We start from the raw sequence: 70,727 nt of genomic DNA on the forward strand, positions 1-70,727 counted from the left end.
TGCTTTTTCCCCCCGGCCAAGCGTCTCGACTTTTAGTGTTTGTCGCCGTTTGAACCCGTTGACCCCGACCGGGTTTGACTCCCGAAGAAACGTTTGCCACCGTTTTTTTATTTTTTATTTTCTAATTTCAAGTTTTTCCCCTCACGGCGGACGGGGTGGCGGTGGGGGTGGGGGCGTCGGGGAAAGGAAAAAGACGGGAGTGTGAATGGCTGAAGGTGAGACAAGTCGTCGTCCGCGGGATTCCTCTGCCGGTGACTCTTCCTCCTCCGGGGGTGTGTGTGTGTGTGTGTGTGTGTGTGTGTGTGTGTGTGTGTGTGTGAGGGGGGGCGGGGGGGTAGAGTGCACTGTGCGTGCATGCGCACAACACCCCCACCCCCCCCCACCTTCCCCCCATCCTCCCGCCCTCTCTCCTTTGCGCGCGCGAGGGAGAAACGTGCGGCGCTGCTGCACGCACTCTCCGGCACGTCCCTGTTTCATCGTCAGCTGAGCCCTCGCTCCTCCACTCACAGCTCTTCTCCTCCCTCCCTCCCTCCCTCTTCCCCTCCCTCTCTCTCTCTCTCTCTCCCAGCCTGGCTCCCGCTTCTTTCTCTCTCCTCCTCCTCCTTCTCTCGCTGGGTCCCGGCCACATGCGAGAGGGTAGACTGGGACGCTTGCAGCTCGTGTGTGTGTGTGTGTGTGTGTGTGTGTGTGTGTGTGAGAGGGGGGGGGGAGAGAGAGAGAGAGAGAGAGAGAGAGAGAGAGGGGAAAAACGCTCTGCTGCTATTTCCACAGGCAGGGCCGCCCCTTTTTGCTCGCCCGTGCCAAAAGAGGGAGGGATTTTTTACAACTCGCACTCGCTGGGATTTTAACCCTGTGGCTGCTCGTCGTCGTCGCTGCCGCCGCCGCAGCAGCAGCAGCAGCAGCAGCAGCAGCAGCGACTCAGGGCTCCTCCGTACCGCCGCTGCTGCAACAAGTGGCTCCGCCGGCTGCTTCACCTCCGACATCTGAACGGGATTTTTTTTTTTTTATCCGCCCCCCCACCTCGCCCCCTCCATGCCCAGTCTCTCCAGGCGCTAATCACATGAATTCAGACACTTCTCGCTTCTTTCCGTCTGCGCCGAGAGTTCATCTGGACTCGCTGTGCGGCTGCACTGTGAGCTGCTGCTGCTTTTTGTTTTGTTTTTGTTTTTGGTTTTTTGGGGGTTTTTTTCAGGGTGGGGGGGTGAGGGGGGGGTTGCAGCCCCACTGCGATGGGGCTGCAAACGCTTTTTTTTTTTCTTCCCCCTCCTCAACCACGTGCTGCTTGATTGATCGCCATGCTTCCCCCTCTTCTTCTTCTTCTTCTTCTTCTTCTTCTTCTTCTTCTTCTTCTTCTTCTCGCGAGTCGACCTGCGGAGCTGGAAGGAAGGAAGGAAGGAAGGAAGGGAAGCTGCTTTTTTTTTTTTCCTTTTTCCCCCAGTTTTACGAGCGCTCCGCGACACCGACGGGGAAGAGTGGCGGCTGGATTGCAGTCGTCATTTGCGTGGGTTTCCTCGATTTTTCTCCTTTTTCTCCCTTTTTTGCATTTCATTTTTTCCTCTTTGCATTTTCCCTCCTCACTTATCTCCTTCGCCCCCCTCTTTCATCACCCTTTCCATCCTCCGAACCTCTCCCTCTTTTCGGGTCTCCTGCCCCACCCTCTCCCTCTCTCTCTCCTTCGCCCCCCTCTCCTCTCTCTCTCTCTCTCTCTCCTCTCTCTCTCTCTCTCTCTCTCTCTCTCTCCGCTGCTCCTCGCGGCCAGCCTCTCCGCTGAAAGGGGAGCGGGAGGGCGGAGCGGCAGAGCAGCGGCTGGGGCTTTTTTTTTTTTTTTTTTCTGGGACAGGTGCCAATTCCAGACAAAAGACACAAAAAAAAACCCAAAAAAGACGGGAGCGAGATTCGTTGGCAACAAACGGGCAAAAAAAAAAAAAAATGAGCGACGTGTTTTAAAGAGGCAGATTTTGTGGGTTTGTCGGCGTCGAGGCGGGTGGGGGGAGGTTAGTTTGCTCGCTCGCGCCGCACCTCACCACTTTTTTTTTTGTGGGACTTTTTATTTTTTTTTTTAATTTTTTTTTAAACGCTGCCGAGTTCTTGAATCTTCCCTCCTCCTCCTCCTCCTCCTCCTCTTCCTCCCCCTCCTCCTCCTCCTCCTCTTCCTCCTGCGCCGCTCCGTCCGTTGCTCCCCGTGAAGGCATTCGAGTTCCTAGCGGCAGGGCAGGAGACGGGAGGGAGGGAGGAAGGGATGGGTGGAGTCGGAAAAGGGGCGGGGGGGGGGAGGAGGAGGAGGCGGGGTCGGGTGGTGGGGGGAGTCGGTGGGTGGAGTCTCGCCTCTTTGCTCTGCTTCCCTCCCTCTCCGGCTCCCTCCCTCACCTCTGCATTATTCATATGCCCGGGCCGGGCTGCTGCGCTCTGACTGGCTGCCCGCCGCAGCAGAGTCGGGCCCGACGCTCGGCCACTCTTGTTTGCTAACATTCCTCATTCAGAGCCTCGTGAGCCACCAGACGGGAGGAGCGCGCGGCGGCTCGGCGGGGGGAAAACCCACATGGCCCCCCGACGCTCATTGTGGCGCGGGGCCGCTCGGCTGACAGCCGCGGAGGAGAGGAGGAGAAGAGAGGAGGAGAAGAGAGGGAAGAGGGAGAGAAGAGCCACGGTAGGCTGCTGCCTTTTTTTTTCTCCTTCCTCCTCCTTCTTCTTTTCTTTTTTGGGGGTGGTGGTGGGGGGGGGGGGGGGGGGGGGACGAACGAGCGCCGCGCAGCGAGTTAGCCGCTTTAGCTTTATTAAAGAGGAGAAGAAGAAAGGTGGGAAACGAGGGAAGCGGGGAGTGAAGCCGCAGACGGATGGGGCGAAGGCGGATGGAGGCGCACCGAGCAGACGGGGTCGGTGGGTCGGTGGGTCGGTGGGCAGGAAGGCCGGGCACTTTTTTTCTTTTTTCTTCTTTTTTTTTCTTTTTATTTGCAAAAGAAGGAGCGGGGGGACCGTGAGAGCTCTCCGGCCGGCAGAGTGCAGAGTCCGGATCCCAGCGCCGTCCTTCCTACCTTCCACTGCCCACACCAGACGATGTGGACTGGAGCTGCTGCTGCTGCTGCTGCTGCTGCTGTTCACCCACCAGGCAGCTGAAGCCACTGACCTCCCCGCGCATGTGTGTGTGTGTGTGTGTGTGTGTGTGTGTGTGTGTGTGTGTGTGTGTGACCAGTTGCCTCAAAGTCTCGGTGGGTAGGTCAGGGAGTGTGTGCGTGACTGAGTGTGTGTGTGTGTGTGTGTGTGTGTGTGTGTGTGTGTGTGTGAGAGGCGTACGCAAGGCTTTTCATTGGAGCATTAAAATTACAAGGAAAAGAAGAAGAAAGAGGAAAAAACGAGCCCCAGCAGCAGCTACAGTTTCGCTTCTGGCTGAATTTTCCGGGGTCGGAGTCGGGATTTGGGGGGGGGGGGGGGTTCCCGAATGACACCCCCCCCCCCCCCAGTTAAAGGAGGCTTAGCAGAGGCAAACCAGCGAGGAGGAGGAGGAGAAGGAAGAGGAAGAGGAGGAGGAGGTGGGGTTCGACTTTTTTTAATAATGTTTTTTGTAAGGTGAAGGCGCCGTGCTAGCCTGCTGCGGTGCAGCCTCGCGTCCCGGGGTCAAGCTTTTGCTTTTTGTGCGCGGAGGAAGGAGGCTTTTTTTTTTTCCTCTTCTCCTTCTTTTTCTTCCTCCTTTCTGGAGGTAGCAGAGAGGGACGAGTGCCGTAATGTTGGGCCGAGGGCCAGGCGAGGCCTGCTGCACAAGGCCGAGCCCAACCACAACGCCGTCTCTCTCTCTCTCTCTCTCTCTCTCTCTCTCTCTCTCTCTCTCCACGTCTGTCCCGCTCAACCCTGCGCCCCCCCCCACCTCCCTCCTCCCACCCGCACCCCCGCCCACCCAGTCTTTCTCTCTCCTACCGGGGTCATGCTATCAGAAGGTACCGCTCGCTAGCAGCCCTCCTCTCGGCCAGCTTCACTTCAGCCAGTCGGTCGGCCGGTCTCTCTCTCTCTCTCTCTCTGGCGCTCTCTCCCTCTGTCGCTCTCTCTCTTCTCTATCTCGCCCGGGTTGGTTGTTCACTTGAAAATGGGTCATCGCTGACACGTGGCCACACGTAGCGTTGGTGCGGTCTGGACGAGGGGTTACGGGGGGGGTGTTATCGCGGATGCGCCGATCGCGTCGCCCTCAGTAATTATTACGATTTGTAATGAGGAATTTTTTTGATTTTGATTTTTTTTTTTTTACATTTTTCCGCATTGACGAAACCAAAAAAAAAAGGAAAAAAAAGCATCCCCGAAAGACATCGGCGCTCTGCAGGAACTCCTCTGCGTTCGCTTTTTTGGAAACTTCCTTTCAGAGAATCGCGACCTGAACATTGAATTTTTTTTGGTTTTTTTGGTTTTGTTTTTTCAGGAAGAGGGGGGGTGTGTGCATTCAATCCATTCCATCGATGACGCTCGTTGGGCTCCAAGCTAGCTCTGTTTATCGTCTAAGGGAGGTGATCGGCGCCGACAATACCCCAGTTTTTAGCGCGGCGCCACGCGGCATCGTTTCCATCCAAAACGTTGCTAAGCTAATCATGAAAATGTCACGTTTCTCCCTCTCTCTCTCTTTCTCTCTCTCTCTCTCCCTCCAGAACAACCTGGGCTCGGTCAGCAGGTAGCGGCGGAGGCGGAGTGACTCATCCCCCCCCACCACTCACCACCCCACCTCCTCCCTCTGGATCGGCAAAACCACCACCTACGTTGGAACGCGGAAAAAAAGTGCTCCCCGTCGTGGGCTTCGCCATCGTTGACGCTCCACCAGCCTCACAACCGCCCCGCCCCTCCGCCCCCGCACAAGGTGTGTCCACCCCCCCTTTTTTTTCAGATAGAGAGAGGGAGAGAGAGAGAGACCCCCTCGCTCCGCCGTGACGCTGTCGGCACGTCAGCGCATGAGGAAAGGGGGGCGCGTCACCGCCAAGCACCAATCAGATTCCAGGGAGTCTTCCAAAAAAGAAAAAAAAAATTTGCGTTCATTTATTTTTTATTTGTTATTATTATTTATTTTTTTCATCGGCGTATTTGTCTCGATTCCAAGTGAGGAGCGAATTTTTCACCGAGTCGGGCTTCTGGCTTCTGGAAAGGGGTGCGTTTAGATAGGTGGGTTTTTTTTCATGTTGATTCTCGAAATTTAAAAAAAAAAAAACAATGACAAGTTGGTTTAAAATGGTTTAAGGTTATAACAACAAACAAACAAACTAAATTCGGAATTTAAAAAAACAAACATATACGTTTTTTTTTTTTTTTGTATAAAAAGTGCCAATTTTTTACTCGCAAATCACTTACCGACTTTTATATTGTAGGCGCACGAAGGTGACTTGACTTATGCCCCACCCCCGGTTTTAAAAAATCAATCTAGAGAAGCAGCGTTCAACATTTCACCGAATGTTCTGCCGTCCTACAGGAACGAGCACGGAAACGACACACAAATGAATGAACACGCAACTGCACGGGTGGCTGTCATGGAGCCCATGCGCACAGGGACACGCACACGGACACACATACACACACACACAATCAGTCACTCGGAGACAAACAGCCAGACACATTTGATGCTGTGTTCCCCACAATGAGCCCCGGCTCCCTGAGATGAATGGGGTTCCCACGCCTCTCCCAAGGAGTGCAGGGCACAGCCTCCTCCTCCTCCTCCTCCTCCTCCTCTCTGCAGCCACACACACACACACACACACACACACACTTAAACTGCATGCATCAAAAATGAACACACGCTCTTACTAAAACATATATCTTTTTTTTTTTTTTTGCATAATTCTGACGCGCATTTAAAGTAACAGCCAGACAGAAGTTTTGGATTTTGGATTTTTTATTTTTTTATTTTTTTACTTTTGCACCTAAGTGTGTCAGCTCATGGCTTGGAGACACTTTATTTTTACTTGCTGCAGCATTTTCTATCTGAAGGTTTTTTTTCACAGAAAACAGGCCCGGGAAAAAAAGAAACGTTTCACGCTGTTCGATACGAGCCAAATGTTTTCTTGATTTAGGAAAATGGGTATGAATGGAAGGCACAGTGCGTGTGTGTGTGTGTGTGTGTGTGTGTGTGTGTGTGGTGTGTGTGGGGTTGTGTGGGTGTGAGACGCAGTCATAAGGTTTTGCTTTGCAGGGAGAATTTAAATGAAGCAGGAACAAACGTTTGTGGGAAAATCAGACATTTAATCATACTCAACACAGTGTGAGTGTGTGTGTGTGTGTGTGAGTGTGAGAGAGAGTGTGTGTGCATTTGTGTGTTTCAGCATATTTGCATTTATGTGCAAAATACATGCCTGTATTTGTATACTTTTCTTTTTTATGCTAATTACAATTTAAGGCATATATTAAATTTTAGTTCTTGTTTTTCCTCAACATTCGGAAAGTTTTAAAAAATGGAATTGTTAGTTTTTCTTTATTATTATGACTTTATAATTAATTCTAAAAGTCCCAGGATATTTTATATATGTCTGTATATGTGTGATTATATATATATATATTTAATATTTATATATCCAAGTAATTTAGTGTCCAGAAATTTAAAAGCGCTAACTTTACCAGTTTGTGTGTGTGTGTGTGTGTGTGTGTGTGTGTGTGTGTGTGTGTGTGTGTGTGTATGTATGTGAGAGGTTGCTGCTTACAGTTTTATTCAATTTTATGTATTATAATTCAAACCCTTATCATACATGTACATACATATATTACATGTATATTTGATTCCAAGCTATCTGATAATATTTTATTATTTTCACATATAAAAAAATTAGCAGCATAAAAAAAAGTGCCGCAGCATAATTACCGTTTCAGTGGCAGCCAGTCATAATATTGGCCCAGGTCATTTTCTAAATATTTTGGAGTCATGTGACCCTCCGGCCTCAGTGGCCACTCAGCGGTCACACAGTCACCGAGTCTAAATCCAGCTACACTGTTCCGAGCCATGATCACTGCAACATGTGCTGCATCAGCCTTCATCATACACTCAAACCAAATGGTTCCAGGGGTGCACAGAGACCTTGGTGTGTGTGTGTGTGTGTGTGTGTGTGTGTGTGTGTGTGTGTGTGTGTGTGTGTGTGTGTGAGTGAAAGAGAGGAAGTGCACGTACATGTGTAGTTTTGTGTGCAGGTGTAAACGCGTGTGCGTTACTTGTTTTCTTTTCTTTCCTCTCCCACCTGCAGGCTGACCTGCTCGGGGCAGAGGCTCCCGCTTCCCCTCCCTGCTCGGATCACGACGCCACCCAGGTCAGTTGAACCGCAGTCAACCGCCAGCAACCCCCCCCCCCAAATGCATTTTTTGTTTGTTTTTTTGCGTTTTTGTCTGTACGTTGGGCCCCCTGTGAGCGTCCACCCTCTGGCCTCCTCCCGCAAGGCACAGTGGAGGCAGCCAGTTGATCGAACGGGGGGGTTAAACGGACATTTTAACCACGGAAAACAACAACAAAAAAACAAAACAGCACCGGCCGCCACACTGTGCGTGTCTGTGTCGTTGGAATCATCAAGTCGGCGGCGCGGCTTAAAGATAATCTCCTCAAAGTAAATTAGTCAGGGGAAGGGGAGGGGTGGGTGTGGGGGTGTGTGTGTGTGTGTGTGTGTGTGGGGGGGGGGTGTCACCAGCCTAAAGGTCAAATGAAGATTAGAGGGGAAACAGTACACGAGGGCACACCGGCTGGCACCCGGAACTGCACAAAGGCTTCATTGTCACGGGAGCGGCGAGCTCGGCCACATCCTCCGCAGTGCAGACTGGGGGAGACCTGACACCTGTTGGCCGCTTTGGTTAAGTGCAGGCTGGGCCATGAAGCGCAGGCCTCAGCGTAACACAGTCAAAGTTTTATCTTCTCACCTGTGAGAAAGCAGCCTGGAATGCCTCCTGCGGGCCGACGACCAGTTTAAGTTTCAAAAAAAAAGTTTAATTTCCATCTTTTTAAATTGTTTCCTCTTTTAATTGCCCATTCTTCTTTAATAGTGGCGCAGGTATGCAAACATTTTCAAAAAGGCTTAAACTGCAAAAACATTTTTTGGAATTATTCCAGTTTATAGATGCACACCCAAACTGAACTGAACTGAACTGAACTATTTATTTGAACAATTCCCCAGGATGGCGGCTGCAGGAAGCATCTCCTCCTTGTTTCCACTCTTTTCGCTTCGTGTCAAACATATTTTTTCACTCGCTTCTTGGAACACTCTCAGCACACACAAACGCACATTTTCAATGTGGTAATATTTCTCAAACACATACAGAACGTTTGTCATCTTGAAACACTTTCACCCGAGCGTAGTAAAGTTGATTTATTCAGGATCGATTTCGCTCCTCGGCACGGGAATACAATCCCGGCTAATAACGACTTTAATTTACGGCGTTTTGAGCGTTGTGCGCTCTTTGGGTCGTGCTTTCGGTTCGGGGGGGTGGTGGAGGTCTGGGGGGGGGTGGACTCACCCAGAAAGCCTCGACTCCTGCGGGCAACAGGGCCCACACTGTGTAAACTCCACACCCTCGGGGACACACGGCGGCAGCAGTGAGCAAAGAGCCGTCTGTTATGAACCGCGGCGGCCTTCTCGGACATTAAGTGGCTCCTGTCGAGTTTTGTGTGGCATTTATGGGATAGCCGACCTGCAATAAAACAGCCACAGAATGCGCGAGGGGCGAAGACACTCACGCGTTCTGTGGTGTTCTTGCTTTCCGGAGAGAGGTGAGAAGACCCCACATCTTCTCGCCTCTCCGCCGCTTTGGGGTCTGAGGGGAGGTGGTGGTGGTGGTGGTGGTGGTGGTGGTGGGGGGTGGTCGGAAACCGCAGCCTCTCGGCCCCTGGAAAACAACCACAACCTTTCTCGCTGACCTCTCGGCCAAGCGCGAGCGGACGTAAATTTATGCTCATTTGCGAGCGGGGCTTCCTGCGACGCACAAGCCGCCTGGTGTCCGCGCTCCCCGCAGGTGTGTGGCCTCGGTGTGGGAACGTGTCACCCGTCACGCAGGCTGCCAAACTATATCATACATAAACGCAGAGCGGGCGGCGCTTCACCATGGAATAAAGAGCGAAAGGAAGGCTCGCACCGTCGCTGCTTCTCCTGAGGGCGCAGCTCCGTTCCAGAGGATAAAGAGTGACCTTTTCTCTTTGCTTTTTTTCCACCTCCCTCCCTCACAGCTGGTGGCAGCAGCTCACTCTCTCTCATCTCGTACGTCTCCGCCAGGTGGGAGGAAGGAAGCGCGCCAGGGGAGATAACCGGGTCGAGAATTGAGCGACACACAGGAAGTATTTTGGCAGTGCTCTGGAATTGTTCCAATCATTACGACTGAAAGTGGGCGACACGGCGGTGCAGTGGTTAGCACTGCCGCCTCACAGCAAGAAGGTTGTGGGTTCGATTCCGGGTCCCTGGGACCCTCCTGTGTGGAGTTTGCATGTTCTCCCCGTGTCTGCCTGGATTCTGTTCAGGTTCTCCGGCTTCCTCCCACACTCCAAACACATTCATGTGAGGTCAATTGGAAACTCTAAATTGTCCGTAGGTGTGCATGTGAGTGTGAATGGTTGTTTGTTTCTATGTGGCCCTGTGATGAACTGGCCACTTGTCCAGGGTGTCACCCTGCCTTCACCCTAAGACAGCTGGGAGAGGCTCCAGCAGACCCCCGTGACCCTGAGCTCAGACAGAAGCGGGTGTTGAGAATGGATGGAAAACTGGAAGTATCGACCAAGAACCACCAACACGCAACGTCAGAATTGTTGTCACTATTCCGACATGTGCCCAGCAAGCAGCGTGACTCGGAGGAGGGGCAGCTGCAGGGAGACAAACGGCCCTTTGGGGTGAGGTAGTAGGTTGTATAGTTTTAGGGTCATTCCCGAGCTGTCAGATGACTATACAACTTACTGTCTTTCCTGGAGCGGCTGTGATGGCGGCGGCTCTCGGCACCGGACGACCAGGAGAGGGCGACGAGGAGCCAGGGATCATTATGTCACTCGACTGTGCCGGAGAGGGCCGAGATTTAAGCTGTCGTACGCGATGTTTTCCTAATGTAGCTCGCTAAGTGTTAGGAAAGCAAAGAAAAAATTTGTCCAAAGCTCCCAAAGTGTTGTATTTTGTATTTTGCCATACGGTTTTTGTACCATGTCTGCGTTGATTTATGTTTCTGTGTAGTCTTTTATTTTGTCTTGTATTTTTTGTTTTCTTGTTATTTTTTTGCGGGGGGACTGTCATCTGAATTGGCCTCAGCATCTTCCTCCGAGTCCCAAAGCGGACCCAGAACCCCCCCCACCACCACCACCACCAGCACCGCGGCCGGGCGACTCATGGTGTTCGTACAGGGTGAGGTAGTAGGTTGTGTGGTTACAGGGTTGTGATTTTGCCCCATCAGGAGATAACTATACAACCTACTGCCTTCCCTGGAGGGCAGCAATACATCACGGGAGCGCATGCCCCCCCGCCGCCCACCTCCTCCACCGGCTAGCCGAGCGAGCGGCTCCCCACGTCCCATTAACAGGGGTGAGTGTCAACACATCAAGCTGTGTCAACTTTGGCTGCCTGCTCGTCTCGCGCAGTAACGGATGTGTTTGCAACGTTTGACTCGGAGCGTTTGCTTTAACTCTGCTATTTTTTCAATAAAGACCCAACAAGGATCAATAACAGTAGTCTCATCATTATTTTTTTAATTTCTATGTTCTTCAGAGCTGGGCTGCAGCATTCATGGGTTACATTAGAACTTTAAAGGGCTTTTCTTTTTATACGTATTGACAACTTCAAAATAAAACTCTTGAAGGCCTCAGTAACAAACCAACAAAAGTGTTTGAGTTGTAAGTCCGATGACTAAACGGACAAACGTTCTCAAAGTAAACCACTTTGATTTGATTTTACCTGAGCTCAGCAGACTGTACGATCAGGACTTTGTAGTTCACCTCACTGGCTTTAAAACTGGAGTTTTGCAGCTGATTCAACTGGAAAGGTGATGTGTAGGTCACTCTCCCTCTGCTTCAGTCAACAGTAAAATCCCTGAAGTCTCTGATGGGACAAAATCTCCATGTCAATACTTTACTGTACACTATATGATGCATTACCACTGACGGTGAAAACTCCGTTTGCTTTACTGGAGGGTTCAAACAGAAAGGTGATCAATCTCCTCGGGGAGACAGTAGGTGGCGCCAGATATCACGGGTTTTCTTCAGTTATTTGCATAATTTTGTAAGTCCGTCGTAAAAACGCTGAAGAGAGTTCAGAAAGAAAGAATAAAACAAGGATATAATTTAGTTCTTCTGTGTTGCTTCTACCACAGCCAGCATGTATAAGATTTCTTTGTCCACCGCAAACTTAAGTTTTCTTATATATCGTTTTTGAAAACAGCGAAAAACTGTTGGAGACTTTAAAGAAGCGAATTGATCAGTCTGTTCACCCCTGCGACCCCTGCATTCTGTGGAGTTTGCGCACCAAAATGTTGTATGACTTGCAGAAAATGCACAAAGGCTGTTACGCCGTATTACATATGCTGTTATACAGAAATAATCCTACATAAACGAAGTCCACCCTTTTTTCTAACGTCAGAGGCAATTCTTGAAACAAATGTATTATATATAGTCATACTACATAACAAGTGTGGGCACTGATTCCGATGTCAGGACGGGCGGTGAGCGAGTCGCTCACTTGCTCCAGAGGTCAGACGATCAGCTGACCGCCTCATCGCCGCCTTCGCCAAACATTCCGACACGTGGCACGCGCGCACACACACACACACACACACACACACACACACACACACACACACTCCGGGCGACGTCGGGACGTCCCGAGCCAGCGTGGGACCAGGAGGCGGTCCTGAATGCCCTCCTCCCCGCTTCAATGATTACATCTCCTTATCTCCATTGGCCGGAGCCATAGGTGTGTCGGGGGGAGGAGTGCGTGTCACTGTGCGTGCGTCCTTACGCTACTTCCGGTTGGGGGATGTTTCGAGAGCGCTCTGACGGAAGGGAGATCGGTGAAACGGCGGACTCAGACGTGTGTGTGTGTGTGTGTGTGTGTGTGTGTGTGTGTGTGTGTGTGTGTGTGTGTGTGCGCGCGCGCGCGCGCGTCTCTCCCTCCCTCTCCCTCTCCCTCCCTCTCTCTCCGTGTATGCGCTTTGTGTGTATGTGTGTGTGCGTTTGTTAAGCGTCCCTCCGGGGGCCAAAACGCGTCGCTCCGCTTCATTTCAGCGCCACTGACCGGAGGGCAGGAAACGACGCTCCGGATGGCTGTCTCTCAGGTAATCTATGTCTTTTTTTTAAAAAAAAATATATATATATATATATAAATAAATGAAGAAAAAAAAATCTAAAACGTCTGTTCTATATCGTGAAAGTTGAACGCAAGTTTGAGAGAGTTGTGAAACACAGCGGCTGCGTGGTCGTAGTGTCCGCATCACCAAAGGCGGATTATCGCGCTGTTTGCTGTCAACGGCGGCGGTGGGAAGGCAAACTCTGGCTTTTTAAAGTTGTGTGAGTGGGGAGGCCGTCGTGCTGCAGAGAGAAACTGGAGCAGCTTCTTTGATTGTGACACAACTTGAATGAAATATACGTCTTATTGTTGTTGTTTTTGTTTTATGCACTGTACTTTTAGTTGCGGTCACGTGGTGAATAACTCGATTTTAACAAACAAACAAACAAACAAACAAACAAAAAGGTGCAGCTCAGTGATCACAGAAGTTTCCTCTTCCCCTTCTGACCTAAAGATAGCAGCCCCGTGAGTGCAATGCTGGTTCCTCCGGGACTTTAAAAGACAATGTCCTTTGAGGTGTTGGGGAAATGTGCGGGTCTTGGGTTGGGGGGTCGTCCACGAAGAAGAGGGGAAATAAGCCCGCCTCTGTTAGGCCAAGATGTTGTTGCTGACCTACATTAGATTTAAAAGCCACCCCAGCAACATAATGCGTAAAAAAGGAAACAGACTCAATAGAAAGAATACCTTGTTTCCAACAAGGTATTTTGAATTTCAAACAATTCACCTAAAGACGTGAACAATCGACCCAGCCGGCAGCTCTGTGTTTTTTTGCATGGAAGGCAGGCAGAGTTCAGAGCAACAGCATGGAAGTTTGGTCCCTGCATATTTTCCAGATTTTTAATGACAAGCTTGACCTCAGTGGTTGGAAGTCGCTGGGCCGCAGCCAGCCAGCCAGCCAGCAGCCCAGGCTCAGCATCTGTCCAACACTATTTTTGAAGAGCACAATATGCTTCAGATGAGGCCGACTTGTTTAAGGGCCGCCCCCTCGATGAATAAGGATAGACAGGAGTGAACCAGCTCAGGTCAACCAGTGTCCACGCTCTGAGGCGGTCGTGACTGTGCACTTAACCTACTTCAAATAAGTCCTTATTGATTATTTTGTCTGAATTTCTTTTTCTCCAAAGTCCTCAGTGGTCAAAGTTACATTTCCGCTCTCACTGTATTATCTAATATTTTGCTCCTATTTGAGTCAGACTTTGCATCCCCTTAATATGAGAGATAACCTGGCTTGCTTGAATCTGTTGGAAGGTGATTATTTTGGGAAAACAAAGGAAGCTGATTGGATGGACAATCGGATTTCTTTTTCTTGCCAGTTGGCCGAGTTGTTATCACCTGACAGTGGTAGACAAACCGTCAGTGCTCTTCAACGTTTTGTGTCTTTGTATGATGATTTTTTTTCTTTTACAACCCGGCAACCAGCAGTGGTTACAGGGTTTTGTCATCACGTATGGGAAGTTGAGGGGATGTGGACCTCTAATGCATTTTTTTCAAACATAGCAGGTTTTTTTTTCAACGTGATTGAGCCTTTAATCTGTGTGCAAACAGAATTTTAGGTCCAACAACCCAGAGCATTTGGAAGAAAAAGAAACAATCTCCGGGGTCGGAAAACTTTGCTTAACTGCCCGCGTGTCCACAGTAAACCTTGTTTTGTTTGCTCTTCTTTTGCCCTATTTTTTTTTAACATCATCCTTTTTTATTTGATGCACCGTCATGTCCAGAAGCGGCACCAGACCAAACTGCAGGCTGAACCTCTCTTAAAAATTGACTTTTTTTGTGTTGTTTTTTACATTTTGCACACAACGATGCACATCCAACCTCCCCACTACATGTGAGATATGATTTTGGCATGATGGCATCGTGGTTTATGAACTTTTTCAGCTTCATTGTCTGCACACATGGCGAGGACCCTCCAAGTGCAGCACCGTTCACCTAGATTTCAACACTCCTCTTGTGTAACCGGAAAGAGGGGAGCCGGGTTTTTAAAAGTCGGGAGCAAAGACCTCACGACCAACTAAAAAAAGTAATAATAAGTAAAAATAATAATAATAATAATAATTTCCAAGGCTGTTGACTGACCCTCAGCTCTCTATGTTTGATCATAAATCGTTGTGGGAGCCTTGAGGTGAACTGCAGCTTGTACTCTTAGAAAGTCAAAAATTCAGGTTGAAGGTCCCGTTTAAATGGAAATTCCGTCAACCGATATATTCCTACGATGACATATGTCGATGATCTATCAGTGACCTCCATAGAAATAAAAAAAGAAAATCCACGTTTTATGGCCTTTCGCTTGCTTCACTTTTCAGAAAATAAGACCGGCTGACCTTTGGATATCAGCTGTTTGTGATGTCACAAAGTTACCAACTCCTCTGCGAGGCCAGTAACAACACGCCGTGCCCCTCGGTACAACATCAGTTTTATTGAGCGGGGAGCTAAAACCAAGTTTTGCTGTTGTTGCAGGAATCTGTAAATTTAGGGCAAAATGTGCTGTTTTGTAGAGGTTCATGATGCTGTTGAGCTAATTAGCCTTGAGAGGCTGCTTGACTGGAGTCCGGAATGAATATCTGAAAACCAATATATAATATCAGAGCTTTAGATAACACAGCGCACTGGATTCTCAGTCCACCGTCCATTCCTCAAACAGCCAGATTTCATACCAGTAACAACTCGTTAAGTCTGTGACAAGTGGACAGAAAAGGATTCCTTTGTACAAAAAGAATCAGGACTGCCCTGTCGTTCAGAGCTATCCTTCAAAGCACGGCCTCTCAAAAATACATTTAAAAAAAAAATGGAATTAACATTGAAGTTAGCTGAATAACGTATGTGTGAATAAAAACGTCTAGGATTCGCAGGGAGCGGCTGAGCTGCAGCGACCTTCTCCTGTTTTCTCTGTTTTGCCGTTTCGACACATTTCCTGGCATTCAACAAACACGTAAATGTGTGTTTCCACCGCCTCTGGCAGACAGCGATCCTACCTTTTGCATTCTTCGAGGGGTGTGTCACCGTCTGACATTCGTGCTCGACAGGTGTGGCAGGTGTTTGACTCAATCCTCAAGACCAATAAAAGAAGAAGTGTCAACGCTTACTGTAGCTGGACTTTAAAAAAAAAAAAAAAAGTTTTCTCACTAATCACCTGATTATCGCCATCGCTTTTGGTCATCCAAACCTCTCGCCCTCCCTCTTCATCACCGCAGCCACACTGAGCGAGGCCTCGTCGCCCCCCCCCACCTCCCACCATCCCACCACCGCGACCCCCCTCACCCACCGCCATGGCCGCCGATGTTTTTTGCCCTCCGTCCCCCCTGGGGGACTCCCTGCTGGACAGCCCGCTGTGTGGGGACCTGATGGACGACCTGCGTGACATCTCCCGCTCCATAGGGGACGACGGGCTGGGGTTCGACTTCCCTGAGTACCAGAGCGTGGGCTCGGGCTCCGAGAGCTGCTGCGCGCTGGGTGAGTTTGCAGCCTTCAGTTGACTTCAAAGGTCCCATATCGACAAGACTCGTGAAAAGTATTCACATTCCGTACTTAAGTAAAAGTATGGATACTTGTGTAAAAAAAAGAAAAAAAGTACTCTGGTAAAAATAAAAGTGCTGATTCAACTCCTATACCCAATTAAAAATAAGAAAGAACGGGTTCTGAAATGTACTTAAATAAAAAGTAGAAGTGTTTCTTTGCCATCAATGAAAAAATGCATTTGTTGATCATTTTGCACAAATGAAAAAGTTATGACAGAATAATCTTGATTGAATCAGTGAGGCTCAAGCCGAGGTAAAATAATCTTCCTCCAAAATATCAACAACATAGTCCAAATAGCTCCACTTCAAGCAACTACAGCAAATTACTTTTAACAGAATTTGTATCTTTTGAAGTGCTTACATAAAACAAGTGCATCACCAGCATGTTTTTGCAATGTAAGAAGTAGAACAGTTACAGATAGTACATATATTTATGTATGTATTTTTAATAAATTTTTTATAAAAAAAGCAAAAAGTTAGAAAAAGAAATACCTAAGAAAAGCTAAGACACTTTAAAAGTATAGTTACGGTATAGTAAGTATTTGTACTTTGTTACGTCCCACCTCTGTATTCTGTTGCAAAACTCTCATTGCTAGAGTGAAACAATAATAATAATATTAATGCATTTGTAACACACTTTTCATTATAAAATCTCAAAGTCAAAGGTAAAAACAAAATAAAGGAAAAACAGTGTAAATCAACACAATTAAAACTTAATCATCATTCAGAGATGGAGAAGAGGTGAACAAACAAACGCCAGTGTATCTCCTCTCATTTACCTTTAACACTCAAAAGCCTTTCTAAATAACGTTATCAAGGCAGCTTTAATAGAGTCCAGATCCTGTTGGTCCCTCAGCTGGGTGGGGAGGCTGTTCCACAGGCGTGGTGCGGCTGAGCTAAAGGCTCCGTCCCCCATGGTGGAGAGTCTGGAGGAGCCACAGCATCTGTGGGAGCGGGTGGAGGTTGGTGGAGTGATAAGCTCTTGTAGATATGCAGGTGCATGTCCAGTGATGCATCTCTGAGTGAGCAGCAGGATTTTGTAATGGATCCGGGTTGAGACAGGGAGCCTGTGCAGTGTGCGCAGAATGGGGGTTATGTGTTTGTGTTTTCAGACTATGGTCAGGACCCTGGCAGCGCTGTTCTGGAGGTATAGCAGCTTCTGGATGTTCTTGCCAGGAATCCCGAAAGAGCCCGTTACAATAGTCCAGCCTTGAGGAGATTAAGGCATTGGACAAGCTTTTCTGCATCTGCTGTGTTACTTATGCTCCCCAGAGTACGAGCTTTTAGTTTGTTTGCTCACTTTTTCATAAAATGTGCTGAACACCCACCCCCACCCCAAACACAGGGTCTGATTTTGTAGGCAGATGTTTTGCAACACCCTCCAGCCACTGCCTTCACTCTGTACCTAAATAGCAGGAGGCTGTCAACATAGGGCTAACCATGCAGTTTTTTTCCAGATGGTAATTTCCAAGGCTGCTGAACCGGACGTAAAATCCTAACTGTCAAATAAAGACGGGAGAATGCTCATAACATGGGACCTTTAAGATTTAATGGACTCACTGAGCGATAGAATCATCGCTCTTTGATGCAAAGCAGAGATCTGATCCTTGCACTCAACATCGATCCAGTTGTCTTGAAACAGGAATTTTTCCTTTTGTGCTCAGTGTGTAATCTTCACTATTGATCTTGTAAATGTGATCCGGCGGCTCGTTGCCCCTCAACTCATTCAAGATGAAGTCTCAAGCCTCTTATCACATCATCACCTGCTCGTTACGCATCTCCCTGGATAATAAAATGGTCCTAATTGCAGATCCAGGGTGTGATTAAAGTAATCAAAATCTAGTCAACTAAACTCTCTCTTTCCTAAGCGAAAGACTCTTATTCTTTCCAGAAATAAATAATAAATTAAAAAAAAAACTGTTTCAGCATGCCTTATAGCAGTGGTTCTCAACCGGTGCGGTCTCAGCACCCACCTACATTTTTTTTCCTTATCATAGTCACAACCCAAATTCATTCCACAGCACTCAAATTTAATCCACAAAAATAAAAACGCAAGCCCACTTTCTATCTCCATCTATCCATTTTCAGTAGCTGCTTCTTCCTGAGCTGTGGGTCTTGGGGGTCTGCTGGAGCCTCTCCCAGCGGTCATAGGGTGAAGGCAGGGTGAAGGCAGGGTGACACCCTGGACAAGTGGCCAGTTCACCCCAGGGCCACATTGAGAGAAACAACCATTCACTCTAACACACCTATGGACAACATAGAGTTTCCAATTGACCTCACCTGTATGTTGTGGACTTTAGGAGGAACCTGGAGAACCCAGAGAGAACCCAGGCAGACCCAGGGAGAAGACAACCTTCTTGTTTTTAGGCGGCAGCACTAACCACTGCGCCTACGTGTCGTGGTTGAAATTGAATTGTGTGTGTCCTGCAAAATACATTACATACAAAACATTTTCCCTATAAATATATACATTTAGAAAATACATATAATTTAAAATACCTTTAAAAAACAAAACAGGGAAACTACCCACAAAGCCACGACCCAATCAAAACAGTTCCACGACCCAAGAGTGGGTCGTGACCCACCAGTTGATCACGACGCGATTGCAGCAAATCTTTTTTGAAACTGATTGACTAATGACGAGCGCCACCCCCCTCCTTTGCTCTGCAGATTCCCTGACCCCGGCACCGAGCCCAACGCCACCCGCCGCCAGTGAGGTGGCGCCGAGCTCGGATGTTGGCGACAGCGCCATCGCCCCGCTCAGCCTGGAGTGCCGGGTGTGTTCGGACAAGGCGTCGGGCTTCCACTACGGGGTGCACGCCTGTGAGGGCTGCAAGGTGAGACCATTTATATTGTCTATTATGTTTATTATGTTATACTGCACAGAAGAAAAAGAAAGAAAAAAGAGAACAAAGATATTAGATTATACTGCACTATTGCACTATTATTATTATTATTATTATTATTATTATTATTATTATTATTATTATCATTATTATTACAACTACTATTATTATTTTGCTGATGTTATTATCATTACTATTACTGTTAGTATTATTATCATTACATACTATAAATACTTAAATGAATGGGATAGTGTCATACTTTGCATTCCATTGGTTGCAACTAATTATATTATATTATATGATATGATATTATATTGGACAGTATTGGATAACACTTCAAACACCCTTATCTGTATGTGCCACTTTTTAAACTCTTTTTTGTACACTTTATTCCTCGTACTGCACAATCCTGTCGGGTTCTGCCACACCAACATTTCACCGCCATGTAATGTTACGTGAATCTTTGAATCATGTAGCTACATCAACACTGACCGGCTTGTTGCCGGGTGAAAATGTGCCAAAGGTGAAAGGCACCAAGTCAAGCTATCACAGCGTGTGTGAATGTGTGCGCGCGACGCATGTGCACACACACACACACACACACACACACACACACCCAAAACATGGCTGCCTCGAAGGCACCTGACCTCAAGGCCAGTGGAAAGTTTTTTTTTTCAGACGCGCCGTTGGGTCATGTGACTGGCGGAAGGACGTGGCGGCCTTGGCTGACTCGTCACCTCTTCCCCGTTTGGCACGGTGCCCGACACTGAGTGACACCAGCAAATACACTGAGCCTGGCCCGCTCATCACCGACATGCATTCAATCTTATCTCTTAAGGCAGTGTTTCTCAACTGGTGGTTCGCGACCCCAAAGTGGGTTGCCGCGCTGTTTTGATTGGGCCGCATCTTTGTGGGCAGTTTCCAAAAAAAGGGATTTTAAAATCTATATATTTAGAGAGAAAATGTTCTCTATAAATATATCACTACTAGAGATGGCCCGCCGGTATTATACAGCACATAGTGCTAATATTACAATTCCCAGAATGCTTTGCTGGTATTTTGGCGCAACAATCGGGACAAGACGTTCATTGAAGGATATTATGACTACTTCACTGGTTTGTTGTTGTTTATTTTTACATTTATTATTAGCCTTGGAAAAAAGCTATTGTTGAAATTTAATTCAGAAAGATTCAAATAAAGAAGAGGCATACAATTTTTGTACATTTTACTTATTTCAATGATGTTTTTGCATTTTGAAATTCAATTTTGCATGTGTGCAATACAAAGTTACTTATTGTATAGAATTAAGCTTTGCTTGTTCCATATTCATGTTCAATCAAAACTTGTTTGGGTCCATAAAAAAAAGTTCACTGTTCTGTTTGGAAGAAGGGTTTTTCAATCAATATCAATGTTGGCCCACGATTTTGTCCAAATTCTAAATTTTGGCCCCACTGTGTATTTGAGTTTGGCACTGCAGGCTTAAGGGATGAAATTTCTCGCAGCCTCACAGCTTCCCTGAGCTGGACGGCAGGCCGCCTCCACTAATCCTCCAGCCGTTGTTTGCTGTCTTTTGCCAGACTTTTTTGAACTTGTGACACTCAGGCCGCGCTTTAAAGTTTTTCCCTCCACCCCTACTCCACCACAGCCCCCCCCCCCCCACCCCCCACCCCCCCCACCCCCCCGTCAAGAGCAGCTGCTATTGCGGCTGAGGGCTTTGACTGACTTTACGCAACGGAGGGCGACTCTCGTTATTAAGAAAAGCCAGTGCCTTTTTTTCAGTCTCTAGATTTTTCTTTTTTTCGCTCCCTCCACCATGACCGCTTGCCATTCTCTGGGAGAAAAGCGGCGGCCGGACTGTGAGGAATTTGCTCATCCGCCTCGATGACCTCCGTCAGAAAGCGTTTTTTTTCTGGCCGTCTCAACAGGGTTTGGCTAGAAAATCCATCACCTGCTTTCCGGGAATTCCTTAGCGCTTCCATGTGATTGACGGATGCCTCGCCCAATCAATCCCCTTCCGTGTTTGTTGTTTCCCGCCCCCTTTCCGAAGGCTATCTGCGACCTTTCGACCCTGACGGATGCACGAGATCGATTCGATTGAATCCAAACGGGTCTTCACCCTGTTTGTCTCTTTTTTTGTTGTTGTTTTTTCCAATTTGCAAGAACGCCCTCACGTCACAAACGCTTTCCGACAGGGTCGAATCCAACAATGACGGCCCCCTCTGATCTGCTCCTCTCATTCCAAATGAATCCAGGCAGGCTGTCAAGGTGTGTTTGGCTCTCGGGGGAAATACACAATATTTCAGGTGCTCGGTGGCGGGAACAAGAATGGAATGCGGCGCGTTTTGTGTGCGAACTTAAGGGGAGGCACAATTGAGCAACGGTGAGCTAATCGCTCCACCGTCCGACTCGTGAGCAGTTTGCTTCTCCCAGAGGTTTTTTTTTTTTTTTTTGCCCTGAAGGGGAGTGTTGCACAACCGCTCTTGCTCACATGTTCCGGGACATGATGGCCCCCGCCTGTGGCTGTGCAGCCGTACAAGCACGGGCTTGCCGGCTACATGCGCAACGTATCAATTTCTTTTTTTACAGCCCGCTCTGCGGCCTGTCGGGCTGAGGAAGGGTGAAATACAATGCAATTGGTATTAGATGTGGCATAGTAGAAAAGTACAGTAGAAAAAAAATAATTTGTGTGAGGTGTCAGTGCTGATAGTAGGTTTTCAGTGGCATTCAGAGTCATTGCAAAATTCTTAATTGAATTGAATTGAATTGAAAGCCTTTAACCCTTTGTCATTGTATTTTTCAGAACAATGAGATTCAGAGTGCAACTCCACAGGGTACACACAATAAAATAAATTCAAAAGAATACACACACAATAAATTAAATAAAAAGACTACAAAGTAAAATACAATAATTTGAAATGCAGTAGTAATGGGTTCACAAGCAAAAAAATAAATCAAGCTTCACTTATTTCAAACGAAAATTGTTCCATACAGCAGCACATAGATGCAGTCACCTCAGTGTTAGGATGCAGGATGTTGGGTGCAAACGTCCTTCCTGCTGTCCTGTCCTGTCCTTCGATATCAAAAGGTTGAAGAACGTCCCTCCCCCCAATTGTAACGCCAAAGCTTGTTGTCCAAAATTGACTTTCTCACGATATTCTTTGTATTGACAAACTCTGCTTCCGCCAGGGTTTCTTCAGGAGGACCATCCGGCTGAAGCTGGAGTACGACAGATGCGAGCGCAACTGCAAGATCCAGAAGAAGAACCGCAACAAGTGCCAGTACTGCCGCTTCCACAAGTGCCTCTCGGTGGGCATGTCGCACAGCGGTGAGTCCTTTGACCTTCAGAGTGCAGATGAGTGTGAGCCAGATTTCACTGGCTTGCGGACGAAAGTGCCAATTGCTCGGCTCGCTAAGGGCTAAGTTAGCTGCTAACTTGCAAGCCTCCCTTTGAAACGTGTCTTGGCATTGCTAACCCTTGAATCCTTGCTCATCCATCTCGGCATCCTCCAACTGAAACGCGTTTTGGGTCCTAAGAGCATCATTAGCTTCCTTCTGGTTGTGATGACACCAGGATGTGAAATTCACGCACACTCCCCGTGTGTGCGTGAAAATGAAGGCAAGTGAAAATGAAGGCAACTCCTGACCTCGCTTGCCTGTCCTGCAGCAGCTCTCGTTTTATCAGAAATAGCTGGCATTTTCATACAAAACTATACAACAAACAAGAGACTTTACTTTACTTGACTTTTCATTGGCTTTGGCAAGAGTTTAGCACAGCTCTTGGGTTTAGCACAGCTCAATCTGGCTAAAGTACTTGCGGTAAATTGAACATGTTCAACAGGTTTGTCAAAAACTGCATTTTGAATTTCCCTACCACTTTATGCTAACTGCTAACTGCTGGCCTTGGTAACCCTTGAGTCCTTGCTCATCCATCTCGCCGTCCTCCAATTGGAACGTGTTTTGGACCGTGAGTGTTATTAGCGTTAGCTTCCAACTGGTTGTGACGGCACCAGGATTTGAAAGTTCCTGCACACTGCCCCGAAAAACCACCGAAGAAGAAGACTCGAGTTTCGAAACAAGAGTTTCGTTTATCATCCCGACCTGGCTAAATTAGCTCCATCAATGTGAACATGATGAACAGAAGGTTCATCTTGACTTTCCCTTCCACTTCACAACCACGCTCGGCTAGCGACCGTGAGCCGCGGCCCCCTTTTCTAACGTCGCTGCAGAAACCCTGCGAGCAATTGTGCTGTTACATAAACGCCCCTCCCTCCTCTTCCCTCCCACTCCCCCCGCCACCCACTGCCAGTGTCCTCACTTGACCGCGCTTGTGGGCCCCCTCTCAGGATTCCTCTCAGTGCCGCCTGGGCTCTACTTTGCCCGTGTTTTCCCGCGCTTCAAACGGAGCGCTGCTCCCCTTCCCCCACTCCTCCCCTCTGACACTGAGAAAAAAAAACACAGGGTCCCCTCGTACGAGCTCCACATCTGGCCCGTCATGTGCATCTGCAGCCGACTGCCGAAAGGGGGTCATCGGGTTTGTTGCGATACCCTCCCACTGCAGACGGAGGGAGCAGCGCGAGAAACCCGAGAGGAAGGAGGGAGGCGTGTTGTCCTCGGAGGAGGAGGGGGAGGAGGAGGGACGAGGGGGAGGAGGGGAAGAATGTGGGGCGAGTGTTTGTCCGTGCGATCGCGTCCCCCCCGGCCCCCTCCTTTGTGCTTTTTGCAATCAAACAAATAAATAAATAGATAAATAAAACAACCAAAAACGCCTCTTGTGCTTTGCCATCTCAGCGATCCGCTTCGGCCGGATGCCCCAGGCAGAGAAGCTGAAGCTGAAGGCGGAGAGCAGCAGGGTGGAGAAGGAGGAGGCGAGCCCCATGCCGGCCGACCACAAGATCCTGGTGCGGCAGATTCACGAGGCCTACGTGAAAAACTTCAGCATGAACAAGGCCAAGGCTCGGCTCATCCTCACTGGGAAGAGCGGCAAGCCGGTAAACAAGTAGATCAGTTGTGTTCGTGGTGTCTTCGGGTTTCAAATGGATCTGTATCTTTCTTTTGACCTCAGTAAATACAGACAGATGCAATAAAACACTTATTTCTAAATACTTTTTTCAACACTTCTTACACAGACATGTAAAGAATTTGTATATGTTTTTAATTGCTGCTATAACTATGCAAATTTCCCTAACATGGGATGAATAAAGGCATTCCTATTCTTATTCTATACATGGGACACGTCTTTATCAGCTTATCAGTTATGAGGCATGACCGACCTGTTTCATGTCAAAGGTCAGAAAAACCTGTTTCTGTTTCTGTTTCAGAATAAGAATACGAATGCCTTTATTTATCCCACATTGGGGAAATTTGCATAGTTATAGCAGCATGTACAGTGCAAAGAGTGAATTAAAAAGAAATAAAGAAATTATATGTATATGTATATATATATATATATATATATATATATATATATATATATATATATATATATATATGTATATATATATATATATATATATATATATATATATATATATATATATATATATATATATATATATGTATGTATATATATATGTATGTATATATATATATGTATGTATATATATATGTATGTATATATATGTATGTATATATATATATATATATATATATATATATATATATATATATATATATATATATATATATATATATATATATATATATATATATATATATATATATATACACACACAAATTATTTACATACCTGTGTAAGCGTTAAAAAAAATAGGTGTTTTTATTTATTTATTTAAGTTTTATTGCACCTGTTGTGAATGTTGTGGTTCAGAAGAGTTTTATACTGAGATTAATAGAAAGATATAAATCCATTTAAAGACGGTCACAATTATTCCCATAAAGAACCAGGTCCAAACTCCACGCCGTTCCTTCGACCACCACCACCACCACCACCATCTTTGTCCTCTTGTCTTCCGCCCCAGCAGCCCTTCATCATCCACGACATGGAGACGTTCCAGCTGGCTGAGAGGACCCTGGCGGCCTACATGGTGAACGGCGACAGCGCCAAGCCTGAGAGCGGCCAGGTAGTGTGCGGGGAGCTCCAGCAGAGGGAGGCGGAGGCCCGGCTCTTCCGCTGCTGTCAGAGCACGTCGGTGGAGACGGTAACGGAGCTGACCGAGTTCGCCAAGGCCGTGCCGGGTTTCCAGAACCTGGATCTGAATGATCAGGTGCGTTTTTTTCTCAGGATGCTCAAGAGGTTGTTGTTTTTTTTGTATGTGTAATAATAATAATAATAATAATAATAATAATAATAATAATAATAATAATAATAATAATAATGATGATGATGATGATGATGATGATGATGATGGTGGATTGGATTTATATAGAGCTTTTCTTCATCTTGTTGATCCAGATGCAAAAAGTAAAAAGTAAGATGTGGTGTGGACAGGACCGGCCCCCTTCCCGTCACTTCCCATCATGCCTCTGTAATTCACGTGATGCATCCAAAGGCATCAGCCAATCAGAATGAGCCGAGACATGGCACGTAGGAAGCACAATGTTATGCTAGGAATAAAGTATTTTCTGGGGTTTTTCTGGCCTTAGTTAAACAAAAATGTGAATATTAAAAGTCTGTAACTTAAAATCACAAAATAGAAAGTTTTTTTCAGAACCATTTTACAGCCCTTTATTTTTGCATTGCAGTTTATGGGAAAAAAGGCTTTTTGGGCTGAACTTTTCAGGGTTTGGCTGTAGTACTTTGAGTGTCCACTAGTGAAGCCCCGTATTTGAGCCCTGATATCAAGTTCTGTGAATATATCCATGGAATAGGGAGTAACTGTTCTTTTGACAAAAGAGCCCACGGGAAGTGAAGTACGTGAGACAAAAGTTGGTGAGCCAACCAATCAAGTTTGAGCGCCTGTGATTGGCAGAAGAAGTGACCTTAGCCTCGTGTGAGTCAGTGGTTGACCACTGGTTGGCCCTGTGGTGTCAGAACTATTTTCAAAGCCAGTCTGTGGTAAAGCAATAAAAAAAAAAGGTGCTGATAACACTGTAGTTTTGGACTGTGAACGTCTGGGGATCACACGGTAGACGTTTCCTGCAATGCTGCAACATTGTCGGGGAAGGAGGAGGACCAAAAAGCAGATTGGAAGATTGGAAGAGCGCAATTTTGGTTCAATTTGATGAAAAATATCAGCGACTTAAGAAGAGTCGCAGCACGACATGGCCAATGTACTGATAAAACCCAATGCAAATGCATTGTGCGTACCTGTAACATCACCTGGGCTCACAACCACAACTGGCATTCCCTATGTCTACTTCCTGTTTTTTTTGGCACAGCCAATAGGAAGCCGCAGCGGATAGCTGAAAAAAAGCCAAGCAATTGAGCTTCCACTGTTGAGGGTTAGAAAAAGTGAGGACAGAAATATCCCGGACCTTGACCCCATACCTCCATATGACCTGATGAACCCAGGTGACCCTGCTGAAGTACGGGGTCTACGAAGCCCTGTTCACCCTCCTGGCCTCGTGCATGAACAAAGACGGTGTGCTGGTGGCCCGCGGCAGGGGGTTCGTCACCCGGGAGTTCCTCAAAAGCCTCCGGCGACCCTTGAGCGACATGATGGAGCCCAAGTTCCAGTTCGCCACGCGCTTCAACTCCCTGGAGCTCAACGACAGCGACCTGGCCCTCTTCGTGGCTGCCATCATCTGCTGCGGAGGTAAAATGTGCAACTAAAAAAATAAAAAAAAAAAAAAAATCTTTTCTTAAAAAAAATAATTAAAAAAGCCTATTGCTAGATAGCTGTTTAGCAATAGCCCCAGTAACTTGATTTTTTTTTAAGTCCTTGGCATAATTTTATATGTGATGTTTTAGTCTCATTTATGCCTTGGATGTAGCTGTTTTTTTTTTTTTTTTAAATAACTATTTTATATCTATTATTGCTGTTCTTTCATTGGGCCTTTGTCTCATTAAAAAGAATTCCATGGCACGCCACCAACCAAATATATTCTGAAATTACACTTTTTTAGCCTAATAAATACAGTCTCTTAATGTACTTATACTCACTCAGTGTGAAACCTGGGCCTGTTTGGATGCACACAAAGCTGATATCCTGGGAGGAATTGAGAGAGGAAAATAGACTCACGTTCCTTTTAAAGCATAGTCACTCAAAAATGAATTGTTATTATTTTTTTTAGACCAATTAAATTAATTGGATAATTTTTCACGGCACATCTGACATTATCTCACAGTACACTATTGTGTTGCGCCACAGTAGTTAAAAAACACTGCCTTATACTTAGCTATTTTTTTAATGCCCTTTCAATGGTTTTTAATTCTCTTAAGTACTGAAGCACTTTGAGATAATTTATTTGATGTAAAATTATTATTATTATTATTATTATTATTATTATTATTATTATTATTATTATTATTATTATTATTATTATTATTGTTGTTGTTGTTGTTGCAATCGCTCCCACCACAATAGCGAACCACCTTCACGGTCGTCGTCCCCCTTCCCTCGCAGACCGCCCAGGCCTGGTGGACGCCCCGCTGGTGGAGCGGCTGCAAGACACCATCGTCCAAGTGCTGCGGCTCCACCTGCTGGCCAACCACCCCGGCGACAACTTCCTCTTCCCCCGGCTGCTGCAGAAGCTGGCCGACCTGAGGGAGCTGGTGACGGAGCACGCTCAGCTGGTGCAGGACATCAAGGAGATGGAGGACACATCGCTGCACCCGCTCCTGCAGGAGATATACAGGGACATGTACTGACGGTGTGGGGAGGGTGAATGGGACTTGATCCATGGGACTTGTCTTATCAGCTGACAGTTGTCGTGAGCCGACCGTGCTGAGCAGCGTAAAGATTCTTAGACAATCGCCCGATGACGTAGAAGCCTGGAATGCACACACACACACACACACACACACACACACACACACACACACACACACACACACAGTACGAGAACTATTTGGGAATGTAGGGGTAAAAGCACTAAATTAGTCTGGAGTTTTCTTGTCGTCCGAAAAGGTAGAAACGTCACCTGTGCGGAACACAAACGTCTTCCTAATATTTACATTATTTGTTCATGCACCAGGGACCTTTCCTGTACTCCTCCGACCATTGATGGATTAATTGCCACTCATTGCCAGGTGCCATAACATTTTGAATGTTTCCATTAAGTGCCTGTCAAGTGCCTTTAGCGCGCCCCTCCCTGTACTCACAGCCCGACGCTTGAGCTTCATTTCTAAGACTAAAAATGTCGCCGTTAGATCAGGGAATTTTCTTGCATGAAATCATGAAATGGCAGGTAGTGGAAAAGCGGAGGATTGTAACGCAGGGAAAAAAAAATAGACGGATAATGTAAGCAGCTTCCAATGAAAAATACTGTTATCTGTTGAGTTGCATTATATGTCAGTCTATTTTTGTCTTATCTATGTAAACAAGGAATGTTTGTTTCAACCCAAACCAAACTCATCGGGACCTTGTTTTGGGGCGGAATAAACCCTCGGCGGTCAGTAGCTAATATTTTGACCACAAACACGTTTATCTGTTGAGCCAGTTTGTGTTTTGTAAATGTGACGGAGAATGTAGTGAGCGCGCGGCGCAAGGGACGTGTGCATGTGCAGACAGCGGAACACATAAACAGACAGAGCCTCATTCGCTGTACGAGGACTTTCCCCTCCAAACACACTGCACACGTGTTTGTGAAGAGTTGATGTCTTGTGAACAATAATAATAAATGCTTTTGCTGTTCCAGTTAAAAACAATCATAACCCAAAACAGAATAAAGATATGTATTTATTTAATGACCTTATTTCTCCTTTATTTGCTAAATCACATCAACATTAGCTCTGGATAACTCCGCTAATTGAATAAACGTTGGAATTTGCTGTAATACTGTGAATAGAATCAAATCACACGTGACACTTGGAATAATCTTTAACAGCAGTAATGTTCTTAATTTTTTCTGTCAAGCCAATAATGTTATTCCCAACACTTGTGTTTTTTCTTCAGATGACGTGACGTGTACTTTGGCATGGATTTTTTAAAAAAATATTTTTTCTTTGCTATTAAATAATTTTATGATATTTATTCCGCCTTGTTTGCTACCCTCCAGGTGGATTTCATGCACACAACAAACATTTCCATTTTATTCCATATTAAACATATTATTTGAAGCATATTCATGCTGCCTTATGTGGAACATGATGATTTTTTTTTCTAAATAATCTAAATATATGTGAAAACTGGGATTAATATATATATATATTTTTAAAAAAGTTAAATGACTGTAAAATTGTTATTATTTTAATCAAAAAAGGGGGAAAAAAGAGAAGAAATACGAGCATTCTTAAGGTCGTTCACACCCCAGTCCACTAGGTGGCGGTGCAACATCATGGGAAAAAAAATCTACCACTGGCAGAACAACCAGGAAATGCAGTTGTTTTCCCCCTGTCCCGAACCGAACTATGGAGCCGACTTTAAGCGAACTATCTCAACAAATATTTACATGCCAACTGTGTGATTTGAGCAGCCCGTTTTCTTACTACGGCCAGAAACCACCAAACACCAGAGCTATTGTGTAAGTGGACAGGAAGTAGTTCTGGAGTGTGTCGCGCAAAAGCTAATGCTGTTAGCTGCTAATATCTGAATAAATGCAGTTACGTTACCAGCTGTTCATGCCCTAACGCAAACACACACACACACAGCTTCAGTGTCATTGTGTAGTTCTGAAACTCGACCCTAAATCCATTAATTTGCTTCGCTCTCGTTCATTAGGTTGCTTGAAGAGTGTTACGTGACCAAGGACCCCTTTAGTCCGGACAAGGAAAGGTTTTTAGTGCTGGGCTCCGACTGCAGTCTGTGCAGAAAGCTAGTTTGTGTTGGATCGGTAAGAAGGCCTAATTTGTTTTGTTTAATTATTCCACTCGTTACTGATGACGATTAAGTAACTGTAATTCGCTTTCCCAATTAGATTGTTGGGCTTCTAAACCCACTGTGTTGACAACATTTTGCAGTTAAAATAAGGGAACATCACAAATGTGGTTCCTTGATAATTTGGTTTGGTACGTGTATTAATAGATAAGATATAAATTAAATAATTGATGCTGGGTGTATTTACTGTTTATGTGAAACTGAAAGCGTTTGCTGCATGATGCTTATTTCCCTCCTCCCCTTGTCAGGAATGCAGTCTCTTTTACACCAAGAGGTTCTGCATGCAGTGTGTGAAAAAGCACTTGGACCAGTTTCCCCATCAGATCCAGGCTGAGCTGGCCAAGAAGAAGCAGAGCTCTAAGGCCACCGTCTCGTGACGTTAAGACTGGAGGTCCATCATCTGCACACGGCAACAGTAAATAAATGTCCAGTAAACGCCTCTCCAAGAGACAGAAGTATTTTCAATCATGCCATGCGAAAAGGACAGGGAAACTGAGACTTTATTTAAAGTGTTCTTTGTGTTATCTGTTTTGTTTGCACATGACCCAGTCCACTGATTTACTGCAAATAGAAATAACTCAGATTTTTTTTACATGTGAAGTTGTTTTAAAAATATATGATTAAAAAAAAACTGCTTTTTTTTCTTGTTTTTTTTTTTTTAAAAGATCATTAAAGTAGTGTTTTACCTCCTGTTATTTTATTTTTCCACCAGTAACACTGTTTCCAAGTATAGTGACATCTTGTTTTTCTATTATTCAGAAAACATCTTAGAGCAATGGTATTTTTACAGGGTGTGCTGCAAGGAAAGACGTATGATGCCGCGGTTCGCAGTGTAAACAAACAAATAGCTCAAACAATAACTCTTTTGTGTTTGTTCAATTGTGGCCGTTGCAAAAATTTTAATGTGACCTTTTTTCTTTTTTTACTTAAATGGGTGAATGATTATTATTCTAATCAACTGTTTTCATCCATGTCGACGCGGTGCACTGTTGACTTCTGTGAAGCCCTTACCAAAATAGCTTTTCTTTGTTGTCTTATAACTAAACCGATGAACCCTGCGACCTCTCCGTGCTGGCTCATGGCTGTTTTTTGTTTTTTTTTATCGTGAGTCACAACGTGTGACTTATTTGCTACAGTTGCATCATCCCAGTCGGTCACACTCATCAATGTTTTTCCAATTGCAAACACGCTTAAAAAATAACTAAATCAACCCGTCAAGCTGTTGTTCCGTGTCACACACTTGTCTCTAAACCAATCCAGTCAAGGGTCAATCATTCATTAAAAAAATGAAATAAATTATATATATGTATATATTTATACATATGTATATATATATGTATATATATATATATATATATATATATATATATATATATATATATATATATATATATATACATATATGTATATATATATATATATATATATATATATATATATATATATATATATATATAAAATATTTTAATCTCCAGTGGTGCATAGTTTGCAGGCGCGTAAACACGTTCTGGATTTGAGTGCAAGTGTGGCGATAACATTGATACAGCAGATGGCCTCGCTGTATGCATCACGAGATGTTTGACTCCTTTTTTTTTTTTTCCATGGATTAATTGAAACAGCATGGCCTCCGAGGCCGGCCCAGAGATTTTTTTTTTTTTTTTTTTTTTTTTTTTTTTTTACTGGCAACCGCCGCAGAGGAATGCAGAGTGAGGCTCGGCTGCAGAGTTGAGCTTGGGACATGGCTAACAAATGTGCACAATGAGCGCCTTCCAGCTGCAGATGCGCTTCGCTCTATGGCTGCAGGATCCCTGAGCGTCTCTGCGCTGTGCAGGCAGCAAATTCAATAACCTACACATCGACACCGACTCGTTCTCCAGTGTGCGTGCGAGGGGAGGGAGGGTTTTTAGGCGAGCTCCGATGTCCCTTTTGCACCACTTTCTGTTTCCTCCGCCACCATGTTCATGAGCACAACACAAGCAATTAGAAGCAGTGAAGCACATAAACCGCCCCTGTGGCACCGGCGGTGAAGTCTGACAGAGATAGGCACTGTGCCAACCATGACGGAAGACTCTCTACGCCAGGGATGATGTCATCGTAATCGGAGGGAGGAGGAGCCACTTGCGGCTGTCGTCGTCGTCGTTGTCCTCTACACGCACAAACACGCACTCCTGTCGCACAGTAACCGTGTGGCTACGTGTGAACTGGCTTGCATTGATTCAATCAAAGTTGCTTTGGCTTTGAAGCCTTTTAACTGGCAATGTGTGGGTGATATCTGTCAGCATTCACACTGATTCCCTGTGTGATTGAGCAGCCTGCAGGGAGGCAGACCTTCAATACGGCTCATTTTACACTGCATGAGCAGTGAGATCGAGTGATATCTCAGGTACCTGAGTGTGTGCAGGTAAGTTTCCAAGCCCTTTCTTCTTTTCTTTTCTTTTTTTAAGAAACAAAACAGATATTTGCAATCAACACAAGAAAACCTCTAGGTTTCCAGTAATGGCTGATTTAGCTCTCTGTTGACAGCCCCCCCCCTGCAAAAAATAAAAGAATGCTGAAGCCGTCGCCTCCCGTGTGTTTTTTGAGGGTGTGGCCGTGTTCGTTCCCTTTGTGACGTCACGAAGAGGCGATTCTGCACGCACGCGAAAACTTTGAGATAGGGTGGGGGACGGTGACGAGTGAGTGAGTCGAGACTTCCCGTGGTTTCTCTGTGTGCGAGTGTGGCGGACGGTGCACGGTGAAACATTTCCCCCCCTTTAAATAAAATATTTATTTAACAAGTCGCAGAGAATAATTAGGCCACGTTCATGTGTGAAAGTTAATCCAATCGTGAGCCGTGTTGTTGTTGCCTTCTCTCCGCCGCTCCGCGCGCGGTGGGCGGTCCCTCAGCAGACCAATGAATCGCGTCCCTGTTTTAAATAGTCCTTTGATGTCAACTTTTGTTCCTCACTCGCAGCTCCGTCTAACGCCATGTTGGCTGTTATGACTTGACTTGTTGTTTTCGTCAGCAGCTCCCTTTACTACGGACCTGACAGGAGTAGCAGTCTGTTTTTGGGGAGGGGAAGGAAAATTAAACTACCTCCTGCGCTCGTTTTTGGAGTCTCGGCTTTTCCTTCTCTCTCTCTCTCTCTCTCTCTCTCTCTCTCTCTCTCTCTCTCTCTCTCTCTCTCTCTCTCCCTTTCCCCCCTTTTCTCCTCCATTTCTCTCGCCGCGTACGCATTTTTTCTTTTGGAGGATACGCGCCGTTCCAGTGACTTTGCATTTTAAAAAGCGGAATACTACGTGAGGAAATACGAGTTCCCTTGGAAGGTTGCGGCTCTTTGGCGAGTGAGCGATTTTTTTCTTCTTCTTCTCTCCCCTCAATCATCCCGACCCCTCACCCTTCGCTCGCCATCAACACCACCAGCACCACCGCCACCCCCCTCTCCCTGGATTGTCACTCGCTCGTCCAAAATGTCAGATGTCGGCCTTTCCAATGCGAGCCCGACGTTGGAGAGGGTCGATGCGCGGCAGCCGGACGCCGCCAGGGCTCCGGTCCGCAGGGCGCTCTTCGGCTTACCTGACCGGTCGGAGGTGCGTCGCTATTTGAACGAGTCGATCCAGGAGAGCGTGCGGGAATTTCGCGAGGAATACAATTTCGACCCGGTCGACGAGAGGCCGCTCACGCCGCGCAATTACGAGTGGGAGGAGGACGACAACGCGCCGGACTTTTACCGCAGACCGCCCCACGGAAGCCCCGGAGCCCGGCAGCGGGATGCGGACTCGTCCGGGGAGGACAGCCGAGCCTCGGGTGCCGAGGAGGAGGCTCGACAGCCGGAGAGGGACGGCTCCAGGAAGAGACGGTCGGGGAATTCAGGTGATTTTCGCGCGCGCGTGTGTGTGCAGTGGTCCTTAGGGATGTAAAGGGGGGACTAGGTGGGCTTGGGGGGCTCGAGCTGCACCGCAGTGCAAAGGGCGTGGATCAGCAGTTCACAGTGTGTTGGGGAGTTCAACCTCAGGGTACCAGCAGCTCGGGTCCGGGGGGTGAGGAGGAGGAGAGGGACCGGAGAAGTTCCTTAAGACGCGCTGAAAGTCACTTGACCTCTCGTCAAGAGTTGACGGGGCTGACAGCTCGAAGGCGTATCGCTCTCTTGTTTACGGAGCGTAGCTTAGCCTTTTCTCCGCCCATGTCAGGTTGTCCGCTTTTTGCTTTAGTAATTTATCGTTTTATATGTATACACACATATAGTTAAGCACCCTCGGCTTAACTTAACCAAACATCTCGCCTTGCCCCCCGCCAACAGGTGACCGTTGCCATGGCGAAGGTCCGAGCAAAAGGTCGCACAGCGAGCCGGACGACGACGAAGAAGAGCCGGGCAGCGGGGCGCCTCGGGCGGCCACAGCCGCGGAGCAGAGCGCGGCGGCCGCGGAGGTCCCATGAGAGCAAAACGGCGCCAGGTAAGGAGACGTCGCCGCGACACCGACCTCCACTGGCCCCCGTTGTGACTTAATAACGCCACTTTTGACGCGACCGCATCGTGCTCTTGTATTCGGGGTGCTTGATCGCGTTGCCAGCATGTTTTACGAGGAGCACGGGTCGGAACAGCTGCACGCAGCTTCACGAAACGACACTCGCCGCGTTAAAACTCTGCTGCCGCGCACTCAAACCACTCGGAATCGCCGCATTAGACTCGATCGCGTCGCAGTTTGATATTCGGCTGTCATGTAGGGCGCTATAAAGGCTTTACTCGTTCGGTAATAGTCAGCCAGTAGCTGCGCACAAGTTTTATTTCCTGCACGAGGATACCAGTACGCACATCAACCAAGGAAAAGAAAAAGTGAAAAATAATATTTCGCATGCAAACGCCCGTATCCTACGCACTCGAAGACTGTTCGACCCTCGTGTTCCAGCCCTTTTCTCTATTGCACCATTCAACAGCCTGTTTCCTCTTTTTTCCACCCCTCCATGTCTCACAGAGCGGGGCGACCTGTTGCTGGTGGAGAACTGCAGCCTTTCTCTTCGTTCTGACTAAATGTGTAAAAACAACAGCAGCAGCAGCAGCCCCGTGCTAAAGAAGGGAGGAAGGAGAGGCTGCAGAAGCACTGAATACGTACACTATCATGTTTTGGCACTCATTTCAAGTAAAAGAGGAAAAAAAGAAAGAAAAAAGATAATGCCTCAAAAGCAGCAGACAATGTAGCAGTGTGCAAATAGATTTTTGCTCATCTTATTATTATTGTTTTTTTTTGTTGTTTTTTTTTTACATCTACTACCTATGTTTCAGATGTAGCACATAAAAGAAGAAAGCACGTTATTGCTTTTCATATTTTTTCTTTTTCGTTCAGTGTATTTTCGTGTGTGCGTGTGTGTGTGTGTGTGTGTGTGTGTGTGTGTGTGTGTGTGTGTGTGTGTGTGTGAATTTGACTCAGGAAGTTGCAGTGCAATTTCCAGCAGAGAACTTTTATTATGTCAAACTGGTGTTGTATCATTATTCAGGTAAATTTGTTGTACTTTTTTTCTTTTTATGAATGCAGATTTCAAACGTCAGGGTTGTGTGGATTTGTCTTCTCCTTCTTCTCCTTTTAAAATTTTTTTTTTTTTTTTTTTTTAAACAAATTCTTTATTTGTACCAGTGCTATGTCTCTTGTTTTTGAAGGCCCTCTGATGGTCACACTGTAAGTTCAGTCGGGTCCATCTACCTGGGAATAGCCATGTCAGATAAACGTTTACATGCAAACATTGTTGCCTTATCTTCCCATTTCCTAGTTATATGTTTCATTTCTGCCAAAGTCTGTGCCTTCTCCTCAGGGGGGGTGGGTGTGGGAGGGCGGCTAATCTGCCTAGCAATATTCGACCAAATTTTGTTCTAATTCTTTTTCTGACAGTGCATCGCTCATATCCCTTAGAATTAGCATCTACGTTTTAATCATATGATTCATTTTTTTCTCTCCCTCCAACAGTCACATTTCCCGTCTTCTCCTAACAAGTGGTGTAGTCCAGTTCAGCATAAATAAAACATGTTAGAAATCAACGGGACTATTTATGCAAATATGTGAATCAAAGATTTGTGGTGTGGAATTCATGTGAAACATGTAATTGCACTATTTTTTTCCCTTCTCCCAAAGGGGGGTGTTTCAGAAAAAAAGTGACACCTCCCTGGTTGGTGTGACCCTTTTGAAGTGTACCTGTGTGCTTTTTTTTTCTCAAAAACACTGAAAAAAATTCTAACTTATTTATGTTTCGCTTTTTTGTTGTTGTTGTGAGTGTATACCATTGTATACCTCCAGAAGCAAGTTTTTTGTAAATATATATACATATATATATTTTCATTATTGTCTTAAGATGAATAAAATGTTGCAAAACTGAGCCTAATAATCAATTTTATATGCTGTGTTTTGTACTCTGTTGTTTCGAATCCCCTCGTCTGGATGGTGAATGATTAAAAGCCAACGATGGTGTAATAAATGTGTACACTCACTAGTCTGATTGCACCGTGCACAAGTGTTTCCTTCGATGTGAAAGCACAAGACAGTTTGACTAGCAGAGTTTTCGTGCTTACTTCAACAAAAATTAGCATTTGAAATTGCAGATATGCACTAATAACTTAAGAAATAAAACAGCGCATCGTAAGGTTTACAGGCTGCAGGATTAGTTCCTTTTTGCAGCCTGTGTCAAAGCAATTTGCCTACAGCCCTTGAACCTCCCCACACAGACTTCCCTCTCTCTCTCTCTCTGTTCACTATCAGGCTGTTGTTGCAGTAGCAGCAGCAACAACAAGTCGCTGTCGTGTTTGCAGTTGGATTAACTCGCGGTGTGAGGGATCCATCTTGAGTGCAGAGAGAGCGCAAGCGAAGCAGCGATCGGCCTCTCTCTCTCTCTCTCTCTCTCTCTCTCTCTCTCCCGCTCTGCTCTCTCAACTTAAAAACAACAAGGGTAGGTCCCGAGGCGGAGAGGGAGCGAGCGAGAGAGAGAGAGAGAGAAAAAAAGGAGGGAAAAGAAGTTCAGGGTTACTGGCGTAGCTCTCCTCCAATCACAGCAGAGGGGAGAAAGCAGGCCACTTAGCGGCAGCCACTCAGAGGAACAGTGGGAGGGAGCTCCGGAGCAGCACAGGCTGTTCTTTTCATATATATATATATATAAAAAAAACCACACGCACGCACGCACGCACGCACGCACACACACACACACACACACACACACACACACACACACACACACACGCACACACACACACACACACACACACACCACCCAATTAGTTTCATTGGCTGCCTCTTTCCTGTTGATATGGCTGTGTAGGAGTGAAATGTTGCAGAGTGAGCAAACAGTGCGCCGTTTTTTTACAAAATCTCACTCTGTGCGAAAGTGTTTTGCTTTCATGTGTTTGTGTGTAAACGCTTACAGAGTGCACTCCGGCACTTTTTTTTTCAATTTATATTTTATTTTATTTTTCATTTTTTCCGCTTTTAGTGGACGCCAGCAGGGAGTTTGCGAGTCTAAATTTGGCCAACCACCGCTGATATTTTTTCGTTCTTTCTTTGTTTTGATCCGCTTGGCAGATTTCTTACTTACTTTTTAATGAAGTTTGGTTTTGGAAATAGGTCATCACGCGGTGTTTTATGGAGTGTTAGACATTTAAGCAGAACTAATCTGGGGAGGTGGTGGTATTGGTGGAGATGGGGGGGTGGATGCGTGATTCAATTATGAAGAAAGCACACTGCGGTCGTGCCCCAACTGACCAGCATTATTTGGCTTTCCACAAAACTTGAGTCCGCTGGCTGATTGTTGGTCCTGCATTTTCTGTGTGTCACACAATCAAGTGTGTGATTTCTTTCTTTTCAGAGGTGGAAGTCACTGCATAAAAACCAGCCATTTATGGAAATAGCAATAGAACCCTTTTTTTGGTATTGTTTCAGTGGGGTTGAACAACAACTACCAACCACAGCCAGGAGGGCAAATTTCTGAGCATATTTGCACACTTAACTGCACCGGAGTCAGTATCAGTTGAACCTGAAGGTGTGACCTGTTCGGTGAGGGTCGCGTGTTTCACACCTGAGGTAGTGCAGGTATAACCAAGGATTACGAGGAGCACACGAGCGAGTTATCATCGTCGTCGTGCTGCAGCTGTCAAAACCAAAGGCTCTGGCTTTCACGAAAACAGAGAAGTTGCCCTGTGGCTTGTGTGAACTTGCTGCAATCAGCTGGAACTCAGGTGTCACTTGACAAGAAAACTCTTCAACACTGATGCGGTGGCCACACATTTATGTCCCAGGTGTGTTTGTCTCATGGTGTGACATGTGTAAGAGGCCTCGTGTATTGCTGAAATGCCCCCCAGTGTCCCCCTCTGTTTTCAGGTGTTCCCAGAGACACAACGCAATAGGTGCAAAATACCTCTTGAGTTGAGCCCAAAGCAGATATTTGATCCAAATGATCTTTATCAATGCAAATTAACTTTGCAATACACGTGTTTGCAGATTACTTGAAATGTTCCACTGTGAATCCTTTGTCTTTTATATAAAAGTAATGGAATTTAGACTTTTCCTTAAAACGGGAGGCCCCATGAATTAATTTTGCTTTGTGCTTTTTAGCGGCTGTGCTCCAAATTGCAAACCGCTTTGCATCCTGTGCAATCCTGGAAGTGACAGTTATTTTTTGTAGTGCCACCTTGTTTATAAGAAGTTTAAGTGCAAATGTTTTTGGGTTTTCTTTTTGTGCGTTTTCAGCACGAGTGCGCATTGCACAGTCATGCATTTTGTACAGAAGTGTGTGTGATTTGAAAGCTCTTCCTCTCTGAGGGGCTGAGATCTGGACGTGGAAGTGAATGTTAGGTCCGGGTGGTCACCATGACGCCCGCAGTACTGGGTCTTCGACTGGAAGTTTTATCAGAAGAAGAAGAAGAATGTTGTTGATTCAGTCATTTTCAAAAAGAAGCAGCAGTCGCTTTTCCCCCTTTCTTTTTTTTTTTTGTGTTTCAACAGAATTTCTTAAGGCAGATATGACATCACCGCTGTAAAGATCTGTTCCAGACATGACCTCAAAACCATGGCTAACACGTGTGTGTGTGTTGTATGTGTGTGTATGTGTGTGAGAGAATGACGTTCATCATTCCACTATAACTTTGGTGGTGGTGGTGGTGGAGGCAGGAGGAGGGTGGTGGTGAGGGGGGGGCATTCTGCAGCACAGCTGCTTCACCTCGACGATCTCCAGCCTTGCGTCCGCCACCAAGGGCCCAATGGTTTACCCCGAGCGTGCCGCTCTTCGCTCTAACCAACACCTCGCCCCCACGCCCCTGCAGAGGCACCTTCCATATCAGCGTCAGCCATTCATTGCGGCCGCAGATAATGAGAGGAGTAATGGCTCGTAAAAAGGCCGGCCGGCTGAAGCTGAAGCTGTGCATAGACGCCCGGCGGAGGTGTGCTCGCGAAAAGTGTGAGCTCACAGCTTGGCGAGCACCGGAGATGTTTTTCTTTTTCTTTTTCTGACACGTTTCCTTTTAGTTTATCTGTGCACAAAGACAAAAATTTGGTTTGATTTCCGAAAACCACATCCACCTTCGGCTTCTTGTCCTCGTTCATTTGTCTGTGTTACCGATACCGGTATAGGTACTGATACCAGGGTTGAGTACTCTCCTCGTGCACTCATTTACTCGAAAAATATGTGCGGATCCAACACCAACACCAGTTGTATATGCATTTATCTGACAGTTATCTTACATTTGTGTTTGTATTGCAGTGAAACCTGCGACAGTCATCCAAAGCTTGGAAAACATGCTGAGGAACGTCATTCAACAGAGCATCTGTGGAGAACAACAAAAAAAAAAAATCAAAGAAATCCTACAATGTGTAATGGCCTAATCAGGTACTCAGCATCGGTATCAGTGAGTGCCAAAATGCAAGTACTCCACCCGTTTGGTAAGAAGTTGTCTCGGTGTAGCCCTACTTTTTATGGATCTGCTGATAGAAAAGAAAAGAAAAGACAAGAGAGGAGAAGAAAAGAAAAGAAAAGAAAAGAAGGAAGCAAGAGAAAGAGAAGGAAACAAGGTGGAAGAAGTCGAAGAGGAAGTACGAAGGGCCTCTTGGCTGCATCTCGACCCGACTTGATCCAGATCGCATCCAGTGCGGGATGTTAACAACATCATGTGCCAAATGGGAGGATTTTGCTTTTTAGGGTTTTCGATGTGGCTACTCTGTGGTTCATGCAGCTTCAGTACCAGGTTGTTTCTGTTACCCTGCAGTAGGACACGCGCAAATGAAACCTGCCCCAACTCCCAAGTGTCTGCGTGGACGTTGCTGCAGCTTAGCCAGTTAGCGTAGGCCGTTCTATTCTCAAAAACCGTCTTGGTGAAAGAAAAAAAAAAAAGCCCTTCACCTTCTGCGATTATTTCACAATAATCGCAGGACAACTTTTGTCTTAACCGCAAGTGGCGGTCCTGTAACCGGCCAGCTTCTTTTTTTTAGTTAGGAAGTAACTTGCAAGGTGCCTTGAGAAGCACCAGGAGGATGATACAGGAAGCGGCTAGCTGCGAGGTTGGCGGATGCAATTCTGCAAATTTTTGCCATCTTGCAATTTCCTTTGAGATGACAAGAACGGGTCCACTGAGACGACTGAGAACCTTCACAGTCATTTTGAAGGTTAAGAACCGAAGCAGTGTATTCGGATGAGAGGCTAAACATCTTTGAGATACCAAAAAACCTGAACTTAACCTTCAAGACGACGGTGGTCTAGAGAACTGAGAACCTTCACGGACATAATAGTGTAGATGTTTTTGGTTTTCAGTGACTGACATAGAATAACAGAAGTATACGAGAAGTAAATACAGGAAGTGATGGCCAGCCAAGCTGCTGCTGAAGCGATTAGCGTGGATGCTAGCTGGATCTTTAACTGGAACGTTTCTCTGTAAACATGTTAATGATTGACTCTCAGTTAGCTTTGGTAAGAGTTTATGTAAACTCCATACAGCGCATCACAGCTAGCCACCGAACTCCTGACACTTGCTAACATCTACCCTCAATCCAATAGGAGGTCTCAAACTGTTACTGACTGGCTAAATTCCGGAGCAGTTGTATTGACCAGATGGGTAGCCGAGATAAATGCAATGCATATTTTACAATATGGCCATAAATGCATCAAAAACATCAAATCGAAGCATCAAGGAAGGCTTTGGTATTTTTGAGAGTGTAAATCAGGCATGGGCAAACTATGGGCCGGGGGCCATATGCGCCCTGTCAAGCTTTTTAATCCGGCACGCCGAACTTGAAGAATTTATCTTGATAGTAAGTAAGTCAAAAAATAGCTGAATTTCATCCATTTTTTTCTGTTTGAAGTAAGCGAAAGCAATAAAGAGCGAGATACCGTCTGGCTTAAAGACACATATTTTGTTGTGATGCTTTTGTTCATTTTCAATAGACATTAAAGCACATCTTTTCTACGTATTCCTCCATCCATCTGCTGCTGTTCCAGCCCCTCTGTCATATTTTAGAACCCATTGTGGCCCACCAGTCAAAAAGTTTGCGCAACCTAAATATTTATAACCGCAAACTCACAACTATCCTCATACTTGGAAGACCGTGCAAACAAGCTCCTCACAAAGCGCCGCATCCTCGGAGCAGGAGCACTTGCGACATTCGACATTCGACCCAGTCTCGCCTGATCGCAACGGCGAACGCGCAGAACAACAAAGGGGTCGGCGCTGCCCTTGGCCTGACCCGTGAGCACTGATACTTCCCGTAGCCACACGTCAGCTCTCGGGTCAAACATTAGTCATCATCGCCACGGAGGGAGGAGGGCGAGAGAAGAGACGCAGGCGAGGAGGTCGAGTGTTCAGAGATCATCCGTGACCACGAGTGTTTTTGAGGCGTTGCTGGACAAATAGTGGCTTAATCTGTAGTCACACAAACGCATCTCGACAGGGATTAGTAACACGGTGGGTTGTGACATCACAGCATAAGAATCCACACACACATTCAACAAAACAAAAAACAATCAGTGGCCTGCAGCCACAAAGGAATACACATTAGGTTTGGTGAGGTGAAGTGACAAGGCAACTACACAACATTGCAAACATTGTGCATTCCAGGATAGATGTTGTAAAGATAAAACACACACAAACACGTACAAATACACACTTGCTCAGCCTCAACTAGTGTGTGTCATCCCTCTTTTTGTGCCGTCTGGACCCGTGCCTGTGAGAAAAGGCCCCTGCGCGTGTCTTTAATAACCCGAGCACCGCATCGCCCCGATGGTCGTTGACAGTTGACTACCGCTAACCAAATACGCACACACAAACACGCAAACACATCACGGTGACTTTCCCTCCCTCCCCGAGTAGATCACATGTCTTTGATTTCTTCTTGAGGGCTGCTTTGTGTGTGTGTGTGTGTGTGTGTGTGTGTTGGGTGGGTGTTGGTGTCATCAAGTTTGTTCCTGTGGTTTCCCTTCAACGATTCCAATGACCAGAATTGACCGGCCTGCGCTTAATCAGGTTGGATCATTATATTGTTCAATATTCTTCAAGGTCACCGATTCATGTGACCCCTTTAGCAAACATTGATCAGCTGCACCCTGGTTTGGGGATTCTTTTTGTTGTCGTTGTTGTTCCATTCTTATATTAATGAAAATTACAAACTCCAAATTGCAATCTTTGTCATAGTCCATCTCAAATTGTTGATGTAATTCTCCAGTGATAAAAAAGATGAAAACAGCTTTGCACTAAATCTTAACGCTGATTCTGTGACACACATTGTGTTGTATATTAAAGCACAAAATATGCTTCACAAGTTTGATTTGATTTGATCCCTCCCGCTCAGTTGCTGCCCAATCTTCTTCCGTCAAATTTCCATCATAGTGGACGGACTTGTGTTGCAGATCTTCGAGGCCACACCATGCTCTGACATGACTGTCATTGCCGACTAATCACCAAATGGTGTGAACGTTCGCAAGTCAAAGTGTGAGAACACTGAGAGTTTGTTTCTAAATATTTCTTCATTATCTTCCAATCGTATGCAATACTTTCCTTTGACAGGATGTGAGAAACTAAACCTGTGGGCAGCGTAAGTCATATTAAAAGTTCTGTTTCATAGTCAGACATGTGGGCGCCAGAGAAAAAACAAACCAAAAATATCTTAGCACGCACCTATCGTCACAGTGCAACACCTGACTGAAAACCAAAAAAAGTCAAAAGCTTTGTGGTTGAGTTTATTTTCGATATTTCCCACTTCCAAAGGTTTTTTTTTTACTCATATCAACCAGGACGTTGGCAAAGAATGAAAGCGTTCCTCTTGCAGAGCCGGCAGAGTTTCAGAGGCTAATGCCTTGGCTCTGACCTTCTGGCCAAGTCTTGTAGCTTTTCTAAAAAATTAACCTTTCCCCTTTCATTAAGTCCAGCATGCCCAGCAGTTGACACCGGGGGAATGTTTTGACTCAGAGCAAAAAATAACATGACCCCAGATCCTGGTGGAACAATACGTTTGTGAACTATTAGCCACAGTTGTGAATTGGTTGGGGGAGGAGGAAAAAAAAAACCCTGCTGTCCTCTACCAAGCGACCGGCTCCCTTGTTTTTGTTGCCAACATGTGGAAGACATCGCTGTGACCAAGGTGCTAAAATCCCAGCAGCAAGTTTTTTTCTTCAGATCCATACAGCTTTATAAGTATTGATATACATCAAAAATATATGGGCTCTTCAGTGTGTGTATAGGACCAGTGGATGCCACAAACTATCGCGGCTAAAACATGCGACCGAAGGATCTCTTTTTGTTCCAGAAAAATGACAGAAGAAAAGTGTTTCTGTGTTTGGCAGCACAAATGGTGCTTTGTCTCACGTTACCTCTCGGAGCCCCGCACAGATTCGTACGACGAGCTCGCAGCATTCAGGCTTTCCATTTGATAAATGTAATGGTGGGATTGGGGATAATAATTTAAGCAGCGCAGGAAGGCAGGTTGACTTTCTGTAATTCTCCAGCTCGCAAGAGACTTAAAGTTCAGGTTGGGCTGAAGTCCGGCCATTTAGGATCTCTCTGCTGTGAATAATCCTCGTTTGGATCAAAAAAGTGCTGGAAATGTATGTTTGAATGCAGGGATATCTCAAAAATATGTACTTGTTTCCATTTTTCCTCTTCCTGCTCCCGGCACTCTTGGCCAGAAGAAGCTGAGGGTTGGATAGGGAAGGACCGCTGTAATTTTTATCAACTGCAACAACAGAGATTGAGTTTCAGACACAGGGCAGGTTGTAGCTTCGCTGTGTACTCGCATTGGAAAGAGGTGCTTTTTTTTTTTTTTTTGGTAAATGGGCTTTTCTTGTGTGTGTGTGGGAGTGAGAGGAAGAAGAAGGCGACAGACATTTGGCACTTTTTTTACTTTTTCAGTCCGAGTCTCTGTCGTATAGCCGCTCATCACACCCGTGCACTCTAACATTTGCATGTGAGAAGCCAAAAAAGCCCCCACTCGTTGCAGGTTTTAAAAGCTGATTTGTCATTTCAAGCTGCTGCTGCTTAGACAAACCCAAATGGCCTTGTTAGATATCCGACAGTAGTATGAAGTATGAAATCCCACACCACCGTTTTGCCAAGCTAACCATTTTCAGATGGTCATTAAGTCGCCACCTAGTGGGATCAATTCCTTAGTAGTGATTAGAAAAACAACAACAAAAAAACAGGAAATGCTCCCAGCAACTCCTAGCAACAAAGAAAAGAAAGGGGAACTGCTGCTAGCCAAGCTGCAGTGAGATGTTTTTTTTTTATTTTTTTTTTATAGTTTTTAAAAAAAAAAAAATTTTACATCAATATAATTGCATTGCTTGCTTTTCTCTGTGGTACAGGCTGCCCTACTTTGCTCCATAAGTAGCTTTGGTAAGAATTCAGAGAAAGACCAGCAGCAAATAACAACGGTGTCTTCCCTTAGACCTCGAGGAAGTCTCACAATGAGCAGTCAACAGCAGCAGCTAGCAGCAGCTAGCAGCAGTTTCAACAGAATTTGGCATCTGGCCTCAAAGGTTGTTTTTGTTTTTTTTTGTTTTTATTGTTATTGTTTTAAGGTTTAAAGTTTTGTTTTTAACCATCTATCAAAGGAACAGTTTCATTCCCAACTGGCTTTGGCTTAAAGTTTAGGTAGAGACCACAGTGCAAAGCTAGCCCAGGGGGCGTTTTGAGAGAACATGCTACGGTTGCCACATGCATCGACAGGATACAGTGCTAACAAATCTCATTGGCATTTCTCGACAGACCGTGACAAGCCGACCGATTTGGGTAGGAACCTTGCAAAATAGCGCCTCAGCTAAACACTCACCACATGAGCAGACCAATAAGGAAGTCTGTAACTTTAGCAGCATGGCTAAATTAGCAAGGCTGCAGGGAAAGTGTCAAAATTACCTTTTTGGTTTCCAGCCACCCAAATAAACAGCAGCATTTCTTTAACTTTCGCAAAAGATGCCACTGATTTATTGTTCGGTTTGTTGTTTTTGTTTGTATTTTCAGTACATATTGCATAATTATATTAGTACATGGTTAGAAGTGAGCAAGGTAAGTTTGGTCAGCAGCACCCTCCCAGCTGTGGACATGACTCACCTGCAGACAAGTGGGTCTGAGCCAGATGAGAATGTCTCCTTATTTTATGACAGGATAATGAAGCTTTCAGTGCGCAATATGCAGTCATGAGGCTGTATTGGTTGATGATTAACTGTAACAGAGTTTTGCGTGGGGACGCACGTGACCGCACGTGTTTACTCTCAACTCCCTCTTGTACAAAGGGTCAGACTGATGAGACGCGTGAGTCATTCAGACGTGACATTCAACTTCAGTCACATTTGGGCAATTTTCCCCCGTTTTGATGATTTTAACTTTGGTTTCAGACTTTTTCGAAAAAAGAAAATCCTCTCGCACCGGTTACCGCATTGACGCAGGTTTCGTTCTTTCATCTTCATCAGAAGTTAAAATCTCACGATAGATTTTGTCACAGTGTCTTATGATTTCATATAATGGAAGATTTATAAGACACAAAAACAAACAAACAAAAATCAAACGCTTGAACCATCGACATTGACAGGAATGGCAAATCACAAAAAACATTTTTATCCCTTAAAAGGTCCCGTTTTATATTATGTAACACTTTTGCTGTGGGCTGTAAACGGATTGAGAGCTAAAAATAGTTTTTTCTGTCGTGTTTTTTGCGATAACTAATTGTGCAACGCTCTACCGAAGCCCAGAATAACACATAAAGACTTGAATTTGGTCTGACAGGGGTCCTTTTAAAGGGTGGTGGCCACAGATTCTGGCGGTTTTGCTTGGCGTCTATGACACACCACCCACAAAATAGAAGGCTTTGCTAATTACACATAATCATTAGCTAGCAGGCAACAAAATGATCATTTGCCTGTGTAGGTTTCTGCTCGGGGTGCAAAATGTGGTCAAGAGTTTACTCTGCGGCGTGAGCTTGGGGTATATTCCCCCCCCCCTTTTCTTTTTTTCCCCCTGGTTCGGAGGAGGGGCGTGGCTCTCTTTCATAAATCTGGGAAGCGTGTTGTCACGACGAGAATGATAATGGAGACCGTATGGCTTTATCGGGCTGTGGGGAAATGTGTAATTGTATGATTACCGCCCGAGGCGGAGGCACTCCAGAAGTGTAGGGCCGAGATAGGGCAGCCGACACTGATAGCGTCCAAATCCAAATCCGCCTTTTTTTTTTCTTCTTCTTCTTTTTTGTCCCGCTGTGGTTTCTCAGCTCGTGTGTCAGAATTAGAGGCTGCTGCCGCCGCCGCCACTGCCAAGCACGCTGGTCCCCCTTGTGCAAGCATCGTGCAGCTCAGTCGCTTGCTCGTGTGTGCAAGAGCCAAGACATTCCTGGAGTTGGGTGGATGGGGTCCGTTTCTGTCACCGCCTTTTAACGTTTTCCCCGGACAAATCTTCCACCATTTGTCTTTCTCTGTTAAGGCTCATTTTGAAAAAAAAAAAAAAAAAAAAAAAGAAGTACAGTTTCAGCTAGCGGCTCTCGGTTTGCCTCTCCCTGTTTGCTCTTTCAGGAGAGGGAGAGGGAGATAGTGTGTGTATGTGTGAGTGTGCACGTAGTGTGCGTGCATGCGATCGTGTGCACAAAAGCCCCAGGATGTGACTCAGTCTTGCAATCTGAGACATCCCCTATCATAATGACCGCTCATTAGCTACCATGCTCTCTCTTATAAAGATATATTTATACGACTGGGGACATGACCTCAGCGCTCATCTACATAACAATTATGGTCATTTTATGGTCCTCCGTTTGGAGCCACGCTGTAAAACTCAGAGCGGTTGCAGAGAAGGCTGCAAGCAAAAGTTGGAGCCAACAGCCACGATCGAGCGTAAAGTTTTTCTCGTGTTTGGATCGTGCAAATAATGCTAATAATGCAAATAATGGCAACCATTTTATAGCAGCTGATCAACACTTATTAACTTAGGTCCAATATGCACATAGTCAATTTCTGGAGCAGAAAGGACCGGCCGGTTTTAGCTTCCCGCTAAAAAGGTGACACTTTGTCGGACCCTCAAGTTTGGTGCCCTTTGTGACATCAGATTGAGTGTGCTGGACTGGCTGGAGACATATGTCTCATTTACGAAACATCCGCCAAGTGAGTTTTGCCTGAGGTGCGGCCTTCAAGATGACAAACATGTTGTGCCGCGGCGCGTCCTTCAGCTCATATTTCTTTGTTTTCTAAGGACTCATTTCATGACAGCGTTGCCTTTCGGTTTCATCTCTCTCAGAAACGTCGCAAAGAAGCAAAGCTGTGATAAAACAACTCCTACACACTAGCGCAAAGCTGAGCGGCAAGTCGTCAATGTGCAGTCATGCAACTAGAAATTGAAGCAGCAGCAACAACAACAAAAAATGTTCTCTGCAGTTCAGAAATAAGACGGAGCTGTTCAGATGCTGATGCATTTATGTTTTACTTCCCCACGTTGTTAAACAGTGTGAATAGGACTAGTAATGATACTGACATTTATGACTGCTGGCAAAACGCAGCGACTTCTGTGTATTGGAGATAGATTGTTTGATGCTGTGGAGGTGCCTCTTGGTGAAACGATTATGGAACTGGAAAATCCAATGCGGGAGTTAGCGGGGAGCTAAAACTGGTGCTTTGCTGATGGATTTGCTGGTTCTGTTTGCAACATCGTGTCACTGTTAAATTTAGTAGTACTGCACTAAAGTATGGAAGGAGGCCGCCGCTGTTTCGTCAACATTACCAAGTGATAAAATAAAAAGATGCTGTGGTGCTGCGGGCGAATGGCTTTGATTTCCTTGAAATCGCGCTACGTGGGCTACATGCTGACTCATGGCTGTGCTAACGTTAGCCTGGAGCTGCAACCTCTCGCTGCCACTTGTCATTCACTGACTCAAGAGTCAACAATTTCAAAAGGGAAGTAGGAAGAGAAGTGGCTGGCCTGGCCAACCGACGTGAAGGAACAATCGCGTCTCTTTCTGTGTGTGAGCTAATGGGCTGACAGGCAGCCCTTTTTAATACCGTGACCTGCTGATAGCAAAACCATTTGTCATTGGTTTCGACCCTCAATTCTAGAACGTAGACCTGAATTCAGTATAATTGTTGTGTCTCAGTTTAGCCGTAGATATTACTTAAAATGTGCCATTTTTTCTTCTTCTTTAGCGTTTTAAGGTGGGGCCCGCAGCGCCTCAAACGCTTTTAAGTCACTGACGGTTCTCCGTTTCGACAGGTCTCATTAAATCACCGAGCCATCGTGTTATTAGCCCAGAGGGAGGCCATTTTCCCATTTAGGTCAATCTATAAAAGGAGGGAGTGTTTTTTTTCTTTTTCTTTTTTCTTTTTTTTTTTTTTAATCGCTGCTCCTCTAATGTCCAGAGTTGTTAAAAGAGCTCTGCACCTCTGGGCACATTGCCAGGCCACTTCAAAGGTATTAGAGTGGTGTGAGGTCAGCGGTCAAACTGTTTGTCCCCCTCCATCAGGAGCGCAGTCAGTGGGCTGCAGAGAAGGTAGATGGGAGGCGGGATAAGTGTAGATCCTATCAGGCCGACTACATGTTTTCTCAAAGTAGGGAAACTTAATCCGAGCTTGTGACTGAGTGGGCATGAAAGCAAGGGATCTTTATTTTGTTTTTACAAATGTCTATATCTGTTTGGTTGGCATGTACATGTGGTGTATAAATCAGAGAGCATGAATGCATTTATTCCAACAAAAAAGAAGAATTTAGACTTAAAAAAAAAACAACAACTCCTTAAAGCTCCTTGGACTTTCTTCCTGGCGACTTTCCTTTCTGGCTAGTCAACGTTATTAAAGATCAACGTGCAAATAGGCAAACAGGCAGGCTGCTATCGCATGCAGATGAGCTACTTCAACATGCATGGGAAGTGGCGAGTACGGATGTCGTTGATGTATGCAAATACATGCATGCAAATGAAAAAAAATTGTAAGGGGGAAATTTTTGAGCACCACATCGAGCTGGGTGTTTTTTTTTTTGGTTTGTTTCTTTTTCTAAAATGTGGTGGATACAACGACTGTCCGGCTCCCTAAGATAGAAATAGAATATTAGCCACATTCAGCCACACATAGACACATAGCTCATCATTCTAATACATTTCATGGCAAGGCTGGCGTTTAATCTGAGTTTCCTGAATCCAACAGAGATTAAATATAAAAACAAAAGAGATTTGTAAACATACTTAACATGGCTTCAAACCCTGAACCTGAAAAAAATCTGCCCTTTTGTGATGTCAGCAGGGCTCCTTTCCTCATTGCCCAAAGTGTACTACTGACACAAAAAGGCTCCAACAAGGTGCCTCTCCCAGTGTTGTGTTTTACCAGGCGACACTCCCGAGTAGTGCAGCGCCCTGTGTTGTCGCTATTCGACAAAATTCATCCCCCGGCACGTTTAGTATGAGCCAAGGTCACATCGAGGGGAGTCCGTATGTCCGGGGTCGAGGCAAGTCAGAGCGAAAAACAACAGATGGAACCTGCTGTGTGACGCGCCGACGAGCAGCGGACAAGTATGAATGTTTCATCCGCTCCGAAAAATAACACCCCCCCAAAAAAACAAAACAATACAGAATGCAAGCGTTTGCCAGACCTGTGTCTGTTGGCCTCAATGAGAATTTGCAACTCATCCGCTGGGCCTGGCGATGAGTATCAGGGGTGGGGGAGGTTGGAGGGTCGGAGGGTGGCGGGCCCTCGATTCTCTCCTTGTTAAAACAGAACACGGCGACGGCGCACGTGAATTGAAAGGAATGCCGAGTGCGTGTCTCGTAATTTCTGCCCTTGTCTCTCCCTCCTGGCCTCAGTGTCCTCTGGGGGGCGGAAATCAAAGACAGGTGCTGCTGGCTCCGGAAGGGTCGGAGCCGCGCGGACCTCCCCAGGGTCGGGGGGAGTAGGGACGGATGGGTGGGGGGTTGGACGGGCGACGAAGGCTGTTTGCTGTTTGGTGGGGGACAAAAGCTCGGTGGATCAAAGGGCGACTGCTCGGTTAACTCCTCCCTGCATGACTTTCTTGGAGATTTGAAAAAAAAAAAAAAGTCCTGGTAATCAAATTAAGGCCCCCTTCAAGAGATCAAGTGGGGCCTGATGCGGTAAGAGAGCTGGAAAATAACCCTCCACGCCCCACTCCCCCAACCCACCCCACCCCAATCAACTCCAGCTTCTTCCCTTCTCACCTTCTGCCTCTGCTGGGTTTTGACGGCCACGCCGGGGACCCCGGACCTTTATCTTAATACCCAGAGCAGCGGCGCATGGCCTCCCTCTCTTCTCAATGTGCGTCATCTAAGGCGATCCCAGGTGAGGGACGGTGGTTGCCAGATAAGGTGTATTGTCACTTCACGTTTTGGTTTTGACGCATGCGCGCTGCTATAGCAGGGGTGGGCAAGCTACAGCCTAGGGGCCATAAGTGGCCTGTAAAGCTTTTTACTCACACATCGAACTTGAAGAAATTATAATAAATAGTAAGTAAGTCATAAAACAGCTGTATTTCATCTATTTTTTCAGTGTTTTAAGGGACTTCAAAGATAGATATTTTGTTTTAACGCCTTTGTTCATTTTCAATAGTCATTAAGGCTCATGTTTTCTACATATCCCATGATATATTTTTTTCTCCTACGAGGTGGTTCACCAAAACACTCCATCCATCTGCTCCTGCTTTTGGCCCCTCAGTCAAAAAGTTTGCCCACCCCTGAGCTAAAGGGAGGCAGCGGCTCAGTCTTTGGGTGGCCTCATAGGTTATGATTTGAGGTATTGATGGCAGAAATAATAATAACAATAATGATAATAATGATTGTGATAAAACCCTGCATGATTGCCAGAATATTTGCTACATCGACCAACAACAACACGGTGCAGGCTTTTAAATACAGACATTTTGGCAATAAATTCAAGATTCTGCTCTCTAAAACAGTGCTTCTCAAGTGGTGGAGTCTCACGACCACATTTTCTTTCTCTTTTCATGAAGTTGCGACCCAAATTTATTCCACAACAATAAAAATGCTCGCCCACTTTCTATCATATCAATTAAATAAATTATTGAAATTATTGAATTGAAGTTTGTGTCCCACAAAATAAATGGCCAACATTTTCTCTACAAATTCTATATTTTCAAATCCCTTTAAAACAAAAAAGAGAAACTGCCCACAAAGCCACGACCCAATCAAAACAGACCTGCAGTTTTCGGTTGCGACCCACGATTTGAAAAACGCTGGTCTATATCACACCAAAACATTGTGGTGTCTACTGTCACATTACAACAAACGCACCACAACACACACGCACGGCAAACAGCTCTGGACAGCTTGTTTGTGGCTAAAACTTACACTCAGATCAATCACTTGATAATTTGCCAGTGTCGCGTTTTGCTTTGACAGCAGCGGAACAATGTGCGTGTTGTCTTTTTTTCCCCTTCGCATTAAAATCCCGGCAGGGGCGCGGCCCACTGGGCGCATGCTGGCACGCACGGAAAATATTCCATCGCCAATCCTGCTTATCGAGTTTCGAAAATGCAGAACCGGGCGATCCACAACCAGATTGTGTGGCGTTATCAGTTTTCAGGTCGTGTGGCAGCGCGTGGCCTGAGCGAGGATGATATTCCACAAACGACTGCATGAGTGATCAGAATACCTGGTTCCCAGACCAAAACAGTCTCTTCAGAAATAATTATTTGGAAAAAAAGAAAATCTTTTGACATTTTACACTCTTACTGAATTAATCAAGAATGAAGCAAAAACCTGTGAAGAATTTATGTTTATGTTTTTCTAGCGACCTTATAAACTTTTTAATAAAATTTTCATTTGTCCTCTTAGACTCGAGGGTGGAAGCCTCTTTACCTCAAACCTCAAAAGATCCAATGGTCACCAAAAACACAAAAAAACTAAATAATTCTCAAGCTTGTCCCTCTGTTCACGAGCTCCTGCTAGAACTATTTGCTGATATGTTGGATCTTACACATTTGTCGAAGGAGACGTATGCATATTATTATTGCATTGTTGCATAGCCTTAAAGAGCAGTAGTCAAACAACTTAGGGGCAGATCCACAAAGCGATTGCCCGGCCTGTGCGCCAGAAAATCTGTGTAAATAGCACTAAACACAGTGCGTCCCATCCACAGAGAGGACACAAACATGAAAAGCACCGCCAAGGCGCAGGTAGCGCCAGGGCTGCGCCAGGGCTGCGCCAGACTCAGCTGAATGTCTCTAAATTAGTCATTACGTGCAAAATGACACCCCCTTCTATGCAAATATGCCTCATTCGAAACAGCAGCAGATCCACAAACAGTTTGTGCTCATGTCCGCACGTAATTTGACAAATGTAAACACCTCCAGCCAAAACCAGGTGCAGTTTCAATCTGTTAAAGTGTTTCTGGCATCAGAGCGACTCTCTCTGATGATGAGGTGTGTGTATATAGAAAAATATCATTCGCACACATACGCACGGTTGTACCTTCTCAGCGTGAAATCAACCACACTTGTATTCATCTTGTAACATTCCTGACGTGTGTTCAGTTTTCTATGTGTTCCACCGTTTATTAATGATTGTGTTGCTGCTAGAATGGGGCGAACATGTTTTACTTTATACTTTTATACCCCTTTTATGAGGATGACAGAGAAGGGTGTGTGTGCTGTGTGCAGGGCTGTGTGGATGTTTGGAGAGACGTGTGCGATGGTCTCTGTCTTGGCGTGAGTACACTGATGAACTTGAGGCTGAGTAAGTCGGAAATTCAACTTCTGGTCTGACGATCTACCGCGTGGTGAGTTTACTAGAGAGCAGTTGGTGCTTCTGACTCCTCAGGTGCCTCATTTCTGGGTGTTTTTGCATCTGCATATCATTAGCACAAATATCCTTTCTAATTATAATAATAATAAAGTTTTATTATTATTATTATTTCTGGATACGATGCAAAGGTGGCGGAGATTACGACCGCAAAGTTGCCACAAAACACGCCGCAATTTACCGCTGCGCTCTATTCTCTGTAGAACTGGCCCTCAGAGTTTAAAAATCTGAAAATAAAATAATGTATGACAAGACAGGCGCAGATCTCATTACAAGCTTCACGTCTCCGGCCACCAAACTGGTCCGACCAGCAGCTCCATGCCGTAGCCGAAAGCCTTCCATGCGAAAGTGCTGGGCGGAGCCACAGGTGCAGGCTTGGCGGTTGCCAGACAGAGATAGAGAGACTTTTTCCAACCCAACTGGCCTGTGCGGGAGGATAAACCACCGCTGTTGGAATCCCTGCCAGCCACTTTCCCTCCTGCTCGTCCAATAAGACGGGCGCAGCGTTGTAAAGGGACGTGCTCATGGAAAAGCGAACGGGAGTGAGGTGATTTATTAGCTGGGGTGGGAAATGGAAAAAAAAGGAAAGAAATAACATCAACCAACGAGATGGCGTAATTGCGGCCGTACGTATAGAGTTTGTAGGTGCAAGTGTAGGCACGTCTCGCCCAAGTGCATCATTGAGGGCGTGTCTAGGTGGCTGGCCTGGAGGGACATTAGTCATTCAGTTGACCACGTAAAAGAATCGTTTGTGGGTGTCGACGCCAGTGGCTGAAGCAAACGACGGCAGCTGTAATCCTCAGCCCGGCCAGCGGCGGTTGAACGCACCTGTGCGCGCAGGTACAAGGTCTGAGGTTTACGAGTTGTCACACGGCCACGACTGGCGATTAAATCCTCATTATCGCCTCGTTATAAAACCTCCGGGATGCACTCGGGACGCGGTGGCCAGAGGTTTATTGTTTATTGCCATATCATGTGAAATGGAAAAAGAAACATGCTAGATGGCTGTTTTTTTTTTTTTTTACAACGCCGTTCAGCAGCTTTAATGTTTCCCCTCCACACACACAAAAAAACTGGTGACGAGGATTCTGTCTTTTTTCTCTTAAATTTCCTTGATAATTGGAAGTAAGTCTAAGTCTAAGTCTAAGGATTTCAGTGTGGAGGTGCGATGACCTGTTGTGTTTTCAGAAGCATGGGAGTTTATAAACACAGGGACCAGTCACTTTACAATTCCTTTTTCTAGTGGTGTCTTGCCTTTAGCCAATTTTGCTTTTATGTTGTTTTTGTCCTGCTTGCTCATTTCATTGACCTTTTTTGGGAATAACATCAAACTGACTTCAACATTCTGGTTTAGTATCGTCATATAGGCTTAGTTTGGTTGTTTTCTCCCTAGTGGCCAAAAAAATACTTTTACATTTCTTTTCAAACAAGGAAAAAATTCCTCACCTCCAGAAAAAAAGTTGAAATCTAAATTCAAACCAAATGAACACATGAAAAAGCAACATGCTGTCATCTATTGTATGATGGTTTGGATTCAACTCGGTATGTCAAGAATACAAAAAAATAATATACCATAAAAAAAATGGATGCAGATTTGAATGAAATGTTGCAAATTTGCTCGAGATTTTTCAAACCATTCTCCATTTGCGCATTTGCTCGATCATTTTGCTGCTTTGAAAAAAGAAGCAGCGTGTGGGAGAGGAAGGAGGAGGGAGGAGGAAGAATACATCAGTGTATCATCTGCAAATAAAACAATCTGAAACTTGGCTCACAGAAGAAATGTATCGCTCAGCGGATAGGAGCCTGAAACTGATCCCGTGGCGGTCAATGATTAACTGGTAGCCCAGGAGAGCCACTCCCTTGTAAATCTGATAGAATCTGCTGAGTCTTGGAAGAAGAGGATCCTTCTTCCTTCTTCCACTTTACTAGTGCTGTGATTAATTTAAAGCTATAGTATGTCTCTGAGACTTTAAAAGGCAACTATTTTAGTAGTCGCTGCGCCGAAGCAGGTCTGGAGAGCAACCAGAGGTGATTATGGGCAGCAGGCAGGAGGGCAGAGGCAGAAGGAGATCAGGATTACTTAAAGGATTAGTAATAATAACAGGAGAAATGTCTCACTGAGGAATGGAGCAGCCAAGTTTTCAGCCAACTTATCCTAGCGACTGTGGCGACCGTGCCAAGGACACGCACAATTTCCTTTTCTTTCTTTTTTTTTTGGTTGGATGATCTTGGACAACAGAATTGTTGGCAACGTCACAAGACGTGAAAGCCTTCGAGGGTTGAGGATCCTTCCATGATTTGGGGAGATCTGCATGCAAGGAAGGCAGGGAGGCACAACTGGGGAACCGAGGAACATGGAAAAACACAGTCACAGTGGACACTCCTAGCCAACATCCCTTCCTGAGTCTTGAGGATGGTGGAGCTGTTGAATCTGATCGCCCTCAAAAAGTCACTCGGGTTCAAGGGGAAGATTCTGGATTCACAGCCTTATTCATCAAAAAGCCAATGACTGGATTGGATCCCCCTGGTTTGGTTTGGACGGAGACAAAAGCCGCCGCTATCTCAACACTAACTGTCCGAACGCAATGGAAATGAATGAGCACGTGGGCACACAAAATAGTATTGAATTGAACCCTTTATTGTCTCTGTCAACATTGTCACCAACAATAACTGCGAAAATCATTTTTAGGCAGCTCCACATGACAGCAAGAACATACAAGAGAAACAGTACAGTGCCACTTAAAAGATAAAAACAATATAACACAATGTGTACCAGAAGTATAAAAACAGGTAATGATAAATATAATTGTATTTTCATGGTTGTAAACAAGTAAGATTAGTGCAAAAAACTCAGTGTCGGTCCTTGGGTCAGTTGAGTGAAGGTGGGATGTAGGCCAGTTGAAGTTCTGCCATGTTCAGTGGGTTTTTTTTTTTTTTTTTTGGCGAAGACGTCGAGATGCAGCGATGTTTGCTGACCTGCGCAACATTTGATTGCTCACCCGTTGTGTGAAACGGGAAAGTTCTTTCCCTCTTTTTTCTTAACTTAGACCTTCTCATTTATTTTCATCGATTGAAAAATATATATATTTTTTTGTGTTAGCAGCACAGCTGAACTTGAAAAGGTTAATGGACAGTGCAACTAAAAGGAGGAGCCATTGTTTGCAAATCTGCAGGCAAGGCCGCCTGCTAATGTTGCGACGGCTGCCCGCTCTCATGCTCTGCGTGCTAAATCAACAAGCTAAGCTCCAGAGAAAACCAACAACAAAAGGGAGTCTGAACGGCTCCTTAATCCGTGAGGAAAAATATAAGTGGCGGCGTTGTTTCATCGTCATCGTCACGTTTTGAACCTGGTCCAGAGCTTATTGTTTGCCCGCGACTGTTGGCGCCAAGTGCGCCGTCTGGATGACTTGAAGCTGAAAAAGCAACTCACGGCCTTTAAAGTAACGCAGCGAGACGGGTTTTTCTTTTTGTGGCTGATAAATTTTAAAGGTCTGCAGTTGGTCATTACTCAGCAGATCTTTTTTTTTTCAGAGCCTCAGTGAAGCTGATTGTGACTTTAAGTCAGTGGCAGACTACTTGATAGCCAGGCGGCGCAAAAAAAACTGCAGGGTAATTTTTAAATGTGCGAGACTAAAAGGACGGGTCTGCCGACAAATTTATCCCCCATTAATGATAATAATACCCTCGCGGGGCTATTTCGGGCTCGTGGCGGTTTGCCATCCGAGTCATTTTTAGCCTTCTTTAATGCTTCAGGTTTTCTTTTTTTTTTTCCAGCTCCTGGTTTCTGAGGGAAAATAGACGCTGGTGGAGAGACCTCAGACCACAGCAGGCGACTACGTCAGGCCCATTAAACGCCAGAAGGTCGCTAAGTATAGGGAGCGCTCCCCGTTGACCGTCTTTCATTCCGTGTATGTATCTGTGTGTGTGTGCGTCTCTTTGAGATTAACTTGAGGCTAATTTGTTAAGTCAACTCGAGGCACAAAATTTATTGCGTCAATGTCTATTGACTGTAATTCAGTGGGCGGATCGTCCCGCAGCATCTCCCAAACTATCTATTTTGCGGCATGCGCGCAGCCTCACCAGCTCGCTGCAGAGGAGCGCCTGAAGTCACTAATATCACTCAGGGAGTCTGCGGCGGGAGAGGAAAATTACCTTTTTTCCGAATTAAGTGACTCAACAAAAAATTTGATGCTTCGTTTTGTTAAAGAGGAAAACAGGTTTTCGATTTTTAAGGAGTTTTTTTTGTTTGTTTGTTTGAATTCCAGTGAGGTTATTGGCTGATTTCAGGCCGCCCAGTTTAAAGAGATAGTGCAACTTTTTTTTTTGCCATGTGCCAAAATTCTTAGGCAAATGTGCAGGTCACAACTTGTCCACCTGAGCGTTTTTGAGTTGCCTGATCTCAAAACAGCAGCCGCTGTACCCATTCATGGTCATAAGGATTAAGTCAATTTTGACTTATCCTTTTAACTCCAGTTACAGCATCTGAGGACAAAAATACTACTTACTTGTAAACAAGGCCAGAGATTGACTTCAATATTATGGTCAGGTTTAGCCAATAAGCTCTAAAATGAAACGTTTTCCAGTATCTACTTACCATTCTGCCATTGCAGAATGCCTGCCATGATCACGATGCAATATCTGTTAGCATGCATTCCAAATGAGCTTTGAATCATATCGTACATCTAATCACTCTGGGCAATGCTGATCGTATAGTTTATTGCTTATTAGGAAGTGAGTGTGTCTGAGTGTGCAGTGTATAGACAGTTCAAGTCACAGTCAGTGGGACCAGAGTGTCTAAGAGTAAATAAAACTTGTTCTTGGTTGGAAATGGTTTTAAAGGCAGCTGGAGATTGATCTCAGCTCTCACCACTGTGCCTTTCTGCTCCATTTGGAAACCACCGGGAAGTTTAGTTTGGCCTGGAATTGTAATTTTCTTTTTCTAACCTGACTTCCAACATGGAACATTTATAAATCTGTTGGATTTATTTCACATATCCACTTGGGAAACAGCCTGTGGCAAATTTTCTGTGAAGGGGGAAGCTCTTTCCAGAGTCCAAATAGACAAATCAGAGTTTTTATTTATTTTCTAAATTGCCAGTTGGGAACGGCAGCAGCAGCTTTTCAGCTTTTCCTAGTCCTTGTTTACCATTTTTTTTTTTGTTTGTTCCTTTAACCCACTGACTCCGTTCTGTGGCGTCCCGATTGGTTCCTCGGCGCTAAAAAAAACCCGACTGAAGACGCTCAAGCCCGGAACTTCTCAACTCGGATGAGCAAGATTTCAGTCCCGCAGCAGCCGGTGGCGGCAACTTCATTTTGCTGTGGAATTTCACAGAATACTGTGTTTGCCCAGGGCGCCCATGAACCTCCAATGTAACCTCTCGCAAAAGATGATGATTTGAAGGTGACGTCTGTGGTTCAAGGTGTCAAGACTTAAGAGGTGAAGGTGGGACAAACTCTGCCCACATCTGCAGAAGCCCGTCAGGGGATTTATTTCTTGACACAATCATCGCCAAGGCCGCAGGAAACAATCCCTGCAACACACGCAGTCGTCTCTAGGTGAAGCGTGATACAGCTTGTTTTTTTTGTTGTTGTTGTTGTTCTTTTTTTTTTTACGGTCGGTCTCGCTGACGGGAAAAGGTGTTTCCTTTTCCCATCACTAAGGGGGCGTTCTCATTGCCTCGCCTCGCTTCGCCTCGCTTCGCCTCGCCTCGCCTCACCACGGTATGGTTGTAGGGCGTTCGCACTGGCCGCTACACGGTTGTAGGGGGCGCTGTTTTGGTACCTCGATCCCCCAGGGTCCAAACGAGACGAAGCGAGTTTAGTGGTGACGTAGCGACGAGCAGGGCACGTCAACTCCTTCGACACGGAACTTCCATGTCAGAAGTGAAGTGAATACAAGTAGCTACTATTGGTTGTGTACAAATATATTTATATGTGTATACACTTTTTGAAAACAGCTTTTTCAATTCATGTTTAGTTTGTCTTTTGGGGAGAGGCGGGCGAACCGGGAACGCCCTCGACGTCGCGAGTGTGTTCAACCATATTTGCGAAAACGACGAGCGGCAAATTGCGAATCGCTTGGAACAAATCGAGTTGCTCCTTGCTCCAACCACAGACGGAGCAGCAGGTATGAAACAACCTCTACTTTGTCCATCGCTGCGCTGTTGTGTATCGCACAGAAATTATGCCGTCGAAAACATTGTCCTGCTTTACTGCGTGGACTCCGCCCACGGTCTCGTGATCCGGGGGCCAATGAAAACACAATCGAACCGTGGCGAGGCGAGGCGAGGCAATGAGAACACGCCCTAAGTGAGTGTGAGTGTGTGTGTGTGTGTGTGTGTGTGACTCAGGCACTGTCACACACACACGACACACGTTAGGATGACACAGCAAGTGATGATTAAGAATTGAAAGCTATTTCCCGGGCGCGGCAACGGTGACATTCAAACTGGAGTGGGGGAAAAGAAACAGTTGCGCTGACAAGGAAGTGGAGGGGACCTTTGGCCAAGTCACAGACGGCCGTCGTGACGGATGGGACGAGAGCCGGAGCGATGCCGGTGGAACCCGTGAAGCGTGTCTTTTGTTAGTGTACAGAAAAAAAAAAAAAAGGTGTGACAGCTATTTTCTTTGCTGCGCCCATTTTGCATCAGCTGATGTTGCGGCGACACGCCCACTGCTGTCCGCACCTGTTGTTGTGAGGCAGTGACCGCGGACAGGATTCTTTTCTCAGGGACTTTGACGTTGATGGACGCCTCGCTTTGGATGTTTTTTTTTTCTTTGAAGCTAATAATCGGGGGCAATGGGGGGAACAACAGGCTCTCGGCACTCTAACATTCATTGTTTGCAGTGCGAGGCGTAAAAAAAAAATCAATCAATAAATCCCTGCTTACACCAAAGGAATTAAAAAAAAAAGTTCCTACCCAACACTCATATAGAATAGAATGCCTTTATTAATCCCAAATTTGGGAAATTTGCATAATTACAGCAAAGGTATAGTGCAAATGATGAACTGAGAAATAAAATAAAAATATTTGTAGAGTAAGAAAGGAAAATATATTTACTTGGATTATTTGCAGTTATCTACATACTGGCATATATAATGACTCTTTTATATGCAGGCGGCTGGTAATGTCAGTGAAAATGAAAAAAAACGTGTCATATGTGGTGATATAAGCCAATGAGAAGTCAGAGGAAAAGCAAAAATGGCAATAAGAAAATAAAGAAAAAAGTCACGTGTCAGCATGGCCTGATATTACTCACCTTTCTTCCAGCTGAGTCAAAGTGATTATTCAGGTCATCTGTGATGGTGAATCAGTGAACACCTCTCGAACAGTCAAAAGCTCTTAAACAAAACACGTGTCAGTGAAATTAAGTAGTAGTAGTTGTTTGTTTTGAGTCAATGCTTTCCACAAGGATATTGTCAGAAGAATATTCTATATTTTCTTCTATTCTGTTCTATTCTTGCAGTCAGCTGCTTGGATGTGTTCTTGTTTGTTTGTGGATACTTTTTGTGATTTTTTGGTCCCTTGTATTTTTTTCCCTCTCCTGGTGATTTTGCCTTGATTTGCAAGTTTGTTCTCTGCCACTGTTTGTCAATCCACTACTATTTTGTGCCAATATTCGCTGAACCTTTCTTCAGAATGGAACATTTGCCAGCGACATTCTACAACATTTTGCCAGCTGCCGTGTGCAACAACTTTCTGCGCTCGCTGTCCTTCAACTGTCGCAATGTTTTTTAGTATCTTGGTATCGTTCTTATAGTGCCTTTGTGAAACTGCAGTGAAGCCCCACCCAATGTGAGAGTGACTGACTGGAGGTGCCTTTCTTGGAACTTTCTCTTTCTCTTTCAAGTTCCGATTTCGTGGTTCACTAAAAAGCACCTGAAATTTATTCATTTTTATTCTTTCTCTCCCTAGCAGAATAAAAGTCGTTGATCGATGGTGCGTGTAAAAACACGACTTCTGTTTTATGTATCTCACAAATGTGAGGCCGCATTTTTCCTCTGCCCTCGTTTGACATCATCACTCTCAGTCAGGCACTCAGACGCTATATATAACCGTTTAACCATAATGACATCAGATCCAGCTGCTTTCTATACTTCAGTGTGTCTCGGTGGGAATCTGCAGCCTTCTATATTTTTGTGGTGAAAAACCATCAAAATAAACAAGTGATGTCAGCTGACTCCTGGTCAAGGTCCCTGCCTTTATTGCCTTTCACAGCCCTCATGAGATACTTCTTGCTGAAAACTCTGGAGTCCGACCACAACATGTCCGAGTCCGCGGGCTCATCAGCACCTTTCATACTGCGCACTTCCTTATCTCCTGTGCTCTTTCCTGTATTTTGTGTTGCGTCCATGGCAATGTCCAACATGTTGCACTGTTTTATGTGCGTCGGATCATAGCTCTGCTTTTTAGCCTGGTATTTTTTCAATTAATTTGGAGTAGAGTGTTGTTTAATTCTCAAAAAGACTATGCTAGCTTGAAATTGGGTTTTGACCCGTTTTTGACTCACCTTAGGAGCTAGAAAGCGTGTCTGCTGAATACTTTTCATGAAACGGTGAAGACCAAGCTCTCAATGCAGCAGGCCAAGATGTGATATGCTAACTTTCTCTTTCTGCGTACTGACAGAACTTTCTTCATATTCTTTCAAAGATGTATGCCTTTCACAACAAACCCTGTGTCTAGCTTGTCTTCCGACAAGCTAGACACAGAAACTCCCCAGAAACTCCCCAGAAACTCCCCCAATTTTTTAGTTTTTTTAACGATGTCACCTGACACCTCCGGGGTTAGTCACAGTCAGATGTTTGCTCCACCCTACAAGAGCATTTCAAGCAACCTTACATCCCCTTCTAGACACGTGGATGACCAAAAAAAGTTTTTTTTTTAAAATTCCCATTTTAGCTCCAAGGCACAACCGACTCCTGTGTTTACACGCTGCTAAAAATAGAATACAAAAATGCTCCATGCAGAAAAAAGCAACGCGTATACCATGCATGGTGCGGACTAATGGGCCTTTATGGTCACACATAAAAATAAACAAGCATGCTGTCATCACGCAGGCAGTTGCAGGCCCCCGACGCCAGCCAATTAAATATGTGCTGATAGTAGCAGGGGCAGCAGCCGAGCATCACAGACGGTGCCAGGCCTCCACATGTGCGCGTGGGGAAGAGTGAACTCGCGGCTGAGGTCACAGGAAAGAACAACATGGGCGTAGTCCGTAGTCCGGGCGCTTGTTGGCACGCGCGTACGTTTACTTTTCAAAAACAGGGAGCCCAGCGCGTTCATTTACCGAAAGGAACGGTCAAGAAAAAACAAGAAGCCTCCATCGTACGGTGGGGATTAAAGGGTTAGTGCGCCTCGGCAGCTTAGCGGGGTGTGAGCAGAGTCCGCTCATTGTTTGGTCCCCGAGCGAGCAGGCGCTCGCCGAGCAGGCGGCCGCTCCGGGCTGTGGCGTGTGGTGCTGGCTTATGGGCTCAATCACTCATCGGCTGCTGGTGACAACTTGCATGCACGCGAAAAAAAAAGTTCACACTCTGCCCGCCCCTCGTGCCGGGCGGCACCGGGTGGCCTGCGGCGCTGCTGGCCGACACCTGCAGCAGCTCTGTGCTTAGGTCAACAAGAAGAGGAAATGCTGTAAAGTAGCTCACATGGAGAGTTTATTCTTTTGGCCTTTTCCGCTGTTTTGCTTCAGAGCTGTTTTACGCTTGCATCAGGATTGGATGTCAGTCAGTGGCATTAAGCATCTGTACAACTCTTAAGCACTTGGACTGATATATTTTTCCATATAATCAAATTTTCGGTTTGTTTGTTTGTTTTTTAAAACTCTGTTTTTGTAGTTGTCCTGGGATGAAATTTATGACGAATTCATGTAAAGCGCTTGAAGAGGCTACCATGTTGTTAACAATGAGAATACAGCATAACGTTGTGTTAAATGCTATTAGTAATCCACCTTGTGGCAAAGGTCTACAAAAAAGAATAATCAGGGAAGAATTTAGACTTCCTGTGAGTCAAGGGTGCTCTTTAACAGTGATATTTAATTGTACCGAATGTATGTTTTAACATTTGCTTTTACTGTCGTGAGTCTTAATCACTAAATTACTTCATAGTGTGGAGAGGATTATAACAGCTAATAAAGCAAGGTTAGACACACCCACTGATAATTACAGTCATGAGCACAGCTGATTTTTTCACAGCAGCCCTTTTTGTTTTTAATTGTCGCGCTCGCTTTGCGGAAACAAACTCTGTTTAAAATCAATTTAGAAATATAAAGCAAAAATAAGCAATAAATAAATTAATCAATAACCGTAAAACAAAGAGTTCAAAACAGACCAAAATGAAATGTGCCCAAATAAACATACACCAATGAAAAAACATGGTTGGACCTCAAAAGCCCCTGGAAATCCCAAGACCTTGTTTCCCGGGACGCAGCTGAGACACATTCCCACAGACGCGCACGAGCGAGTCATAAGTCTGTCATCTGTGGCCCGCGGAGATGGGTCGTGAACTCCTGCAAATACAGACCAGTGGGCGAAAAACAAACCAAACAGAGACGCGTAGTGTGTGTCTGCGCTTTTTTGGCTGTCTGCGCCAGCGCTTATTTGATAAATGACGTCACCCAAACTCGGAGCAGAGGAGCGGAGGGGCAAAGACGCGAAAGGCAAACAGTGCTTCCAACCGTGCAGCCAAGCGATCAGGCCCTGAAGGAAGAACTCTTTAACTTTAAATTCCCCCTTATCTGATCTTCCTGACGAGAGTGAACTCATGACCGTTGCAGCTACTGCTATCTCACTTGTCGGTCGATAGCGGCTCAATGTTTTTTTTTTTTTTTTTATCAGTCGAGCTATGAATTGGTCAGTCTGGCGACAAGAGCAGTCGCGACACTGGTTCGACCGGCACGCTGGTGACAAAAACAGCTGAGCGGCACGAAGACACCACGCCCTGCCGGCAGACTTGGTACAATCAACCGGGAGGATTATGTGTATCGCTTAGAGTCACACGCCAGGCTTTGAAAGACGATCTAATAGTTTTTATTATACCATGTGGGGGGAGTGCACGGGGAGTGTCGGGGGAGGGTTGGACTAAGAGCCGAGGTCGTTCAAGGCTCCTTGTACGTACGAACTTTCTGGAGTCGAGTCCCGTAAGAGTTTTACCCCCCAGGGCCCTCAGTGCAGTTTGGAGACTCGACCGAAAAAGCGAAAATAAACAAGCGTAACAGGCGGCGTTTGGCATTTGGGAAGAACTCCTCTGTTCCGTGGCCAGGTCCAAGACAGTGATGTAACCCTGAAATCAAGGACGCTGATTTTACTTTATTTATTTTTTTATTGTAAGGTAATTTAGGACTGTTGAACCTAACTCACACTGTATTGTGTTACCTGCGACCACTATAAATCACATTTCCGTCTTGAAATGAGGTGATAAAAAAAGTCATGGATTAAGGAAAACAGACATGTTGGACCTCTTTTTTCCTAAAAACAAAAACAAAAAAACAAAAAAAAAATTGATGACGTCAATGAAGGGCAGCGCGCACGTCTCCCTTTGTTTGTCCAACAACTTGTCCTGATGAGTTTTGCTTGTTTAACCGGTTCTAGCCGTTTGTTCTAACTTTTCTGGCAGATCTAGAACGTGGCGTTCCGTCAAAGCGCTCACATTCCTGCCATCCCAGTTTGGTGGAACCCGTCGCCGTCCGTGAGTGCCCGCATGGTGCGCAAACGTACGACAACCGCGACCCCCAGTAGACGCAAAACAATGGAAACGGAGCGGGACCTTGTTAAACTTCGGTCCTTTGGAGTTTTACTGGACTGGTCGGGGGAATTGCCAGAAGTATCAGCTTGAACAAAAGAGAGTTTAAAGGCCCAGCGTGTGTTGTTTCAGAGCAGTCTGTTGTAATCAGATGCGGAGGAGGGGGAAACACTGTATTTCACTGCAGCAACGTTAACTTTGCCCGCAGTGCGCTTTGCTACCTTTAGGTGTCAGTGTATCATCCGAACTGGACCTTTAAAGTGCGAGTATACACTTTTATGAATGCACTTTTGGGCAGTATATGAAGCTTTTACCAATATAATGCACTAAAGTAAATTGGTTTTCCTACCCTTAGAACAGTTCTCAAATACATAAGAATATCCATGGAGCAATATGGATCTTTCTTCGAGTTAGCTGCCATCTTGTGCCACCATTGTGCAAGGAAACCCACCTGACAGTCCTAAACCCAAAACATGCTCTTAAAATTTTTACAACACTGGACCTTTAAGTTAAAAACAGTTGAAAACAACAGGGACTCTTCCAAACTGACCGATTTGCAAAAATCTTCCCTCTCATCTCCACTGACAAGGTTCCTCCTCCTGCATTGTAAATACCGTAATTGCCAGAAAACCTTCCCACTCCATCTTTCATCGCGTCCGCACTCCTTCCTGCCTCGCACCCTCCTCTCTCCTTCCCTCCCTGTCGTGCCTGGACCTGCCTCTGTTTTGTGTGGCCGGGTGGAGGGGGGCGGGGCGTCCTGTCTGTCCGTCTGCCACTCTGTCTACATCTTTTACCGCGACTGAACCGCGAAAAGGCAGCACACGCGACTCCGGCTCGTCCATTAATGCCCCGAGATCAGGAACAGGTGGTTTGCATAATTCCATTCCGAAGAGCTTTTCCATCGCCAGACCGCACGCTCCACTTGCGGGGGCCTTAGGTTGAAAAACATATATTTAGGGCTTAGGGAGGATCGCGTGAGCAAATATTTTCGCTGCCTTTGAGAGGCCATTATGGGATTAAAGATGTTCGGGGGAGTTTTAGAATGGATGAAAATATACATGCATATAGGCGGCCTCGTCAGAGAGGTGTGTGCGAGCGCTAGAAGGCGTACCTGCAGGAGAAGTCAGCTGCAGCGGCCTTTTAATCCGAAACCGTATCGTGTTCCAACTGACTCGCGCGGTCTTTGTGTTGATTCGTGTCATTTCTCACGCACCCCAAACACTTGTGCGTGCCTCTGCGGCAAAAAAAGAAAAAAGCAGCAGGTGAGCATCAGTCTGGGCTGAGGCCTCAATCATCATGCAAGAATGAAAGGAGTCCGATCATCACGTGGCGATGGTGATACCGGAGACGAACATGCAGCATGCAAACGCAATGCGACCCAATGATTAAATCTGCTGCTTTCTTTCTCCCTTGGAGGATGGGAGGAGCAGGCGTTTGCTTTTTCATTTCGTTAAAATAGTGTCAGCATTTACCGCTGTCACACTGTCAAAAAGTAACATGTCTGGATTTGTTATTGCATTTTGATCAATTGCAAGTCGCTAAAATCCTTCACCAAAGAAAACCCACATTTTTTAATCATGAGTTCTCTTTATACATCAAAACTAATCAATGCGACTTAAAGACATACAGAAGCAACCACACAAAAAGGCCATAGTGTTTTAAAGACCAGCAGTGCTCCTACTCTAAGCTCTACTTATTTTAAAGCGGCCCGTCTTATCTTTTTATCTCTTCTATTTTTGTGAACTGGCTCCCACACTCATACCAATTTTTGCGATTCTACCCGTTTTTAACTCAATAATCGCCCTGATAAATCGTCAGATCCCATAGGAAAACACCCGTATCTGTTAAAATGCCCCCAAATGCCCTCGCACAGATGATACAGACGTGTTGTGCATCGCAAGGGGACAAAAATTCCCTTGTCAGTCCGAATAGTATGGACATCGTTTGAAGGTGACGCCAGGGCTCATTGTGTCCTGCGTCCCGTTGTGAACTTTCTGGCCAGACTGGTTGTTTGGGTGTGTCCTAGTGGGTGGGGCTCTACTCCTTTTGAACAATGATGACGGCAAATTGTTGCTGCAGCTGTGAAAATATCCCAGATGGATCCACGTGTTTAATGAAGGCACGGAACTCAGCCTATTTTATTTCGTAAGTAAAAAAAAATCTCGGGGCCGTGAGCCTTCCAGACCCTCGAGGACGACGCTTGATTGACGCGTCGCAATTGTTTTTGCAGAGAAACCCTCTAAAGGGTCAGGCGTAAAAAGATAATACGTGAGCAATTAGGTGTTTCAGGGTCTCTGCGGCCGTCGCTGGGGCCCCCTTGTGTAGTTTGGCGGGTGCGATGCCTGGGACTGGACGTCTGCAGGGGCAGTAACGAGCTGTGCGTGATCTGAACGCCGTACATGGAAAAGACATTGGGCCGCAGGTCACCGGTGGGTGAGGGAAATCAGTACCCCTCCGGCCCCCACTCAGTGAGCGCACGGTGGCTTCAGAGTGAGTGAGGTCATGCCAATTACAGCATAACGCAGATGATGTCATGACTGTGAGCCTTTAATGACATTGAAAACCCACTTTTTTCCAGAGGAAGTCCCATTTCCTCTTCTGTTTTCGCAGTATTCAGATCACTCACCTTTACTTCCCCATTCTATTTTTCAGCATCTTGTATCTATACACTTTTTAAAAAAAATCCCAGTGGAGTGCTGTGCATGATTAGATTGTCGTACATCTCTTAAAAACTGTGTCTTTAGCCCTCTGTTTGTGGCCGTTTGTCAGACCTTCCGCATGTCTTGAGCAAACACCTGGCTGGGGGCGTCGACTTGAACCCGGCAGTCTTGTCATTGAGCTAGCAGTGGCGCTTTGTGACATTGCAGAGGGTCAAATTCCTGGACGAATGAATGTGTCTTATCATATAAACGCAATATTAGATTTTTGAATTATTTAACTGTATGGTGTGGTGTATGCCGTAACTGGTGTATATTTTATTGTACTGCAATGTTGGAAAAGCCAAACATGGGGACTGGCGGTGAGAGTTAGCATTAGCCGTAAACTCTGTATGCATCGCACGAGCTGCGCGTTTGTATCTGTGTTGGAATTCATTGTCCCTGTCAAATAGATAAATAAATAAATAAATAATTGCCCACTGCCTGGAGGGCAAGATAAGACAGTTCGGTACTCAGTAGAAGATGGACTTTTCTCATTACCATTGAGTTCACTGACAGGCTACAGACATATTACTGTCAGAGGGGAAGAAAGAAAAAAAAGAATTGGTGCAAAGTGGATTTGAAAGAAAAGGACCCTCAAATTATGACTCATCCTTTGTTGTCTTGGATGGGATGGAGAGAAATTTGACCAATGGCTAAAGTGATAGCGATGGGGATGTGAAGCCAAAAAGGAAAGAAAAGGGGGGGAAAGAAAAAAAATGGGCGGCCTCTGCTTTAGTTGGAGTCCGACCAGCCCTCTGCGCAGAGAAAACAGGGGCCAGGGAGCGCAGACAGTTGGGATATTATCCGCACAGGACATGTACGCCGGCGCTGATTTATAACAGCGATGTGGAGCTTGGCAAGCCTCATTTTTCAATGAAAATCTGTTTTTCCGCCCTCTCCGGGATGTTTTGCTGGCCCGGCACTCGCTGGCTGTTTTGGCATTTCCTGGAACAAGTTGTACGAATAAAGTCATGAGAGGGGAAATCGAGAGTCATTCACACATTCTCGAGCAGGAGCAACGCAATTGGACCGCCGCGCCCGAGCCTCAGAAAGCCGGAGAGGAGAGAGACCCCATATTTGAAATGTAGCCACGCTGAAAAATGTTGTGTGCAAAAAGTTAAACAAAAAAAAAAAAAGGTTTGCAATGTAAAGACGTGTTTTACAGGTTATGGTTGGATGCGGTGTGCACAGGATTTGTTTACCTTCCGGGGAGGAGGGCACTTGACCTCTATCCTCCTGCTGCGTTCAGGGACATTAACAAACTGCATATTTACCTCACCACGCTCAAAGAAAATAACAAGTGCTAAAAAAAGATTTAAAGGAAAAGCCGTCTGTTTGACTGGAGTATAAAAAGTGACTGAAAAAATACAAAAGAATTATGGCCTGCAGTGTAAAACCAGGTCTGCAAGGAACTCCCTGAACTCCTTCTGTTTGCTCCTGTTTACAGAACAAGTGAATTAAAGCATTAAAGGTATGGGAATTGTCCCTTTGCAATCTCCCACGGGGCACCCTTTTGGCTCCACCTATGTTGTTTTAGCCCAAATCCAACAAAGCATCACTCTCAGCCAGAAGCCAAAACTGGGAAAATCTGCAGAAGGCTGTAAACAGAGGGCTAACTGTGCTTCCTTCTGGAGATCTAGGTCATGTCATGTGAATCTGCTTCAGAGTCTGAGGTGAAGAATCAAGACCAGATCAGATGGCCAAAAAAAAGTGGTTGTAAAGATGTAATCCTGCGTTATTTGCATAATGACATTAGCAAAGAATTGAGTTAGCAGAAATTCAATTAGATAGGCCATTAGCCACGATCATTGTTATTCCCGCAAAGATAAATGTCGTTCATGTGATGCAATATTCCTCCAGCAGATGCTGAGGTCTTCTCTGGGTAGATAAGACCTCACAAGTCCCTCAGATGTGACGCCAAATAGCCCGAATGGTGATCTCTAAATAGACACAATCCAAACCGATCTCCAAATACTTTTACTTTATTTTGTCTGGTTCCGCTCTGATGTTTACAACCTCTCAGGGGGGAAAGAAACGGCCAGTAGGAGGCCAAGTTTTGCTTGACATTCCACCGCCGACTCCCTCGACCCATGGAGGGAGGTCTGAGGCTGCCGCCGTCCCCAGTTCTCTGTTTTGGTCTCAAAATATATTTATTAGTCAAAAACAAAAAAAGAAAAAGGCCACTGAAACTTGGTAGGTGGGCACGATTCCCCCCCGAAATTCGCGTCGAGTCGCCTCTTCTGAGGAGTTCCAGAGAAATTGTTTTTGTTTTCTAAAAAACAACCCGTTTTTTTTGTTTCATTTTGTTCTTTTTTACCTCGGGAATCTGAATCATCTCATCACGTTACCAGACTTTCCTTAAAAGTTAGAGCGGCTCGATGGGATAATAACAGTCGGTCAAAGCCATCGAGACAGTCACGTCAGGCAGCAGCGCCAGCCAGCAGCTGTGACTAACATCTGATGGATGGAAAGGCCTGGCCAGCATAAATCCAAAGTCCCGCGCCGGTGTTTACGACTCCCCTTATCCCCCACCCCGCACCCCCCTTCCTCCTTTTCCCGCCAAACGCAATGTCCTAGCAAGACCTCGTCTAACCCCCCCTTCCCCCACGCACCCCCCCTTCCGCTGGTGGACGACAAAGTAAACACCTCTCACGTGAGCGACTCCCTTCCTCTCCCTTCTCGTTTCCGCCGCCGTCTGCAGCGCGCGTGCACACACACACACACACACATGCACACACACATACGCACACACGCAGAAAGGCGGAAGAGGACGTCGCCCCGTCTGGCCGGAGTGCACCGTCATCGGTGGGCCCGAGACGGGGGGGTCCTGCCAGACTGGTGACGGAGAGCTCCGGATGGAGCGCTGGGGTACACGAATACTCTGCAGAGTGCAGATGAAAAACTTTTCAAAGAAAACAAAAACAAAAACATATTTGCAGCCGTGGCGGATACCGCGCGGTGAAACAGATATCAGATCTGATATTAGATCTGATATCTGTTTGACCGTGGGGGAATGAGTGGTAAAGAAAGAGTCGGGACATGACTGGACGCTTCAGCCCGTGACGGATGATTTATGGAAAAAATAGATTCATCAAAGGCTGTTTTTTTTTATGCCCCGTGCCGTATATAAATATAAAGACTGTTCCGGCAATCAGTGTGCGTCGAGTCAGGCCAAGCTTTATGTCGACGTCCTGATCAGCGGCCATGTTCGCTCGGGAACCTGCTGATTGAGACTCCAACCTAAAATCTGCAGGGACAACAGTGACGACGCTGTCAGCTCTGATGCTGCTGGCTCGTAACGGTGTCATGGACCGCTGCTGCTTTGGCTGCCTGCTACTTTGCTGCTGCTGCTGCTGCTGCTGCTGCAGGTGCAACTGCACCGCGGCACGCACGCACTTGCGTGGGATCTGCTGGTATCACTGTAATGTAGTTTAGGCCCGTCAGCATGATAATGTTTTGGGCAGAAGTTGCTTTTAATGTTGTTCCTGGAAGCACCTCCTCAGTCCCGGAAGGAAAAGTAGTTCCTACTTTCTCGTCCTTTG

The 70,727-nt window shown here is 45.7% G+C and overlaps 3 protein-coding genes across 4 annotated transcripts; all 3 read left to right on the plus strand.

Annotated features, from left to right (window-relative positions):
* Positions 1-12,175: 12,175 nt before the first annotated feature.
* pparaa (peroxisome proliferator-activated receptor alpha a) lies at positions 12,176-27,425 on the plus strand. 2 transcript variants are annotated; one of them, XM_076012222.1, is made up of 8 exons: positions 12,176-12,225; positions 15,428-15,686; positions 18,422-18,588; positions 21,784-21,922; positions 23,386-23,585; positions 24,576-24,821; positions 26,069-26,312; positions 27,123-27,425. In XM_076012222.1, the coding sequence occupies exons 2-8, from the start codon at positions 15,503-15,505 to the stop codon at positions 27,365-27,367; spliced, it is 1,425 nt and encodes a 474-aa protein (XP_075868337.1). In that variant the 5' UTR covers positions 12,176-12,225; positions 15,428-15,502; the 3' UTR covers positions 27,368-27,425. The 2 variants fall into 2 exon arrangements, with proteins under 2 accessions (XP_075868337.1, XP_075868338.1); XM_076012223.1 differs by having other exon boundaries at positions 24,579-24,821.
* A 1,560-nt stretch (positions 27,426-28,985) lies between these two features.
* cdpf1 (cysteine rich DPF motif domain containing 1) lies at positions 28,986-30,601 on the plus strand. The gene is made up of 3 exons (XM_076012224.1): positions 28,986-29,181; positions 29,379-29,490; positions 29,783-30,601. The coding sequence occupies exons 1-3, from the start codon at positions 29,069-29,071 to the stop codon at positions 29,909-29,911; spliced, it is 354 nt and encodes a 117-aa protein (XP_075868339.1). The 5' UTR covers positions 28,986-29,068; the 3' UTR covers positions 29,912-30,601.
* A 1,680-nt stretch (positions 30,602-32,281) lies between these two features.
* On the plus strand, positions 32,282-35,115 carry cdkn1ba (cyclin dependent kinase inhibitor 1Ba). Its single transcript, XM_076011271.1, has 3 exons — positions 32,282-33,387; positions 33,815-33,968; positions 34,488-35,115. The coding sequence occupies exons 1-2, from the start codon at positions 32,985-32,987 to the stop codon at positions 33,949-33,951; spliced, it is 540 nt and encodes a 179-aa protein (XP_075867386.1). The 5' UTR covers positions 32,282-32,984; the 3' UTR covers positions 33,952-33,968; positions 34,488-35,115.
* The last annotated feature ends 35,612 nt before the right edge of the window (positions 35,116-70,727 follow it).

Source organism: Nelusetta ayraudi, unplaced genomic scaffold (assembly GCF_046127955.1).
Source record: "Nelusetta ayraudi isolate G7.1 ecotype Tasmania unplaced genomic scaffold, CSIRO-AGI_Nayr_v1 ptg000135l, whole genome shotgun sequence".
Lineage (NCBI taxonomy): Eukaryota > Metazoa > Chordata > Actinopteri > Tetraodontiformes > Monacanthidae > Nelusetta > Nelusetta ayraudi.

What these genes read in the sequence shown, in the direction of transcription:
- cdkn1ba (XM_076011271.1), top strand. Translation starts at nt 32,985, where the DNA reads ATGTCAGATGTCGGCCTTTCCAATGCGAGCCCGACGTTGGAGAGGGTC. An exon ending in GAGACGGTCGGGGAATTCAG is followed by an intron (nt 33,388 to 33,814) that starts GTGATTTTCGCG and finishes CCCCGCCAACAG; the next exon opens with GTGACCGTTGCCATGGCGAA.
- pparaa (XM_076012222.1), top strand. Translation starts at nt 15,503, where the DNA reads ATGGCCGCCGATGTTTTTTGCCCTCCGTCCCCCCTGGGGGACTCCCTG. An exon ending in CGAGAGCTGCTGCGCGCTGG is followed by an intron (nt 15,687 to 18,421) that starts GTGAGTTTGCAG and finishes TTTGCTCTGCAG; the next exon opens with ATTCCCTGACCCCGGCACCG. An exon ending in GGTGGGCATGTCGCACAGCG is followed by an intron (nt 21,923 to 23,385) that starts GTGAGTCCTTTG and finishes TTGCCATCTCAG; the next exon opens with CGATCCGCTTCGGCCGGATG.
- cdpf1 (XM_076012224.1), top strand. Translation starts at nt 29,069, where the DNA reads ATGGAGCCGACTTTAAGCGAACTATCTCAACAAATATTTACATGCCAA. An exon ending in CCAAACACCAGAGCTATTGT is followed by an intron (nt 29,182 to 29,378) that starts GTAAGTGGACAG and finishes CTCGTTCATTAG; the next exon opens with GTTGCTTGAAGAGTGTTACG. An exon ending in AGCTAGTTTGTGTTGGATCG is followed by an intron (nt 29,491 to 29,782) that starts GTAAGAAGGCCT and finishes TCCCCTTGTCAG; the next exon opens with GAATGCAGTCTCTTTTACAC.